The sequence below is a fragment of the Salvelinus fontinalis genome, chromosome 32 (assembly GCF_029448725.1).
Source record: "Salvelinus fontinalis isolate EN_2023a chromosome 32, ASM2944872v1, whole genome shotgun sequence".
NCBI lineage: Eukaryota > Metazoa > Chordata > Actinopteri > Salmoniformes > Salmonidae > Salvelinus > Salvelinus fontinalis.
In genome coordinates this window covers 10,189,593-10,260,334 of record NC_074696.1, presented here as the reverse complement: position 1 = coordinate 10,260,334, position 70,742 = coordinate 10,189,593, and the positions used below count along the sequence as shown (strand labels likewise).

The window sequence follows — 70,742 nt, the reverse complement described above, 5'->3', positions numbered from 1 at the left end:
TTTACCCAGAAAGACAAAGTATTGACTCAGGGGTGTGAATACTTATGTAAATTTGTAAGTCGCTCTGGATAAGAGCGTCTGCTAAATGACTTAAATGTAATGTAATGTAAATGTAAATTAGATATCTCTATATTTCATTTTTAATACATTTCCTACAATTTCTAAAAACATGTTTTCACTTTGCCATTATGGGGTATTGCATGTAGATGGGTGAGAAAATATATCGATTTAATGCATTTTGAATTCAGGCTGTAACAACAAAATGTGGAATAAATCACGGGGTATGAATACTATAATACAGATGTTTTGGGGTCAGATTATATTTCTAGAGAGTTCAAATCATGATTCAGAGGCATGGTTTTTATGAAGGAAGAAACTGATTGGGCACTGTACTCCAGTACAACAACAAGTGACGGAACTCACCAATCATCTCTCCCTGATCATGGATCATCACTGCTAGATCCTTGAAGATCTGGTTCACATCCAAGATGTCCGACTGAAATGACAACATAACTCAATAAAAAGGCAATGCTGAAATAACACATAACTCAATGAAAAAGGTAATGCGTTCCTGTTTATGCCATGTGCTCCCGAATGGCGCAGCGGTCTAAGGCACTGCATCTCAGTGCTAGAGGTGTCACTAGAGGTGTCCCTACAGACACCCTGGTTAGAATCCAGGCTGTATCACAACCGGCCGTGTTTGGGAGTCCCATAGGGCTGGCCCAGCGCCGTCCGGGTTAGGGTTTGGCCGGGGTAGGCCGTCATTGTAAATAAGAATTTGTTCTTAACTCACTTGCCTAATTAAATAAAGGGTAAATAAAATAAAGTTTTTAAATGTGATGAGCATAGGCATTGGTCTGGTCCCCAGGTTCTGGATGCATCCTGAAAGGCACCCTATTCCCCAGAGCATTAGTTTGGAGCAGCACCCTATTCCCCAGGGCATTAGTTTGGAGCAGCACCCTATTCCCCAGGGCATTAGATTGGAGCAGCACCCTATTCCCCAGAGCATTAGTTTGGAGCAGCACCCTATTCCCCAGAGCATTAGTTTGGAGCAGCACCCTATTCCCCAGGGCATTAGTTTGGAGCAGCACCCTATTCCCCAGGGCATTAGTTTAGACCAGCACCCTATTCCCCAGGGCATTAGATTGGACCAGCACCCTATTCCCCAGAGAATTAGTTTGGAGCAGAACCCTATTCCCCAGAGCATTAGTTTAGACCAGCACCCTATTCCCCAGGGCATTCGTTTGGAGCAGCACCCTATTCCCCAGAGCATTAGATTGGACCAGCACCCTATTCCCCAGAGAATTAGTTTGGAGCAGAACCCTATGCACAATGTAGGGAACAGGGTGTAATAAGGGACACGACCACTGTTTCAGATTGAAGGGGGGGGGACGGGGGACAGACTGACCTCCAGCTGTCTGATGTTGGTCTCTCTCTCCTTGATAAGCTCCAAGTCCTCTTCTGTTATGGCCTCCTCTGTCGTCTGTGTGGTTGTCTGACCCCAATCTTCTTGGCTACAGAAAAGAAAGAGCGAAGAAACACTTGTATGGAGAGAAGGAGATACAAGCAATATTTAAGAAACCAGGCACCATATCCTGGAGTAGAGAAGTATCATAATATCCTCCTCAGAGAGAGAGAGAAGCTTGAACCTACTTATCAAAAGACACGAGCTGTTCCTCAGAGGCACCATCTTCAGCCTGACAGAGAGGAACCAGACATCACTTGAAGTTTGATCATAGAAAACCTGCCAATGGTATGACATACTCAGCATTCCAGCCATTGTTCTATCTGTATTTTCAAAGCCTTACAGAGAGACGGGAACCAGCTCGGGCTCTGGCCACAGACTCCTTCTCCTTCTGTGCTGCCTGGCGCTGTATGGCCTGGAAGTTGTTGAGGGCAGCGGAGAAATCATTCATCAGCCGGTCCTTCTGGATCTTCTGTTGCCTCTGTGGGTTGAGAAGAAGAAGAAATGGATCACTCAAACACATTGTTCCTGTCAAGGAGTTGTCACTGTCACCGAGTTCCCACCCTAGACACCGAGTTCCCACCCTAGACACCGAGTTCCCCCCCCCTAGACACCGAGTTCCCCCCCCCTAGACACCGAGTTCCCCCCCCCCCTAGACACCGAGTTCCCCCCCCCCCTAGACACCGTGTTCCCCCCCCCCCCTAGACACCGAGTTCCCCCCCCCCTAGACACCGAGTTCCCCCCCCCCTAGACACCGAGTCCCCCCCCCCTAGACACCGAGTTCCCCCCCCCTAGACACCGAGTTCCCCCCCCCTAGACACCGAGTCCCCCCCCCCTAGACACCGAGTCCCCCCCCCTAGACACCGAGTCCCCCCCCCCCTAGACACCGAGTCCCCCCCCCCCTAGACACCGAGTCCCCCCCCCTAGACACCGAGTCCCCCCCCCTAGACACCGAGTCCCCCCCCCTAGACACCGAGTCCCCCCCCCCTAGACACCGAGTCCCCCCCCCCTAGACACCGAGTCCCCCCCCCCTAGACACCGAGTCCCCCCCCTAGACACCGAGTCCCCCCCCCCTAGACACCGAGTCCCCCCCCTAGACACCGAGTCCCCCACCCCCCCTAGACACCGAGTCCCCCCCCCTAGACACCGAGTCCCCCCCCCTAGACACCGAGTCCCCCCCCCATCAGACACCGAGTCCCCCCCCCATCAGACACCGAGTCCCCCCCATCAGACACCGAGTCCCCCCCCATCAGACACCGAGTCCCCCCCCATCAGACACCGAGTCCCCCCCCCAGACACCGAGTCCCCCCCCCCCTAGACACCGAGTCCCCCCCCCCCTAGACACCGAGTTTCCCCCCCCCTAGACACCGAGTTTCCCCCCCCCTAGACACCGAGTCCCCCCCCCTAGACACCGAGTCCCCCCCCCTAGACACCGAGTTTCCCCTCCCCCTAGACACCGAGTTTCCCCTCCCCCTAGACACCGAGTTTCCCCTCCCCCTAGACACCGAGTTCCCCCCCTAGACACCGAGTCCCCCCCCCCCCAGACACCGAGTCCCCCCCCCCCCAGACACCGAGTCCCCCCCCCCAGACACCGAGTCTCCCCCCCTAGACACCGAGTTCCCCCCACCTAGACACCGAGTTCCCCCCACCTAGACACCGAGTTCCCCCCACCTAGACACCGAGTTCCCCCCCCTAGACACCGAGTTCTCCCCCCCTAGACACCGAGTTCTCCCCCCCTAGACACCGAGTTACCCCCCCCTAGACACCGAGTCCCTCCCCCCCTAGACACCGAGTCCCCCCCCCTAGACACCGAGTCAGTCCCCCCCCTAGACACCGAGTCAGTCCCCCCCCTAGACACCGAGTCCCCCCCCCAGACACCGAGTTCCCCCCCCAGACACCGAGTTCCCCCCCTAGACACCGAGTTCCCCCCCCCTAGACACCGAGTTCCCCCCCCCTAGACACCGAGTTCCCCCCCCCTAGACACCGAGTTCCCCCCCCTAGACACCGAGTTCCCCCCCCTAGACACCGAGTTCCCCCCCCCTAGACACCGAGTTCTCCCCCCCCCTAGACACCGAGTTCCCCCCCCTAGACACCGAGTTCCCCCCCCCCCTAGACACCGAGTTCCCCCCCCCCCTAGACACCGAGTTCCCCCCCCCCCCCAGACACCGAGTCCCCCCCCCCCCAGACACCGAGTCCCCCCCCCCAGACACCGAGTCCCCCCCCCCAGACACCGAGTCTCCCCCCCCCAGACACCGAGTCTCCCCCCCCCAGACACCGAGTTCCCCCCCCTAGACACCGAGTTCCCCCCCCCTAGACACCGAGTTCCCCCCCCTAGACACCGAGTCCCCCCCCCTAGACACCGAGTTCCCCCCCCCCCCTAGACACCGAGTTCCCCCCCCCCTAGACACCGAGTCCCCCCCCAGACACCGAGTCCCCCCCCCTAGACACCGAGTCCCCCCCCCCTAGACACCGAGTCCCCCCCCCCCCCTAGACACCGAGTCCCGTCCCCCCCCAGACACCGAGTCCCGTCCCCCCCCAGACACCGAGTCCCCCCCCAGACACCGAGTCCCCCCCCCCCCTAGACACCGAGTTCCCCCCCCTCCTAGACACCGAGTCCCCCCCCCTAGACACCGAGTCCCCCCCCCTAGACACCGAGTCCCCCCCCCCTAGACACCGAGTCCCCCCCCCTAGACACCGAGTCCCCCCCCCCCCCAGACACCGAGTCCCCCCCCCCTAGACACCGAGTTCCCCCCCCCTAGACACCGAGTTCCCCCCACCTAGACACCGAGTTCCCCCCACCTAGACACCGAGTTCCCCCCACCTAGACACCGAGTCCCCCCCCCCTAGACACCGAGTTCCCCCCCCCTAGACACCGAGTTCCCCCCCCCCCCCTAGACACCGAGTTCCCCCCCCCCCAGACACCGAGTTCCCCCCACCCCCAGACACCGAGTTCCCCCCACCCCCCCTAGACACCGAGTTCCCCCCACCCCCCCTAGACACCGAGTTCCCACCCCCCCTAGACACCGAGTTCCCACCCCCTAGACACCGAGTTCCCACCCCCTAGACACCGAGTTCCCACCCCCTAGACACCGAGTTCCCACCCCCTAGACACCGAGTTCCCACCCCCTAGACACCGAGTTCCCACCCCCTAGACACCGAGTTCCCCCCCCTAGACACCGAGTTCCCCCCCCCTAGACACCGAGTTCCCCCCCCCCCAGACACCGAGTTCCACCCCCCCTAGACACCGAGTTCCCCCCCCCCCCCCTAGACACCGAGTTCCCCCCCCCCCCCTAGACACCGAGTTCCCCCCCCCCCCTAGACACCGAGTTCCCCCCCCCCTAGACACCGAGTCCCCCCCCCCCCCAGACACCGAGTCCCCCCCCCTAGACACCGAGTCTCCCCCCCCTAGACACCGAGTCTCCCCCCCCTAGACACCGAGTCTCCCCCCCCCCTAGACACCGAGTTCCCCCCCTTAGACACCGAGTTCCCCCCCCCCCCTAGACACCGAGTTCCCACCCCCCCTAGACACCGAGTTCCCACCCCCCCTAGACACCGAGTTCCCACCCCCCCTAGACACCGAGTCCCCCCCCCCCCTAGACACCGAGTCCCCCCCCCCTAGACACCGAGTCCCCCCCCCTAGACACCGAGTCCCCCCCCTAGACACCGAGTCCCCCCCCCTAGACACCGAGTCCCCCCCCCCTAGACACCGAGTCCCCCCCCCTCGACACCGAGTCCCCCCCCTAGACACCGAGTCCCCCCCCTAGACACCGAGTCCCCCCCCCCTAGACACCGAGTCCCCCCCCCTAGACACCGAGTCCCCCCCCCCCCCCCCTAGACACCGAGTCCCGTCCCCCCCCAGACACCGAGTCCCGTCCCGTCCCAGACACCGAGTCCCGCCCCCCCCCAGACACCGAGTCCCCCCCCTAGACACCGAGTCCCCCCCCCCTAGACACCGAGTCCCCCCCCCCTAGACACCGAGTCCCCCCCCCCTAGACACCGAGTCCCGTCCCCCCCCAGACACCGAGTCCCGTCCCCCCCCAGACACCGAGTCCCGTCCCCCCCCAGACACCGAGTCCCGTCCCCCCCCAGACACCGAGTCCCGTCCCCCCCCAGACACCGAGTCCCCCGTCCCCCCCCAGACACCGAGTCCCCCGTCCCCCCCTAGACACCGAGTCCCCCGTCCCCCCCTAGACACCGAGTCCCCCGTCCCCCCCTAGACACCGAGTCCCCCGTCCCCCCCTAGACACCGAGTCCCCCGTCCCCCCCTAGACACCGAGTTCCCACCCCCCCTAGACACCGAGTTCCCCCCCCTAGACACCGAGTTCCCCCCCCTAGACACCGAGTTCCCCCCCTAGACACCGAGTTCCCCCCCCTAGACACCGAGTTCCCCCTAGATCTTGGGTCAGTTTTGCATTTCCCCCACTAACGGTTAAGGTTAGGATCGGGGAAGAGGGCATGCTAGATCTGTACCTATGGGAAACTTCAACCTGGAGCCATTCAAACACACAAAAGGTTACTCAAGGTACTCCCGTTGTCATTGTTGGGATGTCCGTCCCACACACAAACTCATTGGAACAGACACTGACCTGCTCTGAAGGTGCTGAAGATAGTGAGACGGAGCCCAGGTCTTTCAGGTGCTTGTTGGTCTCCTTGGCCAGCTGGTTGGTAAAGTGCTGTATGTGCTGTCTGAAAGAACGTGAACAGTAAGGGAGATACTAAACTCTCAGGGAGTAACATAGAAGACACACACATTCTGTTCTGTATACAGCACATTAACAAGTTTGTCAGTGTATGTACTGTATGTACATTACCAGTCAAAAGTTTGCACTCACCCACTCATTCAAGGGTTTTTCTTTATATATATATTTTTTTACTATATTGTAGAATAATAGTGAAGACAAAAACTATGAAATAACACATGGAATTATGTAGTAACCAAAAAAAGAAACAAATCAAAATATATTTTAGATTCTTCAAAGTAGCCTACCTTTGCCTTGATGACAGCTTTGCACACTCTTGGCATTCTCTCAACCAGCTTCACCTGGAATGCTTTTCCAACAGTCTTGAAGAAGTTCCCACATATGCTGAGCACTTGTTGGCTGCTTTTCCTTCACTCTGCAGTCCAACTCATCCCAAACCATCTCAATTGGTTTGAGGTCAGGTGATTGTGGAGGCCAGGTCAACTGATGCAGCACTCCATCACTCTCCTTCTTGGTCAAATAGCCATTACACAGCCTGGAGGTGTGTTTTGGGTTATTGTCCTGCAGATTGTCTTTGCAATTATTTGGGTTGCAAGTTCTGAGGCTGGTAACTCTAATGAGCTTATTCTCTGCAGCAGAGGTAACTCTGGGTCTTCCTTTCCTGTGGCGGTCCTCATGAGCCAGTTCCATCATAGCCCTTGATGATTTTTGCGACTGCACTTGAAGAAACTTTCAAAGTTCTTGAAATTTTCCGGATTGACTGACCTTCATGTCTTAAAGTAATAATGGACTGTCGTTTCTCTTTGAATATTTGAGTTGTTCTTGCCATAATATGGACTTTGTCTTTTACCAAATAGGACTATATTCTATATACTACTCCTACCTTGTCACAACACAACTGATTGGCTCAAATGCATTAAGAAGGAAAGAAATTCCACAAATTAACTTTTAACAAGGAACACCTGTTAATTTAAATGCATTCCAGGTGACTACCTCATGAAGCTGGTTGAGAGAATGCCAAGCGTGTGCAAAGCTGTCATCAAGGCAAAGGGTGGCTACTTTTAATAATCTCAATTATAAAATATATTTTGATTTGTTTTACACTTTTTTGGTTACTACATGATTCCATTTGTGATATTTCATAGCTTTGATATCTTCACTATTATTCTACATTGTTGAAAATAGTAAAAATAAAGAAAAACCCTGGAATGAGTAGGTGTGTCCAAACTTGACTGGTACTATATGTACATTAATACGTTTATCAGCGTATGTACAAGCAAAACATTTTGAGAATACTTACAGACGGTCCTGCAGTTCGCTTGTGTCTTGCCTCGTCCCCAGCTGATTCACCATGCTCTTTATCTGAGCAGCTGGGAGGAGAGAAGATATACATTCTCTAAACTGTAGGCCAGGGCTGCCCAACCCTCTTCCTGGTGATCTACCGTCCTGTGGGTTTCAGTCCAACACTAATTTAACACACCTGATTCTACTAAATAGCTGCTCAACAAGACCTTAACTAGCTGAATCAGATATGCTAAATTAGGGTTGGACTGAAAACCTACAGGACAGTAGATCTCCAGGAAGAGGGTTGGGGCAGCCCTGATGTAGGCTATAGGATACATCATGTATAGATCATTACAAAGTACTGACTGAATTATCTTCATCACATCAACTCTTCTCTTTCTGCAGCAATACTTACTGTTCTGTGTGATCTTCTGGATGTTGGAGCTGCATGTCTGGATGAGCGTATTGGAGTCCCGTGGCTGGGTGCGATAGCCGTCTGCTTTACTGTAAGACATTGCTGCCAGTGTGGCGTGCTCTTAGGTCTCACGGGGGAAGACTGTTGGGGGTTGCGTGGCAGGTGTATTGGGAAAACTCTGGGAGAGGAGAAAGTCGTTATAAGTTTTGTTATCAAGACAGAGATATACAGAGGGTGCAATTTGGGACACAGCCTAAAAATCCTATCCAGCTGTTAATAATGGAGAATAGAGCATGATGTCCACTATATAGTGCATTCGGAAAGTATTCAGACCCCTTCCCCAACTGTTACTTTACAGCCTTATTCTAAAAATATTAAATTACTTATTTTCCTCATCAATTTACACACAATACCCCATAATGACAAAGCAAAAACCTTTATTTTTATGTTTGCACATTTATATATTAAAAAAATAAGAAATACCTTCTTTACATAAGTATTCAGACCCTTTGCTATGAGACTCGAAATTGACTCAGGTGCATCCTGTTTCCATTGATAATCCTTGAAATGTTTCTACAACTTAATCGGAGTCCACCTGTGGTAAATTCAATTGATTGGACATGATTTGGAAAGGCACACACCTTTCTAGATAAGGTCCCACTGTTGACAGTGTATGTCAGAGCAAAAAACAAGACATGAGGTCTTAGGAATTGTCCGTAAAGCAATCCAAGAGCCCGATATTCACTCTGACAGAGTTCCACTGTGGAGATGGGAGAAGCTTCCGGGAGAACCTTCCGGAAGAACAACCATCTCTGCAGCACTCCACCAATCAGACCTTTATGGTAGAGTGGCCAGATGGAAGCCACTCCTCAGTAAAAGGCACATGACAGTCCACTTGGAATTTGCCAAAAGGCACCTAAAGCACTCTCAAACCATGAGAAACAACATTCTCTGGTCTGATGAAACAAAGATTGAACTCTTTGGCCTGAATGCCATGCGTCACGTCTGGAGGAAACCTGGTACCATCCCTACGGCGAAGCATTGTGGTGTCAGGAATCGACGGAAAGATGAATGGAGCAATGTACAGAGAGATCCTTGATGAAAACCTGCTCCAGAGCCCTCAGGGCCTTAGACTGGGGCGAAGGTTCACCTTCCAACAGGACAATGACCCTAAGCACACAGCCAAGACAAAGCAGGAGTGGCTTTGGGACAAGTCTCTGACTGTACTCGAGTGGCCCAGCCAGAACACGGACTTGAACCTGATCTAACATATTTGATGAGACCTGAAAAAAGCCATGCAGTGACGCTCACCATCCAACCAGACAGAGCTTGAGAGGATCTTCAGAGAAAAATCGGAAAACTCACAAATACAGGTGCCAAGCTGGTAGCGTCATACCCAAGATGACTCGAGGCTGTAATCACTGCCAAAGGTGACTTACGTCAATGTGATAGTTCATTTTTTAAAACAAAATTAGCACATTTTTTAAAACTATATTTGCTTTGTCATTATCAAAATGTGGAAAAACGTCAAAGGAATACTTTCTGAATGCACTTTATATACAAAAGTATGTGGACACCCCTTCAAATTAGTGGATTCGGCTATTTCAGCCACACCCTTTGCTGACAGATGTATAAAATCGAGCACACAGCCAAACAATCTCCATAAACAGACATTGGCTGTAGAAAGGCCTTACTGAAGAGCTCAGTGACTTTCAACGTGGCACTGTCCAACGAGTCAGTTCGTCAAATTTCTGCCCTGCTATAGCGTCCCCAGTCAACTTTATGTTGGAGCAACAATAGCTTAGCTGCGAAGTGGTAGGCCACACAAGCTCACAAACAGGACCGCTGAATGCTGAAGCATGTAAAAATTGTCTGTCTTCGGTTGCAACACTTACTATGAAGTTCCAAACTGTCTCTGGAACAAACGTCAGCACACATAGGAAGCTTCATGAAATTAGTTTCAATAGCCGAGCAGCTGCACACAGGCCAAAGTTCACCATGCGCATTGTCAAGCATCGGCTGGAGTGGTGTAAAGCTCGCCGCCATTGGACTCTGGAGCAGTGGAAAGGAGTTCTCTGGAGTGATGAATCACGCTTCACCATCTGGCAGTCCGACGGACAAATCTGGGTTTGGCGGATGCCAGGAGAACGCTACCTGCACCAATGCATAGTACCAACTGTAAAGTTTGGTGGAGGAGGGATAATTGTCTGGGGCTGTTTTTCATGGTTTGGGCTAGGCTAGTTCACGTGAAGGGAAATCTACAGCATACAATGACATTCTAGATGATTCTGGGCTTCCAACTTTGTGGCAACAGTTTGGGGAAGGCCTTTTCATGTTTTAGCATGACAGTGCCCCCTTGCACAAAGCTAGGTCAATATAGAAATGGTTACAGATCGGTATGGAAGAATTCTACTGGACTGCACAGAGCCCTGACCTCAACACCATCAGGATAAATTGGAACGCCAACTGCGAGCCAGACCTAATCGCCCATCAGTGCCCGACCTCACTAATGCTCATGGCTGAATGGAAGCAAGTCCCTGCAGCAATGTTCCAACATCCAGTGGAAACCCTTCCCTGAAGAGTGGAGGCTGTTATAGCAGCAAAGAGGAGACCAACTCAATCTTAATGCCCATGATTTTGAAATGAGATGTTCGACAAGCAGGTGTCCACACACTTTTGGCCAAGTAGTGAAAATACTATTACCAAACTTATCAGTCAAGTTAGTCCTAAGATAGGCCTATTAAACTGTGTCACAAGTTACATATTAACAGCTAAATGCCCAGTCATAACTGGAGAGAAGTGCTGTCATAGATTTATAATGATGTAAAAGGGGCTTTATAAATATATTTTAGCGCTAAGTATGATTTGAAATCACAACAGTAACTGTTAAAGGTAATGACTCCACACACTTATTTCACGATCCATCCGGGCGAGCTCAAATACCCATAGTAGCAAACACTATAGCCATTTAGTACAATCATTGGTTTAATCGATTTTCTGTTCCTCACGCCTTTAGACAGGGGAGTTCCAGGGAACAAACACAAAGTGCCAGGTCAGACAGTGCCAAGTCCCACAAATGGTGCCAGGTCACACAGTAGCATCAGACAGTGTATTGAGTGACACACTATTTTGAAATGGCAGTTTCTCACTAACAAAACATCAGACTGCCACATAACTACCTAACCAGAGATTGAGTAGGTAAGATATTAAATCGACCACAAGCGAGATTTAGCCCTTGTTGCCGCCGGGTATTTCTTCAGAATTTAAATAGTTATGTTATGGTGGCCAGCTAACGTTAGTTGGCTTGCTAGATGATTTACAGCTAAAGTTAGCGAACTAACAAAACGTACTTAAGCTTATGTAGCTTGCTTGCAAGCTATTTGGCTTTCCACAAAACTAGACAGTTGTTTAATACAAGGTTAAATGAGACGTTTCCAAATTGTATAATTTAATTGGAGTTGAATTGCCTACACAGGCCTGCTCTGATGACGCTGAAAATAGCCACGCTAGCTAGCTTGATTGTTAGCACAAAGACATCAGATGCCTGACTTGGATCCCAGCAAATTGTTGAAGCATGTCAACAAAATGTGACTTTCTATTTTACAGCGAGTTATACATTAACGTAGGTTTAAACTGAAAATAACCAAATCTTACTTGTTTAGTAGGCTGTTGCACATAAAACCATCCGCTGTGCTTCACTTTGTTCCTCCGTCAAGAAGCTAGCCTCCCAAAACTGTCAAATGACGTCATTGCATACATAAAAAAAAAACTTTGGGTGGCGCCAAAAGTAATAAAAAAATTCAAGAGTAATTATTTTTTAAACATTATTAAAATACATATAGTAAAAAATGTTGACGCGTTTTACAACTTTCGCTCGGGAGCAGAAGACGATTCCCTACAAAATGGTATTCAGAATCTAAACAAACTCAGAGTAGGCTTAGTCATGCAAAATAATATCTCATATCCTGTCCAGCGTTGGATTCATTCAATGGGCAGCCCGTCCCTCCCTTTCAGTCACTGGGAAACCTTGTGACTCGCGGTTTTCTGCTTTGCTCAACAGAGACCGGGGCACATTTAGCAGCACACAACGTTTGAGAACATGCCTCTGACATGTAGAATAAGGTCTAATGCCCACTCTATTCATGCCATTGCTATCCGCATCGTTCCACAACGTTGTACCTGGCTGAACTCTCCCCAGTCTATGAGACTTGAAAGAACTCCTGTAATTTTGGTTGGGTTATTTCATAAGATATCTCTACCTGGCAACATGATACATACACATTTACTCCATCTTTACAAACACATATGGAAACAGACAGAAGGCAGTGTAACATTGCAGATTACACAATCACTTATTCAATTGAGAAATGTGTGTCCCAAATGGCACTCTATTCCTTATATAGTGCAATACTTTTGACCTAAGCTCTTTTAGGCCCTAGCTAAAAGTAGTGTTGCACTAAATAGAGAATAGGGTCCCATTTGGGATACATGCATCTTTGCAGTTTGGCAAAGCATAACAAATGAAAACAGGAAACTATTCTTTGGCAACAGCAGGACTTTTATAAAGATGCACAAAATAAAACATTTGTCAATTAACAAAAAAAAAAGTCTTATAAGCAAATGGCAGTTCTGGCCAAAGGACTGGGGATATGTCTTTAGCCTTTCCATGATCAAACATTTACAGAATATAATATGAAAGGCCAAAAAACATGGCAAAAGAGGATATTGCCATTCCATTGTATGCCTCAACAGTAGACAGGTTCTGGAAGGCTACTCGTGGTTCCAAATGCTTGTTCCGAGGATTCCAAGGGTTGCCAGTGGCACTGGATAAGGGCATCATACAGTTCCTCACTGTGTTCCATAAACTTCCTGTTGGCTTCCAACACATCCAGCTCTGGGTTAGGATCTACAATGGAGGAAAAGGCTGGCAGTGATTATTTGTTGACTTATGTCAACAACCCCAGTCTCCTGCTCGGGAAACTAACGCCTTAAACATTAGACCAAGATGAGCACAAGTCCGACTCCGCTAAGTTCCATATACGCTGGTTAATCCTCGGAACATGCAGGATATCAATCTAAGTTCATTATGAAACACCTCAATTCCATCAAGTCAATGTCATCAAGAGCCTTTTAGATAATAGGCCACAAAAGTCTGGAGAAAAACAAGCAGGAAAAATAAAGAGCACGTACCTTCCAGACCATCCTCTTCAACAGCTTCATTTTCCTGAAAATGTTAAATGAGTTGGTTTTAATAAAATTATTGTGTATATTGAAAAGTCTTAACTACACGAAGGAAGAGACAATGCATTAAGGTGTTAATATTGCATGTCTAAGAAGTAGTAGTGACGTTGAGCTACGTAACATACCAAATCAAATTGTATTGGTCACATACACATATTTTACGGGTGTAGCAAAACGCTTGTGTTCCTAGCTCCAACAATACAGTAATATCTAAAAATTCACAACAATACACAAATCTAAAGTAAAATAATATATATATATATATATATATATATATTGAAACGAGCAATGTCGGAGTGACATTGACTAAAATAAAGTAGAATACAGTATATACACATATGAAATGAGTATAGCAGTATGTAAACATTAAAGTGACTAGTGTTTCATTATTAAGTGACCAGTGATTCCATGTGTATGTACAGTTGAAGTCAGAAGTTTACATATACCTTAGCCAAATACATTTAAACTCAGTTTCACAATTTCTGACATTTAATCCTAGTAAAAATTCCCCGTCTTAGGTCAGTTAGGATCACCACTTTATTTATTTTTTTAAAAGGTAAAATGTCAGAATAATAGAAGAGAATTATTTATTTCAGCTTTTATTTCTTTCATCACATTCCCAGTGGGTCAGAAGTTTGCATACACTCAATTAGTATTTGGTAGCATTGCCTTTAAATTGTTTAACTTGGGTCAAACGTTTCAGGTAGCCTTCCACAAGATTCCCACAATATGTTGGGGGAATTTTGGGCCATTCCTCCTGACAGAGTTGGTGTAACCGAGTCAGGTTTGTAGGCCTCCTTTCCCGCACACGCTTTTTCAGTTCTGCCCACAACTTTTCTATGGGATTGAGGTCAGGGCTTTGTGATGGCCACTCCAATATCTTGACTTTGTTGTTCTTAAGACATTTTGCCACAGCTTTGGAAGTATGCTTGTGGTCATTGTCCGTTTGGAAGGCCCATTTGCAACCAAGCTTTAACTTTCTGACTGATGTCTAGAGATGTTGTTTCAATATGTCCACATCTCATGATGCCATCTATTTTGTGAAGCGCACCAGTCCTACCTGCAGCAAAGCACTCCCACAACATGATGCTGCCACCCCCGTGCTTCACGGTTGGGATGGTGTTCTTTGACTTGCAAGCCTCCCCCTTTTTCCTCCAAACATAACGATGGTCATTATGGCCAAACAGTTTTATTTTTCTTTCATCAGACCAGAGGACATTTCTCCAAAAAGTACAATCTTTGTCCCCATGTGTAGTTACAAACCGTAGTCTGGCTTTTTTAAAATGGTGGTTTTGGAGCAGTGGCTTCTTCGTTGCTGAGCGGTCTTACAGGTTATGTCGATATAGGCCTTGTTTTACTGTGGATATAGATACTTTTGTACCCGTTTCCTCCAGCATCTTCACAAGGTCCTTTGCTGTTGTTCTGGGATTGATTTGCACTTTTCGCACCAAAGTACGTTCATCTCTAGGAGACAGAACGCGTCTCCTTCCTGAGTGGTATGATGGCTGCGTGGTCCTATGGTGTTTATACTTGCATACTATTGTTTGTACAAATGAACATGGTACCTTCAAGCGTTTGGAAATTGCTTCCAAGGATGAACCAGACTTGTGGAGGTCTACACTTTTTTCTGGGGTCTTGGCTGATTTCTTTTGATTTTCCCATGGTCAAGCAAAGAGGCACTTAGTTTGAAGGTAGGCCTTGAAAAACATCCACAGGTAAACCTCCAATAGGCTAATTGACGTCATTTGAGTCTAAAGCCATTACATAATTTTCTGGAATTTTCCAAGCTGTTTAAAGGCATTGTCAACTTAGTGTATGTAAACTTCTGACCCACTGAAATTGTGATACATTGAATTATAAGTGAAATAATCTGTCTGTAAACAACTGTTGGAAATACTACTTGTGTTATGCACAAAGTAGATGTCCTAACCGACTTGCCAAAACTATAGTTGTTAACAAGACATTTGTGGAGTGGTTGAAAATTGAGATTTAATGACTCCAACCGAAGTGTATGTAAACTTCCAACTCCAACTGTATATAGAGCATAAGTGTATAAGGTGCAGGATTGAGTAACTGGATGGTAGCCGGCTGAACAGGCAGTGGCTCGGGTGGTTATTGACGTCATTAGCAACGTAACACATCACCAGTAAAGGTGACGTTGAGCAACGTAACATATCACCAGTAAAGGGGAAGCAGGGCAGCAATCTTACCTGTGCAGGATTCTGTGTGTAATCATACTGGTTGTAGTTGTAGCCGCCATAGTTGCCTCCATTCTGGTCGTAGCCCCAAGAGCCCCATCCACCACCGTACGGCTGTTGATTGTATTGTTGCTGGTTGTGTCTGTAGCCTCCTCCATGTGACCCCCACGCCCTGTTGTCTGATTGATTATGCCTAGTTCTGTGAGTGAGAGAGAAGTATTGGTAACCGAGGCATCTGACAGTGATTATTAAAACCCATCTCTTTATGGAGTTGAAAAACTATTATTTTGGGGAAAGATACTCTCTGCTCAGGTCTTCATGAGCGCTTTGCAAAATCTGACTAACAAGGGGGATAGTCAAATATTATGTTGGAAATATAGCTACAGTTTTAATGGCTATAAAAAGGTGTTTTTTGAAACTGAATGGGTTCATGCTACAACCCTGGTTTTTCAAATGGTAAATACACACCGTGTCTGGAGACGGCTTATAACATAGTAGTACAGTAAGAACTGACGTAAAACTCACTTGTTAGCAGCTAGGCTCAGTCGTAGGGGCTTGCTCCCGAGCCCCACCGCTCCCTGACACTCCTCCAGCGCCAACTTTTGAAGCCTCTGGTCTGGGAACTGGACAAACCCACAACCCCTGGAAACAAGAGAAACGTCCAGACAAGTATACAAGTAAATAACTAGCTTCGGCTGTGAATATTTTTTGGGTAGTGGAAGAAGTTTAGACATTTAAAATTGTTAGTGTAAAAGTACTGACTATTATAGTCGTGGAATAGTAACAGTTGATGTTTCGGATACGGGCCGTATCAATTGTATTCACATCCTATTAGATCACATCAACCTTGATATATGGAAACCCTTCTATAGGGATGATAATATCCTACTGGACTCACTTGGAGTTCCCCGTGCCATCCAGCACCACCTTCCCCCCACGACAGGAAGGGTAGCGGTTGTAGAAGAACTCGTAGAGCATCCCGTCATCCACTTCAGGTGTGAGATCCCCAACAAACAGAGAATGGAGTGGACTGTAGCAGAGAGAAAAGGGGGGGGGGGGGGGTTGTGTGTTAATTTCCAATGTTTCTATATGGCATCTCATGACATTTAGTTTGACTTACAATCAAGCAGGTTGATATACCTGCTTTCTCCTTGCTTCCCAAAAGTGGCCCGGTTTAACTTAAATCTTCTGGGCTGTGAAGTACAAAAAGGCTTCCTTAAAAATGCACATTTACAATATGATGACAATATGCATTGATTTATACAAGCGCTAATGAGGCAAATTGCATAAATATCTTGTTTTGTCTCAGGCTACCAAAAAGCATTATGTATAAACTGATACAATCTGGGTCTGCATCCCACTGGGCCCGGGTCAAAAGTAGTGAATTATATTAGGGGATGAATAGGGTGCAAATTGGGACGCAAAAATGAATCCATAACATTCAAGTAGCCTTGTTAAACGGTATATTTACTGGTGTGGCTCCTGGCAGTGCTTTTCCATTGACTTTACGAAGACACCTCTCAGCTGTGGCTTCATCTGTCAGCTCCACGAAGCAGTAGCCTGCTGCACCCCTACTGAAGAGCAACACAGAGAAGGGACATCAGTCCAATGTTGCATTCAAAGGATGGATTTTAACTGTGTATGGTGTGTAGCTATAATACAATGGTGCTAGCCTGGGTACCAGCCTGTTTGTGCCCTCATGCCACTCCTTGTCATGTCAAAGGCACAAAAGCTCACTAAGCTCAGGACTCTCTCTGCAACTGGATCCTGGACTTCCTGACGGGCTGCCCCCAGGTGGCGAGGGTAGGCAACAACACATACACCACACAGACCTTCAACACGGGGCCCCACAGGGGTGTGTGCTAACACAGGGGTGTGTGTTTATTATCTATGCTGTTGGCTAGTCACTTTACCCCTACCTACAGTATACTGCTGTTACTGTCTATTATCTATCCTGTTGTCTAGTCACTTTACCCCCACCTACAGTATACTGCTGTTACTGTCTATTATCTATCCTTTACCCCTACCTACAGTATACTGCTGTTACTGTCTATTATCTATCCTTTACCCCTACCTACAGTATACTGCTGTTACTGTCTATTATCTATCCTTTACCCCTACCTACAGTATACTGCTGTTACTGTCTATTATCTATCCTTTACCCCTACCTACAGTATACTGCTGTTACTGTTTATTATCTATCCTGTTGGCTAGTCACTTTACCCCTACCTACAGTATACTGCTGTTACTGTCTATTATCTATCCTTTACCCCTACCTACAGTATACTGCTGTTACTGTCTATTATCTATCCTGTTGGCTAGTCACTTTACCCCTACCTACAGTATACTGCTGTTACTGTCTATTATCTATCCTTTACCCCTACCTACAGTATACTGCTGTTACTGTCTATTATCTATCCTTTACCCCTACCTACAGTATACTGCTGTTACTGTCTATTATCTATCCTTTACCCCTACCTACAGTATACTGCTGTTACTGTCTATTATCTATCCTTTACCCCTACCTACAGTATACTGCTGTTACTGTCTATTATATATCCTTTACCCCTACCTACAGTATACTGCTGTTACTGTCTATTATCTATCCTTTACCCCTACCTACAGTATACTGCTGTTACTGTCTATTATCTATCCTCTACCTACAGTATACTGCTGTTACTGTCTATTATCTATCCTGTTGTCTAGTCACTTTACCCCTACCTACAGTATACTGCTGTTACTGTCTATTATCTATCCTCTACCTACAGTATACTGCTGTTACTGTCTATTATCTATCCTGTTGTCTAGTCACTTCACCCCTACCTACAGTATACTGCTGTTACTGTTAATTATCTATCCTGTTGGCTAGTCACTTCACCCCTACCTACAGTATACTGCTGTTACTGTTTATTATCTATCCTGTTGTCTAGTCACTTTACCCCTACCTACAGTATACTGCTGTTACTGTTAATTATCTATCCTGTTGGCTAGTCACTTCACCCCTACCTATATGTACATACAATGCCTTCAGAAGGTATTCACACCCCTTTGACTACAGCCCGATTCAATTGAATTTGCCACTGCCCTAAATGCAATACCCCATAATGTCAACATGGAATTATATTTTAGTTTTTTTTTAATACAAATATATTAAATAAGTATTCAACCCATTTGTTATGGCAAGCATGAGAAGGTTCAGGTGTAATGTGCTTAACAAGTCACAAGTTGCATGGAGTCACTGTGTGCAATAATAGTGCATTACATGATTTTTGAATGACTACCTCATCTCTGTACCCCACACATACAATCTGTAAAGGCCCCTCAGTCAAGCACTGAATTTCAAAACACAGATTCCTTCACAAAGATCAGGTGAGGTTTTCCAATGCCTCGCAAAGAAGGGCACGTATTGGTTGATGGGTAAAAAAAAAGGGGAGAAAAAACAGACATTGAATATCCCTTCGAGCATGGTGAAGTTATGGTATATCACAGGGTTGGGCGGTATCCAGACCCCGTCCTCTCATCCTGGGATTTACGGAATTACCAACTTAGTGCACAAGAGGACACCCCCAAAAAATACACTAAACAACCCATTGGCTGTCTATTACCAGAATGCAAACTAAATTAGCACATGTAATAGCGAATTTCCATGAAGGTTGCTAGCCAAATGTGCTAAAGAGCGCAAATTAAAAATTTAATTGCAATGACAGGCAATCCATCTCATAAAAAGTTACAAAGTGCATTGCGCATGTTGATCATAGTTTTGTGTTGGCTGGCCAATTTGATAATTTCCCCCATGTTGGTCATCAGGTTCTACTGTCATTTTCTGTCGACTAAAACGGCATAAAACCTGGTGCATCACAAAGCATTACCAAATTAATTTTACAACGCTCCTGACAAACAGTTTTTGTGCCAACGTTGCTTCCAGAGGCAGTTTAGAACTCTGTAATGAGTGTTGCAACAGACAGATGATTTTTACACGCTACAGCATTCGGCGGTCTTGTTCTGTGAGCTTGTGCGGCCTACCACTTCACAGCTGAGCCGTTGTTGCTCCTAGACATTTCCACTTCACAATAACAGCACGTACAGTTGACCAGGGCAGCTCTAGCAGGGCAGACATTTGACGAACTGACTTGTTGGAAAGGTGACATCCTATGACGGTACACAATTGGCCCAACATTGTCCGGGTTAGGCCGCCAGCAGCATACCACCCTGCATACCACTGCTGGCTTGCTTCTGAAGCTAAGCAGGGTTGGTCCTGGTCAGTCCCTGGATGGGAGACCAGATGCTGCTGGAAGTGGTGTTGGAGGGCCAGTAGGAGGCACTCTTTCCTCTGGTCTAAAAAAATATCCCAATGCCCCAGGGCAGTGATTGGGGACACTGCCCTGTGTAGGGTGCCGTCTTTCGGATGGGACGTTAAACGGGTGTCCTGACTCTCTGAGGTCATTAAAGAGCCCATGGCACTTATCGTAAGAGTAGGGGTGTTAACCCCGGTGTCCTGGCTAAATTCCCAATCTGGCCCTCAAACCATCATGGTCACCTAATAATCCCCAGTTCACAATTGGCTCATTCATCCCCCTCCTCTCCCCTGTAACTACTCCCCAGGTCGTTGCTGCAAATGAGAACGTGTTCTCAGTCAACTTACCTGGTAAAATAACAGTAAAATAAAAAATAAAATAAAAAAATTGTAAATAAGAATTTGTTCTTAACTGACTTGTCTAGTTCAATAAAAAATAAACTTTGGATTGTTTTGCCAGCTATTTAGTATGAGGGGGAAATTCCCCTATGAAATCGCAGGTTTTCATTGCAGAAACTGTAACAGGACAAAGTAAACTAACCGTCCTGGAGGCGCTTAAATGTGTGTTCAGTCAGAACTTCTGGGTCTGCTCTAGTCTCCCAATAACTGTCGCGCCAGACAGCTTACTTCTGGATCTGCTCTATCAGGTACAGATGGTGCTAAAGGAAATTGTAATTCACTTCACTTCACTACATCCACCAAGAGTCGAAGGACAGAGGGATACACTAGCTAGAACCTTCTCATCAAGGATCTGGTAGGACAAAAAAGTATATAGTTGGCTGGCTAATTTAAATTGTTTCCCCTTACGGTTCACCAGGTTCTACTGTCATGTGTGGACTAAAACTGCATAAAACCTGGTGTATCACAAAGCATTATCAAATGAATTAGCCAGCTCCAGTAATTTTGAGAAACAGTTTGGTAGAATTTTGGTCAAACTTTTCTACCTTTGATAACCAGAAAGCTAGCTGTTAGCTCAAGGAAGGGGGGGGGGGGGAGTACGGCACGGCGGGCACTTCAATCCGGCCCACAAGACACACACATATATATATACACACCCACACAATCTCTTTTTCTCCCCAATTTCGTGGTATCCAATTGGTAGTTACAGTCTTGTCCCATCGCTGCAACTCCCATACGGACTCGGGAGAGGTGAAGATGTAGAGCCATGCGTCCTCCAAAACACGACCCAGCCAAGCCGCACTGCTTCTTGACACAATGTCCGCTTAACCCAGAAGCCAGCTGCACCACAGTGTCGGAGGAAACGCCGTACACCTGGCGACCGTGTTAGCGCGCATGCGCCCGGCCCGCCACACGAGTCGCTAGAGCGCGATGGGACAAGGAAATCTTGCCCTGCCGAACCCAGACGACTCTGGGCCAATTGTGCGCCGCCTCACGGGTCTCCCAGTCACGGCCAGCTGTGACACAGCCTGGGATCGAACCTGGGTCTGTAGTGACGCCTCAAGCACTGCGATACAGTGCCTTAGACCGCTGTGCCACTCGGGAGGCCCTCGCAAAATCCCGATGTGGCCCTTGAGCCAAAAAGTTTGCCCACCCCTGTGTTAGCTAGTTAGTTCCCATGCCAATTTCAAGTCTAAAATAATACCTGCCTAACTCGGAAATATTATGTTATTTCATAACATCATGCTAGCACATCATGCTTTGTGACATTATGTTAGCTAGCTATCCCCAGTTAGATAATGCTTTGTGACATTATGTTTGCTAGCTATCCCCAGTTAGATAATGCTTTGGGACATTATGTTAGCTAGCTATCCCCAGTTAGATAATGCTTTGTGACATTATGTTTGCTAGCTATCCCCAGTTAGATAATGCTTTGTGACATTATGTTTGCTAGCTATCCCCAGTTAGATAATGTGTTTCACTCATATCAGAATAATTTTCGAAAACCGGTTTGAAAGCTATGATTAACTTTCCCAAATGTTAAAATAACGTTGGACGTGTAGTTCATATGGAGTTAAATGTGGGCGAATGTAATCGCTGAAAACCCTAACGTTACATGCGAAGAAGGGGGTTAGAGAGCCAGCGTAGTTATAGCTTTTAACTCAGGTCAAACGTCCTAGATAAAATACTCACCCGGTCATCTTGTTGCGTATAATCCTTACACTCACCACCAACTCCCCCATAGTGCCGAAGGCTCGGGTTATGAAGTTTTCGTCCATGTAGGGCTCCAACTACCAAACAAACAGACTTCATTATCATAACATGGTAACGTTAACTTAGCTAAGAGTTAGCTACCACATGTCCAATGCAAATATTATAAAGGCTGCGTTTAGCTAGTAATGTGTCAAAATGTTCCATCTGCAGCAAGTTAACCGATTTAGCACTAATAAACTAAGTTAGTCGGGTGGCTAGTTATGTTACTACTAGCTAGCATGCTAGCAAACATAACTTAAGTTGAAGCTAGCTACTTAGCTTCAACTTAAGTTATGTTTGCTAGCATGCTAGCTAGTAGTAACATAACTAACTAGCTAATTTACCTACAACCTGAAGTGTTAAAAATATCGACTGAACTGGTTTGAGATACTCACGTTTCCCATCCATAGCGTGCTCATGTTTTAAGACCTGAAGCTGTAAACCTTAATTTTTTTTACATTTACAGTTGTTAATCTCCGAAATAACACATGCAGCCCCTTTTAAGTGTCGTGTCGGAAGAGGCAACAGGGGAGCTTCTGCGCACGCGCCTTGAATACAAGTCCAACTGACTGCTCTCTACCCTGGTCCCAGATCTGTTTGTGCCATCATACCGCACGCACAAAATGTAAATAAATACACACAAAACATATATATTTTAAATAGTTGTTTATTGATAAATCATCCATAAACCTCACATGGAATTACAAAGTGGGGAATAATGTGTCAATTGACAGTTTACATAATTGCATTCACAGCAAGGTCATCGCCTAGCTGTCAAACAAGAGGATAGGATAGCCTATTCAGGAAAATGACCATTATGAAATAGGACATCTGCAACAACCCTCTAAATTACATTGCGAGTTAAATATCAAACTTTGTTTAGGTTATAGCCAATCAGATTGAAAAAGTATAACCATGTGATGTCAATTTTTTTTAAATGTAGCAAGCTACCGATCCTGTCAATTCCCTGAACCACTCAGTAGCAATTTTTGAAGGATGTCATTTTCTTTACATTTTCTGAAGTTACACTGCACCAACTGGGAATATGGTCTTTCTAGCAAACCAATGTCACGATAAATAACTAGTTTAATAGTAACAGCCTGCCACTTACATTTGCAAAATGAAAAAAAAGCCTGGGTTCCAGTCTGTGCTATCATGCAAACTCCATGACAAGGATTGGCATTATAGCACAAACAGATCTGGGACCAGGCTACATCAGTCCAGTTAAAATGTATTATGGTCATAGGAAATTAATGTTCAGGGTTTTGAATAACAACCAAGGAATGGTGATGAAGAGGGAAAAAAATATTATCCACTACTAAATCATGAATACAACAACCATATTCCAAAATAAAGACATTCAAACATAAGCCCAAGATAGTACCCAATCCCCATATAAAAGAGAAATATTCACCAGGCAAATTATATGCCTTCAAAACGCTCTTGTTGACTCACACGAAAAACCAGGAAACATTTCTTCTAAAGTCTCATCCCAAAAAAAAACACAAAAAATGAAACACTGCTTGATCTTTACATTTAGTATCTGCAACTAAGTGCTCAGCATACAATCTTAATGTAAAATATACAGTATATATAATTACAAGGATATGTTCATGGAAACAGATAGCGGTAGCACAGTAGACAAGCTCAAGTTAGTCCTCCCCTCTGTGGTTACCACTGCCCAGCTTGAATAAAACAGTTCTAGCATTTCAACATGATTCTAATTTAGCTAAAGCTCTAAAACTGCTTGTAGTAAATCACCGGCAGATTCCTATAACACATTCTAAAAGGAGCAATGGAATTGCAATTATGTTCTAGAATATTTCCACCATGACAACTACTTCTGTATTATGAATGCAAGATCAAAATCCGAGCTGGAAAGCAGGCACAGAAAGGCATAGCAACATAAACAGTCTACAATACAATCTCTAATGAATACAGTACATCTGGAAACACCCTGAAAACCATTAATCATACGCAAACGTATTCATGAGAACAATGAATGATTCTCTTAAGTCCACCCCCTCATCCATTGAGGGACAAGCTTGTAAAGGCAGTATCTAAATCAGTGTTTTCCAACCCTGGTCCTCCAACAGTAGTTTCATTGTCAAGGGCTACAAACACACCTCGTTCAACTCATTGATGGGCTTGATGATTAGTTGAATCAGGTGTGCTTGTAAAGGGTTACAATAATAGTGTTTACTGTTGGGGGTCCTGGAGGACCAGGTTTGGAAAACACTGATCTAGACCAGGAGGGTTACACTCAATCCACTGAGGGTTTAGTAGAGCCAGGGGAAACCCTCAGCAAGACCATAACACTTCCAAAATAGTGTGAGACGTCGTGTCAGTGTGTTCTAGTTGACAAGGTTATTATAAACAAACAGCTGGAAAAAATGGCCACCACATGACAACTACGGTATAGCGCAGGGCTCTCCAACCCTGTTCCTGGAGAGCTACCCTTCTGCAGGTTTTCGCTCCAACCCCAGTTGTAACTAACCCGATTCAGCTGACCAACCAGCTAATTATTAGAATCAGGTGCGCTAGGTAAGGTTTGGAATGAACATACAGGACGGTAGCTCTCCAGGAACAGGGTTGGAGAACACTGGTATAGTGACCACTATAACCAACAATGAATGAACATTGAAAGATTTCACACCTCTCAGATCAAATACTAAATGTGCAACTTCTTAGATGTTCACCCAAAGTGCAAAAATAAGATGGTAAGACAAGCACAAAACCCTTACTTAAAAATAGAATCGTAAATACTTTACATGATTATGTTCATAGTAGGAAGACATCCCCCCCCACCACATCATTCTTCTCTAGGATAACTAGCTAGTTTAGTTGTATAGCTCTTCTTTAAATTAGTTTAGTAAGGCGTCTTACGTTCAATAGGACAACCAAAACATGGTTATCTTTCTGAACAATGTACCCCAGTCATTCTAGTGCCTGTGAAAATGCCAACTGTGGATTCCTATAGTTTAAAATACATAATTGCATTTTAAAAATTACAGAAAAGTTAAACTAAAGAAACCATTCATTAATGTATAACATGAATATTCTCTTGTTTTTAAGTTGGCTACATGGAAAATGTAGAATTCTACTGCAATTCACTGAAGTATGACAGGTTTTCTGAGACCTCTGTAATAACCCTGTGTGCCTTAAGTTGGTTAAACCGTCACCACGGTTTGGCCGACTACGCCAACCACCAACCCTCTCCAACACCAGACAACAAAATAAATGAAACTCAAGGTAAATATACACCATGATCTAAGGAATGTGGAATAGGATGATGGCCTGGAAAGCGAAGGAGGTGTGAGAGTCTGACAGGAGACTACAGTTCAGCCCAGCTTCAGTGGGTTTGCTGCCTGATAAACAGGAGTTCAGGGTTCGGGTAGAAACCCCAATAGAAACTATAAGGCTACCTCCCAAATGGCACCCCATTAAAGTGCACTATATAGGGAATAGGGTGCCATTTGGGTCCCCCCCCCCCCAGGACGACAGCGTGGAGATCAGTTATGTACAGAGTCCGAGCCTCGAGCAGCCGGGAGGAAGAAGAGGAAGAAGAGTTGAATGAAGAGGTATAGGAGTATGCTGGGCCGAGCTGCTTTCCACATACACACAGGTTCAGTCCATCTTCTCTTTCTGCACCAGTTTGGGGGCGTCCACAAAGTCACGGCCATTGAAGACTATGACGGCAGCGGTGACGGCAGCAGCAGTGCCCCAGAACAACAAATAGGCCAGGGTCTCAGTCCATGTGTCACCTGGAAAAGAGGGTGACATGAGAACAAACAATAAAGTACACAAAGATATACAGAGAGAAACAGCGATTTTGTGTGACCAGAGATCAACACATTTTATCGACATAACCAGAACAAGCTAGCATACCCTTGTGTCCTGAGGTTAGTAGGGCTAGAGTTAAAAGGCTAAAATTGACTTGTCAGATTAACAGTGGTTTTCTTACCAGCCATGAGGAGACAGATGATACACATGGAGAATGCGACCACCATGATGATGGGCAGCTGCAAGACAAAGAAACATTACTCATAGTTTGGGGGGGGGGGGGGCAGAACTCCATATTAAAATGGGAGGAGAGGACCAGAGATTTAGTCGTGTAAAGTGAATGACAAAACATGACTGATCAGTCTGGACATCCCAAAAAGGCATCTCCCCACTCCTGACTCCTATGATATACCGGTCTCCATCTCTCAGCAGTAATGGGGATGCAACTGACCGTGAGGAACTTCCAGTCCTTCTGGATGCGGAGTGGAGTGGGGCTGTCCGTTTCATCAACAGCATAGTTTCCAAGGAACAAATCAATGGAATCCTGGAGACAAGAAACACACATACCTTTGAGCAACAAAGGGCTGACAACTAACAAAGCAAAATAAATGAGGAAAGCAATATTGGTCTATAGAATAACTTCTCAACTATACAGTAGATATCTGATATAATAATTGATTACTGACTACCTTATGTAGTTCACTAAATGAATTCATGTCATTTTTTCTAGACCTTTAAAACCAGACGTACTTGTCTGAAGCCGTCAGAGAAGTTATTCTTGTAGTAACGGATGGCAGAGTTCACTCCGTCCATCACCAGACCCATCTGGGTCCTCTTCCCGGTCCTGATGAAGGAATGTAACAGACACCGTCAACACATATCAAACTCTCCACAACAAGGACGAGTGACACATGTCACAAATAACCAGAAAGAGAGTCTGCCATTATGTCTACATAGCAATACTAATTGAATGGCATCAATCTGGTGTAGGACAAATAACCATCAACACAGCTCATGGCCAAAAGGCACACGATCTACTTGTACACACCAACCAGCTAGTACCTAGAAAGTCCACATATAGAATAAGCACAAGAGACCTCAAATTGAAGCCGCACAACCAACGGTTGACGTTCAACATCACAAGCATAGTGTCTTTAGACATGTAGGTCAGCAGCACACGGACGTTCAATACCTGGTGAAGTCAGTCTTCAGGGCTCCCGTACCGGCATACTGCTTGGCGCATGCGTTGGCATTGTCAGCCCAAGCTAGCGCAGAGAAACAAAAATATAAATAACATGGACAGACATTATTAGCGAGCAGAGTCTATTACGGCTATTTACTTTTATCGCTCTTCCTCAGAAGAACACTTTTTGTAGATAGAAAAAAATTAGGTGTAATTTTGTCCCTAAATTAGGGATATTATTAGTTGGTTGCAGGACAAAGGGACAAAATGTGGGACTGTCCCACACAATTCAGGACATGTGGTCACCCGAGAACAGTGTGAGAGGGACCACACAGATCAACTTCATATTTTATTTATTTAACTCGAAAAGTCAGTTAAGAACAAATTCTTATTTACAATGACGGCCTAGGAACAGTGGGTTAACTGCCTTGTTCAGGGGCAGAACGACAGATTTTAACCTTGTCAGCTCAGGGATTCGATCTTGCAACCTTTTGGTTACTTGTCCAACGCTCTAACCACTAGATTACCTGCCGCCTCATATGACACTAAAAAGCTGCATTCACAAACACACACGACACTTAGCCCAGGGCTGACAGCCTCCTTAGCCCAGGGCTGACAGCCTCCTTAGCCCAGGGCTGACAGCCTCCTTAGCCCAGGGCTAATTTTAACTAAGGGTTAGGAGAAGTCCTGGGCTAAGAGGATGCAGTGTGAAAAGGCCTAAAGCAGCTGCCATTCATAGGTTGTAGAGGGGCGGGCCCAACTTACCGTTCTTATAGATCTTCTCAAAATCGGCCTGTTCCTCAATCCGCTGGGCCACATGTAGGACACCCATCCTCTGTGGACAACCACCAAACAAGCATACATAAGTCCATTTAGAAAGTGATAGGTTAGGGAACTGGGGACAGGCCTCAGTCATTAAGCTTGTTCTCTAAAATAAACTGGCAATAATACTGTGGGAAACAGCAGTAGCCACTGGTTGTGTTTGTTCAACCCTCTGCTTCTCATCTAACGATGGATAACACCCCAGTGTGTGAAACAAGGGGGTTTCAAGTAATAACGACTGCAACCCTCCTAGCTCCCACCTGTAGCTGGGACTGTATGGAATGGCGGGCCAGCTCGGGAGGACTTCCTACCTGTAGCTGAGACTGTATGGAATGGCGGGCGAGCTCAGGAGGACTTCCTACCTGTAGCTGGGACTGTATGGAATGGCGGGCGAGCTCAGGAGGACTTCCTACCTGTAGCTGGAACTGTATGGAATGGCGGGTCCGCTCTGGAGGACTTCCTACCTGTAGCTGGGACTGTATGGAACGGCGGGCCAGCTCGGGAGGACTTTCTACCTGTAGCTGGGACTGTATGGAACGGCGGGCCAGCTCTGGAGGACTTCCTACCTGTAGCTGGAACTGTATGGAACGGCGGGCCAGCTCTGGAGGACTTCCTACCTGTAGCTGGAACTGTATGGAACGGCGGGCCAGCTCTGGAGGACTTCCTACCTGTAGCTGGGACTGTATGGAACGGCGGGCCAGCTCGGGAGGACTTCCTACCTGTAGCTGGGACTGTACAGAATGGCGGGTCCGCTCTGGAGGACTTCCTACCTGTAGCTGGGACTGTATGGAACGGCGGGCCAGCTCTGGAGGACTTCCTACCTGTAGCTGGGACTGTATGGAACGGCGGGCCAGCTCGGGAGGACTTCCTACCTGTAGCTGGGACTGTACAGAATGGCGGGTCCGCTCTGGAGGACTTCCTACCTGTAGCTGGGACTGTATGGAGCGGCGGGCCAGCTCTGGAGGACTTCCTACCTGTAGCTGGGACTGTATGGAACGGCGGGCCAGCTCGGGAGGACTTCCTACCTGTAGCTGGGACTGTACAGAATGGCGGGTCCGCTCTGGAGGACTTCCTACCTGTAGCTGGGACTGTATGGAACGGCGGGCCAGCATGCTCTGAATAACGTTGGTGCGGTCCAGACAGTCCATGCAGTTACTGCGGAACGTCCCCTTCTGCTGGGACAACACCTTCCCCTCCGTGTCTACCATGAAATAGCTGCAGAGAGACAACAGAGGAGTCAGGAGAACACATATCCACAGAGCCAGTAACAGCACTAATGTTGGAACACCACCTACCGCTCCCTCTGCAGGGAGACAGAGGAGTCATCATCATGAGACAAGGCTAGATGAGTCCCAAATGGCACCCTATTCCCTATATAGTGCACCATCTACTTGAACCCCAACGGAAGGGAATAGGCTGCCACTTGGGATGCAGCCTGGGAAAACTCATATGCCCAGAGGAATTTCACTGACTAATGTAATCACTGGCATTGTACCCTGAAGACAGACCAGAGATAAAGGGTAGAGGAGAAGACAATTAGCCTCTCTGTGTTCATATGCCTATCGTCTTGCTAAAGCACATTAACCCGAGTCTTGTATGGTTGTGGGTGTAGACTAGCAGCTATAGTCAATATGGAGAGTAATACCTGTATTCATCTTGTGTCTCAGCCACATTGTCCAACAGAATATTCAGCCGATCCCATCTCATCCCACTGCACTCCTTGTGGAAGTCAAATGCTACATACCTGCAGTCATAGGAAACAACGAGTGGATGTGTTAGATCCAATCAATGAATCCACCCATCTAAAAAAATAATAATAATACAAATCATAGAAATGACAAGACGATGGGTGAGAGGGTGTTCAGGAGGGCGGTGTTTGGTTCTTACTTGATCATGCCGCTCTCCATGCCAGTCACCATCTTGGCAAAGGCTTGCTCCAGTGGCTTCTCTGAACCCTTCTGGTTGATCTGGAGGAAGAAGGGGGAAAAAAACACCATCTTATACTGAAAAAAAAAAAAAAAAAAAAAAAATTGTAAAGTGTTTGTCCCATGTTTCATGAGCTGAAATAAAAGATCCCAGAAATGTTCCATTTGCACAAAAAGCTTATTTCTCTCAAAATGTTTACAAATTGGGTTACATCCCTGTTAGTGAGCATTTCTCCTTTGCCAAGATAATCCATCCACCTGACAGATGTGGCATATCAAGAAGCTGATTAAACAGCATGATCATTACACAGGTGTACCTTGTGCTGGGGGACAATACAAGGCTACTAAAACGTGCCGTTGTGTCACAACACAACAGATGTCTCAAGTTGAGTGCGCAATCGGCATGCTGACTGCAGGGATGTCCACCAGAGCTGTTTCCAAATAATTGAATGTTCATTTCTCTACCATAAGCCAACTCAATGTTGTTGTAGACAATTTGGCATTATGTCCAATCAGCCTCACAACCGCCTGCCAGCTCAGGACCTCCACATCCAGATTCTTCACCTGAGGGATTGTCAGACGAGCCACCCGGACAACTGATGAAACTGTGGATTTGCACAACTGAAGAATTTCTGCCCAAACTGTCAGAAACCATCTCAGGGAAGCTGATCTGCTCGTCAACCTCACCGGGGTCTTGATCTGACTGGAGTTCGGTGTTGTAACTGACTTCGGCAGGCAAATGCTCATCTTTGATTTCCACTGGCACGCTGGAGAAGTGTGCTCTTCAAGGATGAATCCTGGTTTTAAATGTACCGGGCAGATGGCAGACTGCATGTATGGCGTTGTGTGGGCGAGCGGTTTGCTGATGTCAATGTTGTAAACAGAGTGCCCCATGGTGGCAGTGGGGTTGTGATATGGGCAGTTATAAGCTACAGACAACTAACACAATTGCATTTTATCGATGGCTATTTGAATGCACAGAGATACCGTGACGAGATCCTGAGGCCTATTGTCATGATATTCATCTGCCGTCATCAACTCATGTTTCCGCATGATTGTGCATGGCCCCATGTCGCAAGGATCTGTACACAATTCCTTTAAGCTGAAAATGTCCCAGTTCTTCCATGGCCTGCGTACCCACCAGACATCTCACCCATTGAGCATGTTTGGGATGCTATGGATCGACAGCGTGTTCCAGTTCCCGCCAATATCCAGCAACTTCGCGCCGCCATTGAAGAGTGGGACCACATTCCACAGGCCATAATCAACAGCCTGATCAACTCTATGCGAAGGAAGGAGATGTCGCGCTGCATGAGGCAAATGGTGCTTACACCAGATACTGACTGGTTTCTGAACCACGTCCCTACTTTTAGTTTAAAATATATAAGGTATCTGTGCATATCTGTGAAATCCATAGCTTAAGGACTAATGAATTTATTTCAATTGACCGATTACCTTATATGAACTTTAATTCAGTAAAATCTTTGAAATTGTTGCATGTTGGGTTTATATTTTTGTTCAGTATATATATTATATATATAAATCTTTCTAATGCTTCCCTCTCACAATGCTGTGGCAGGGATATGTTTTAGCCATCGTGAGGCTTCAAAAAAAATGTGGTTCCTACCAGGTTCAGAATGGTCTGCTTTCCATAGATGAGGACCTGGGAGTCAAAATGCCTCTGGAAGCCGTCCATCTAGGAAGACAGTTGGGGGAGAATTAGTTATTTCAGGATTTGGTCGACAAGAGATCAACAGAGTGGGTTGTGCAATAGATAGAGGGGAAACTACCAGAAGATATTAAAACCCTTACGTGATTGGTGTTCTTGCTGATCAGTGGTTTGGGCTTGTATTTCAGGTTGGGCCTCTGAGACCAGAAGAAGGGCATGGAGCCTCGTGTCTGTGGACAGAAAACATATTTAATAAAAATGTAGAAATATATATTATTTTAAATTTTTTGAAAAGCTCTTATCACTATGTATTGGTTCAGAGTAGGGTTGTGGCGGTCTTTCAATTTTGCCAGCGCTGCTACTGCCCACGCTGCGAGCACCACAACTACTCACCTGTACGAATGAAGCCCTCCCTCCATTGTACAGGACTATTTGCTCAGTCTCCACAAAGTTAGCAGCGTGGCCCTCAGAATCGATACCTGAGAAAAAAAACAAATAATGAATGATTATTACCTATTCAACATGCCAGTAGCGCTGCTCAATACCATGGCTCCATCCCAATTGGCACCCTATTCCCTACATAGTGCACTACTTTTGAACAGAGCCCTATGGACCCTGGTCAAAAGTAGTGCGCTACATAGGGAACAGGGTGCCAATCGGGACGTGCCCTGTGTCTTACCTCTGACGTAGTACCTGACCCCAGCCCTGAAGCAACTCCTCCTGGATATGAGGATCCATTCAAAGATCTTCCCGTTGACACGGCACGGCTTCATCACAATGACTGGATCAGGGTCAAGGACCTCGCAGAATACACTGCTACATCAGGCCAAATTGGCACCCTATTCCCTATATAGTGCACCACTACTAACCAGGCCAAAAGTGCCCTATATAGGGAATAGGGTGCCATTTGGGACTTACACTAAGTGGAGGACGCCATTGTACTTGGTACGCTAAGTGGAGGACGCCATTGTACTTGGTAACGCTAAGTGGAGGACGCCATTGTACTTGGTAACGCTAAGTGGAGGACGCCATTGTACTTGGTAACGCTAAGTGGAGGACGCCATTGTACTTGGTAACGCTAAGTGGAGGACGCCATTGTACTTGGTAACGCTAAGTGGAGGACGCTATTATTTGTGACCTTGCAATGGCTTTCTAAAGTGCCCCTGGGGGAATGATTTAAGTTCCACTGAGTTGAAATTGGTTCTTGCGAACACTCAGAGACCCATTCAAACTCTTGTGTTCTGATGTGGTTCCACTGATTATTACCCCAAGAAAGATCCGTGGGAGCGAAACAAGACCGTGAAAAGGATACATCCATGGACAACAGGGATCGCAAACTTGTGGAGCTGAAAAGGGAAACAAAGATTATATATTTTTTTTTTATACTTTGTCACTGGATTCATTAGAACGAAGAATAAAGACTGGTCATCTATAGTGTGTTATTGTTAAAACAGATCATTTCAGAGGGGTAAGGTTGATGTGATCTTGTCCATATTCTAATACTATTATCTCTGGTACATCAGAATAAGAAAACAACGAATGAAGACTGTGGACATGTGTAATGTATTATAATGCAAAACAGGTGGAGGTGTTGTGATGTCCTCTTCATATCACTCACCTCCGGCTGGGTAAGGAACTCTCTCAGTAGGCTTCCATTCCACACGAACCTCTGATCTGCCTAGAAAACAGGAGACCCAACCAGTCAGTCATAGAGTCAGTCAATTCCTTAAATCTGTCCAACCTGTAGTAAATTATTTCCACTCAATCAGTTTGAGCAGACAATGGCCAGGTTTCCATTGACCGAGCGTTCCATTTATTAAAGAAAATAAATAAAAATCACCGAGACATGTGTAACGGAAAAGGTAGATATAGGAACATTTTTCTAAAGATCGCACAACATTTGTTTGACGGGTGGATTTTTAATTTTGTCTAACTTTCCTTATGACGACAAATGATGGAAACTGTTCCCCCACCCCCCAAAAAAATATGATTGACGAATAATTTAAGGTACACAGGGCACGTGATGTCTCCGTAACTACAAAACTCCACATCTAATTTTAAATGCCTACTGCTTGCTAAAATCTATTTTTTCAACTATATAAACTTTATTATTATTATTATTATTTTTTATTGTGTTTCTTTGCAGGACAAGGATTGTCCTGACTTTCAATTATGCCCGAATTGCTTCGCTTTTCTGATTGGCTGACAAGTTTCACCATCCAATTATTACAGATCTACAGGCGTACAAGTACCCCATGGCGATACGTTGGCACAGACCGTGGCGATACGTTGGCACAAGAGAATTGTTAGAATATGGCAAATATGAGTTAATTATTGCCTTCTATACATGCTGGCTTTCGCAGGCTAAACCCCGAGACATGAAACATGTGGGAGGGCATACATGCTTTCTCCAATGTATTAGTGCACAATTCTCCTAGAAGCTTCCACCACTACTTTGATTAGACGAGGGCAAGGTAAAGCTACCACCCTATTGCTTATAACTAAAAGATTCTTTCAAATCTAGATGAAGTGCTTATTTCAGGAGCATAAGAGTAGTTTTTTGGGCACGGCCAGAGTTCTCCTACTGCGTACCAAGCTAGTCAACCACGAAGGCTGAGGTCAGAGAGTATTATCAAAAGATACTTCGTCTAAAATAGATATTCCACAGGAAGTGGTCTGTCTCATCTATCTGTGGTATTATCCCATTAGACGATGTCCATGGCTCATCCATATTGGAGGAGTGTGACTGCCAGATTAACTGTGGTGTTTGGGCTCCTGCCATGCATGTAAACCACACTAGTCACCTTGTCAATCTGAGTGGACACACAGATTGCCCTTTTCAACCCCCCCCCTCAGTCTCAGCTGAGGCAATACTCTCGTGTGCAGAATGTGTACATTGTGTACAGGATTTTCACTTTCTTCTCCAATGAAATCTTGTTCAACTGGTTTGATGGTGAGAAGAACATGTTCCCCTAGTTTAGACATGGAACAGGAGTCACTATCTGTACCACTCCACTCCCATACCGTTCCCCGTCTGCCCCCATACTGTCACCCTATGGACCATGTTTAAAAGTAAGGCACTTTATATATATATATAGTGAAGAGTGCAGCCTCTAGCTGTGTTCTGTTAGCATGTCCTGTGATTTATAAAACATTTTTTGCATATAAAAGAGATGCGACAATTTCCTGCTAGGATGCATTTCCATTTAACCATCTTGTGTCAAGTAGAAACAGCTGGACGCAATGTCACACACAAAAAAAACTAGTGTCTGCCCTCTGATAGAGGTAGATAGTTTGCCATACTGCTCATATCCAACCTTTCCAGGTCTACAAAAGAGCCTAGAGGGCCTAGAGGTCTAGGGTTGTTTCTGGACAGGTTCTTTGTTCCAGAGAAACAATAATCCTCCCTCTCTCCTACCCTCTCCAGCAGGCTCATCTCCTGGAAATCGTGGCTGACGTTGGCCAGTCTCTGGAGGCTGTGGGTCAGGTCATAGTCAGTGCAGAAGTAGAATCCATCTGTTGTCAGCACGTTGTTAATCATGGACAGGAATGTCTTGTTGTCTTGCGTCTGGAGAGAGGGAGAGAGGGGAGAAAATAGATTAGCTGGCTGGGCACAACCCCTGACAGTACAGTTTGTAGGAGTTGTATGTGTGAAATGCGAGAAGAGCTGGCTGTTAAACCAGGGATGTTTTCATATGAAATTAAACAGCATGCTTTAGAAACATGGAAAGAGATCTTACCAGGTGACCAATAAACAAATTAAATACATCTGAATCAGATTGACAGTATCACGGCCTCAATTGATTCATGGTTTCAAAAAATATATAATAATAATTAAAAATAATAATAATAATTAAAAAAAAGGGGCCTTGTTATTTCATGGCTGACATCATTTACATATTACAATAGCCCTCTGTCGATAGATTTCCATCTAAACCTTGTCCACTTCACCTCCCTCACGTGGAGGTTAGGATGCATAACCTCTAATGATCTCTGCATCCTAAATGGCAGCACCCTATTCCCTATATGGTGCAGGTGTCTTCAGCGACCGAGCAACCCCAGGCATTAAGGCCCCCCCCTCCTCCTCATGTCTAATAGGATCTGTATTCTGAATGCTAAGCCAGTTAGCCCAGGGAGAGAGGGGGAGAGCGAGAGAGAAGACGGACATGAATGACTCTACGGCTACGCCCATAAGGATTTCTCCCGAAGTGTCTTTTCGCGATCCCTCACATCCTATCTGCTTATGTCCTTCTCAACAGTATTGGAGAAGGTCCAAGGTTCCTCCTCAGGTCTTCTCCAATGCGTTCCGAAGAGGAGGCAAGGAGAGAGGATGCAAGGAGAGAGGATGCAAGGAGATACAAATGAGATTCGTCCTATACCTCCTCACCCACTACAAGGCTGCAGCTGCTTCCCTGCATTATGTCAGCACTTAATATCCTGTTTTTGCCAGTGAGTGCACTCTGTCTTCTCTCCCCACGCCCCGGGTGCTCTGGTCAAAAGTAGTGCACTGCATAGGGAATAGGGTGGCATTTGGAATCATACATGTTTCTTAACACCTCTAATCTCCAGCCCCAGTTTCCACTACGGCACTCACGGAAATAAGAAAAGTATTAAATGCTTGAAGCCTTTAGGTCTAAACTTAACTTTCACTGACCATTCTAATAAGATAAGTCTTTCTTTACACATCAAGTAAACCGTGTGACAACCATGTACAGTAGTATGTGGACACACCCGTTGCTGACAGGTGTATAAAAATAGAACAAAACAAGCATTGGCAGTAGGCTGGGCCCGTATTGAAGAGCTCAGTGAATTTCAATGTGGCACCATCATAGGATGTCACCTTTCCAACAAGTCAGTTCGTCAAATTCCTGCCCTGCTAGAGCTGCACCGGTGAAAAGTAAGTGCTGTTATTGTAAAGTGGAAATGTCTAGGAGCAACAACGTCTCAGCCACGAAGTGGTAGGCCACACAAGCTCCCAGAACGGCCCCGCCGAGTGCTGAAGCGCGTAAAAATTGTCGATCCTCCGTTGCAACACTCATTACCGAGTTCCAAACTGCCTCTGGACTCAACGTCAGCACAAGAACTGTTCTTCTGGAGCTTCACGAAATGGGTTTCCATGGCCGAGCAGCCGGATACAAGTCTAAGATCACCATGCGCAATGCATAGTGCCAACGGTAAAGTTTGGTGGATGAGGAATAATGATCTGGGGCTGTTTTTCATGGTTGGGCCAGGCCCCTTCGATCCATTGAAGGGAAATCTACAGCATACAATGACATTCTAGATGATTCTGTGCTTCCAACTTTGTGTCAACAGTTTGGGGAAGGCCCATTCCTGTTTCAGCATGACAATGCCCCAGTGCCCAAAGTGAGGTCATTACAGAAATGGCTACAGAGCGGTATGGAAGAACTTGTCTGGCATGCACAGAGCCCTGACCTCAACTCCATCGAACACCTTTGGGATGAATTGGAAAGCCGACTGCTAGCCAGGCCTAATCGCCCAACATCAGTGCCCGACCTCACTAATGCTCGTGGCTGAATGGACGCAAGTCCCCACAACAATGTTCCAACATCTAGTGGAAAGCCTTCCCAGAAGAGTGGAGGTTGTTATAGCAGCAAAGGGGGGGGACCAACTCCATATTAAATGTCCATGATTCTGGAATGAGATGTTCGACAAGCAGGTGTCTACATACATGTAGTGCATGTCAAATCTGTCTAGTTTACATGTAACAACAAAATAAAAGTTTATTTCAGGTCCTCTGAAGAGTGGTCATGTATGGGCCAAAAAAATATATATATATATTTTTTAACAGTGACAACTTCCATTTTCCATAATAAAGGAAAGTCAGTGTAAATTTAGTCAGCCGTGCCAGCGTTGTTCTGACTGTGCTGTGGTGCGTCTCTAAACTCCTCGGTGGCAGTTACAATGACTTAAGTCCCAAATGGCACCCTATTCCCGTTGTAGTGCACTAGAGTCCCATCAAAAGTAGCATAGGGAAAAGGACACCATTTGGGACGTAACCTTACAGTCTCAAGCCAAGGCTGCTCTTTCAATTAGCACTACAGGAATAGCCAGCCTTGATAAATAATGTACACGGCCTGCGTCACTGAAATTACATACTAACTTTGTCATTGTGTGATTCCAACAGTAGGGAATAAAGGCAAAGGAGCTTGTTGTTGAAACAGGAGGTCCAATCTCGTTCAAAAACTACCGTCTGTTAGCCGTCCTAATGCTACTGTAGCTAGGTGCCCTCTAGTTCAAAAGCTACCGTCTGTTAGCCGTCCTAACGCTACTGTAGCTAGGTCCCCTCTAGTTCAAAGACACTGTATATAGGCTATTTCCTCAGAGCTGTTTCCATGGGAGTGTGCTTTCCCTACTGCTTCGCAAACACTAAATTCTAACCAAATTCTCCCTGTGTACTGATGGAGTGATGACATGCAACAACTATCAATGAATACACATAGAGTGTGTAGAAAGAGGCTGAAACAGAATCAGCTGACAGTGCTGCATATTGGAATGGGAAGTGGTAACAACCCTGGCTAGTCACACATACGCTATTTACCACCAGAGACTGGGGTTTAATAAACACAACCACCACTGTTCTCACGTGCCCGTCTCTCCCTCTGTTTATAATTATAATCTAAAAATGAAACCAATTTGAATGACATGGTAAAAAAAAAAAAAATCCCCCAAAAAAGTGCCAGAGCGTGTTTGTCACCTGGTTCTCAGTGAGGTGAAGCACAGTCTTTTTGTAGGAAATGACGTCAAAATCCACTGCCTTCCACACAGCGTGACCCAAGAGGCTGCCCACATTCCTCTTCTTGGTGATGACAATCAGGTACATCCCTGTGAGAGGGGAAATTCATGGGTTAACACGGCAGACTGGTCAGCCCCATATCTAAACAGTGACGCGTTACAGAGGTACATCTTGTGGGACAAGACGGAAGTTACGTCAAAATGATCTCTCCGTTCTTCCAAAGTGTGCACTTGTTCACTTCCAACTCATTTGAAAGTAAATTACTGCTCTAAGGAATATGGTGGAAACTCCTGCTATCGGCTAGGCCACGCCTCCAGCTTCAGAATGAAGGAGATATTGTTGGGGCGCACCAAGTGGTAGGCCTACATCTTGTGTGACAACATATACAGGACCAGCCCAGTCAGGCTGTGGAACTACCTGCCACCAGGCGGACGGTCCCCATGATGCCACAAATGGGCCTGGTGTTGGCTGACGGCGGAACATCCTTCTTCCCTAAAGAAACAAGACTAAAATCAGTGTTCAACCTTAATAGTTTCGTTTTCGAGATGGTAAAACATTTTCAGTATAAACATCAAACAACTCAAACCAGATATAGTGTAACGTACGTAGAAAAGATAATGGAGCAATACATCTTGAAATATAATCGTTGAGATCTAACAATCACCAAAATAAAAACCAGACAGGGAGAATCAACATTTCTGAAAAGGTAATGGAATTGATTTCGTAATAAATGTTTGAGTCACTCAGATATCATAAGAACACAGTGTAAGCCACGGCAACATGCGTAGAACTGCAGGAAACTAGCTATAAAAAACAGCTAAAAGTCTCTGTGGCCCAGAGGGTCTATAAAACGTCGGTCAGAAACAGCGCCATTGGCCACGGCCACTATTCATAACATCCTCACTTCAAGATCTCCATTAGATACCGAGAAAAACCCTGTCTGCAACGAGGCAAGGCACTCGCACAGAGTATGAGAAGGAGCCATTAAAGGGTCATGGCATGGTTAGAACCATGAGCAGGGGTCCACTATTTACATAGCAACTCAGAGCATCTTCATGTCCATATCAACTGACAGGAATTCTAATGGTTTTGACCCTGAACTCTGTTGACTCACGCCAATCAATGGCAGCGTATTTCTGTTTTGTGTTGACTATCTTCCCATTGAAGCCCCCAGTGTCGTATTCACTAGAATCCAAAACGGAAGCCAAAACAGGGAGGAACCTACCTGAATTCAACCAATAAGAAATGCTTGTTTTTTGTTGCAAAGCGTTTTTCTATGGTGTGCACTAAGTCTTACCAGTCAGGGTCATCTCATTGGACACCCTGTCGATGGCCAGGACTGCATCCACCCCGTCATCACAGGCCTCAATGTAGAACTTCTCTGGGCTAGTGTGCCTGTGGGAAAGGAAATAATGAGGTTTAAGTATGTAGCGTACTAGGGTGAAGTACCTAGGGAATACTTCACAGGGTGAAGTACCTAGGGAATACTTCACAGGGTGAAGTACCTAGGGAATACTTCACAGGGTGAAGTACCTAGGGAATACTTCACAGGGTGAAGTACCTAGGGAATACTTCACAGGGTGAAGTACCTAGGGATTACTTCACAGGGTGAAGTACCTAGGGATTACTTCACAGGGTGAAGTACCTAGGGATTACTTCACCCCGGAGCATGTTACAGAGAACGTCCAGTGACATGAAGAGCAATAAAGATTGCAATGTACAGAAAGGTTATCTGCCACCTGAGATGCAGCATATTAAAGAGATGTAATAAACCTCAGGATTATTGTCACAGGGCAGACAAACGTAGATAATGCCAACTGATTAACACTACAGTCTGAAGAACTGTCCAGCACCAAACTCTAACCCGGAAGAACAATAGCTACCCAGCGACTGTTTATGTTTAGCTTGCCAGTGGTGACGTCAGACAAAGGAAATACCAGAATAAGCAACTTGGTGGTTTCTGTCTCCATAGTTACATGTTGCACTGCTTGTCCCATTTCTTGCTGAGCTTAGAGAGCATGGCATGTAATGATGCAAGCTTAATATCACAACAGATCTGCACCGTCAGATGTTTAAACAGGTTCGCTCAAGAGGACTGAGCATTGCAACTGTCTGTCTGCATTAAGGCAACTCTCTTCTACAGTGAGTATTGTACTGCATGAATCTCTTGATTAGGCCTAAAATGGTGCATTCAGCAAGAGACTGAAAGAAAGATTGCAACATTTGTTTTAGCCTAGGCCTTGTATGACACAAAGCCTAGCCTACAAAAGCTCATCCACGCCTGTGCAAACAAAGAACATTGAGGCCTAAAAGGAACAGTAAAGAACAATGTACTGTGTAACAAAGGTGTTTCTCTGTCTCTGGCTATGATTGATTTCCTATAATAGCATAAACGGGCTGAACAACTTAAACTGCAAGCAGGCTTTCTCGGAGCTTGAAAATCCAGCACCAGAAAAACATGGCCTCATTTCTGGGTGACAATAAAGTCTGTAGAATGGAGTGCCATCATGCACTACCCTGAGCTATAAGTGAGGACGGAGGAGAAGTGGCTGCCAGACAAAAGCCTTATTGTTAGGGGCATTTCAACACATTCTCATGCCACAGGAAGCCTGAGACAACCAGATATACTGCTGGCATTACAACCACTCCATATTGGCTGCTTGCATGACTTGACATGAAGTTGTAACTGAATTTAACAACCAAAAGTAGGTTAGAACCTGTTTCATGGCCATTGTATTGGCAGATAGCTCGTTGAGAATAGGTATCGGTGCCAACTCGGATACAGCATCAATACTTCATGAGCACCATTGTTGTGTTAATACATCTGCTATTGACTTGGCCCATTTACTTGTCGTTTTGAGCCACTCAGTCAGCTATTCAGATCCCCACCCCAATGTTGCCCAATATGTCCTGCAAAGTGTCACACCCACTACAAAGACAGCACACTTTTTTTTTTTTTTTGCAAAACTTGGACTGATACACCATTGGTCTGATTGCCCACCCTGTAGGCTACTCCATGTATTGTATATAGAAAGGCCAGGTCTCTCTGGTCAGTGTTATCCCCTGCTGCTTATCCATATGACTTGTCTACTAGCAAACAATAAGACAATTATGTTCTTTTTTTATTTATTTGCAATTACACAAGCTAAATAGCTGACTACTAAACTGAAATGACAGGCAACTGCTTTTACAACATTAATGGCACTTCGTCGTTGGCATTAATCTAGACAAATAGATAGTTCGCTTGTTAACTAGGTAGTTAAGCGAGTTCTAGACTGGATTGCCATTGATTGTTAGCTTAGCTAGCATTCAGCAGGCAATCAAGCTAACTAGCTGATGTCACCAAGAATTTTGAAATTCGAGATTTTGACACATGTCCACTGTACGTCTCTTTGGGTGAAAACGTGAACCTGATATTGAGTATACTTGATCGGTGTCGTTTAATTACATTTAAAAGTGAAGCACAATACTTACAAATTGAACCTCTCGTAGGCAGTCGGCATCTTCACTTCTTGAATCAATCTGACCTTAATAATCTTCTTCGGTGGTGGTGTTTTACCGCGGACAACACCGGAAATGGTCTATTGCCGCCCACTACTGGTTGCGGGAAATGAATAAAAAACGAAAAAACTCAGTGCACTGAGGTATTAGAGGGTGGGAAAAAAATATTTAAAAAATAAAATAAAAATAAAAATACGTATTAGAGAGGAAAAGGAAGAGAGAAGCACAACTCCGAGGAAAATCAGTCTACCTCCAGCGGGTGGCGGTTTTTCGTTGTTAAGCCCTCCAAGCATGGAGTTGTTGTATGTCGGTCAATGTGTGTCGAATTTGGTAAACCAAAAAAATAATGGCTTATTTGCTACTTGAGGTTTATTTGATCGAATATAAATTTCGTAATGCGTAAGTTGTTACGAATGTACTGATGTAAGTAGGACACGTGACATCCCAGCAAATTTGAGAAAAAACACTTAATGTCAGAGTTGTCTCGAGATGGCTATGCATATTCATGACATGAGGCTAGTTGAATACAGGCGGTTGACGTCAATAACCCTCATCGAATATTCAGAAAAGGATTACAATAATGCAGTGGCGACACGTCATTCGGGGCAGGGCATGTTTTGAGACCCACATTTTTTGCAAAAAATAAAATAACAAAAGATCTATATATTTTGGCGGGGAGGCTTTCCTGTTTTGCATGTTATTTTGGCATTAATACGTGTCGCATATCAGTTTGCAAACAATGTAAAATATATATATATATATCATTAAGTTAATAAAGCCACATACAAACATGGTCTCTTTTTTGTTTTCTTGAGTAAGGCAGCTCCAAAATGCAGGTGTTTCAGCCTAGTGTAACGGATGTGAAATGGCTAGCTAGTTAGCGGGTACGCGCTAGTAGCATTTCAATCAGTTACGTCACTTGCTCTGAGACTTAAGTAGTGTTGCCCCTTGCTTTGCAAGGGCCGTGGCTTTTGTGGAGCGATGGGTAACGCTGCTTCGTGGGTGACTGTTGTCGATGTGTGCAGAGGGTCCCTGGTTCGCGCCCGGGTCGGGGCGAGGGGACGGTTTAAAGTTATACTGTTACACTAGCTCAATGAAACCTGTGCCGGTGGAAAAATATTTTGATGTGGAGCGCCGTCCTCAAACAATCGCATGGCATGCTTTTGCTGTAATAGCTACTGTAAATCGGACAGCACAGTTAGATTAACAAGAATTTAAGCTTTCAACCGATATAAGACACTTGTATGTACCTAAATGTTTAATATCCATCATTTTTATGATTATTTATTTGAATTGCGAGACCTCCACTTTCACCGGAAGTTGTTCCACTAGCAGGACGCCTATCCCAGAGAGTTTTAAGACAATTCTTATTCACAATGACGTCCTAGGAACAGTGGGTTAACAGCCTTGTTCAGGGGCAGAACGACAGATTTATACCTTAGGAATTCGAGCTAGCAACCTTTCGGTTACTGGCCCAACACTCTAACCACTAGGCTACCTGCCGCCTCTTTCTAGAGCTACTATCTGAAGATCACTGATGACATCATGATTCCATTTTTTTTTAGTTCCCAGTTATGTATACTGTAGCTAAGAAAGTAATACTAAGTGTATGTTGTGTGGTAAGCTGTTAGTAGCCCTTGTGCCTCACCTTAATAATTTGGTCTATTTTCACCTCTTCATTTTGCCTATTCTTCTGACTTGTGCACATGTAGCCTATAACCTGTTTTTGAGAAATGTATTCATCGAATATTATAAGAGCTTTCATTGTCTGCTTATACGCCCTCTTTATTTATCCTATGGTTCTGACTTGGTGTACAGGGAGAACACTGTAAGAACGGCCCATGTTCTGAATTCTGTCGCTGTACATTTCAAAGTGCTGAACAAGTAGTTATATTGACTACGTCCGTCCTAGCTCGCTCATTCATGTCGAAATTACGGATTATCTCTTATCCGCTTGTCGTCCCCTTATGCCATAGTTTTTACATCTCAATTGTCAGTAGAAACCAACCACATTTGTTTAAGCAAGTCAGCCATATTTATAATTTTTTTTGTTTTCCGTTATTTAACTAGGCAAGTCAGTTAAGAACAAATCCTTATTTTACAATGACGGCCTACCCCGGCCAAACCCTAACCCAGACAACGCTGGGCCAATTGTAAGCTGCCCTATGGGACTCCCAATCACGGCCAGTTATGATACAGCCTGGAATCGAACCAGGGTCTGTAGTGACGCCTCTAGCACTGAAATGCAGTGCCTTAGACCGCTGGTACTGTGGTTGGGACTATATGTAGGCCCTAACCGTTTGTGGGCACCGTTTGTCACCGTTATAGTGCAATGAATGACATCGCCACTGCAATAATGTATCCACCAATCCAAAGAATAGATGGAAGCTAGTGCCGCTTTGTGGACAACGACTTCCATTGACTTCCATTGGATGCAGTCTATCACAGTGCCATCTGTTTTGTCCCCAAAGCTCCATATACTACACACCACTACCTGTACGCTCTCGTTGGATGGCCCTCGCTTCATACTCGTCGCCAAACCCACTGGCTCCAGGTCATGTACAAGTCTTTGCTAGGTAAAGCCCTGCCTTATCTCAGCTCACTGGTCACCATAGCCCACCCGTAGCACGCACCCGTAGCACGCGCTCCAGCAGGTATATATATATTGTAAGTCGCTCTGGATAAGAGCGTCTGCTAAATGACTTAAATGTAAATGTAATGTATATCTCACTGGTCACCAAAGCCAATTCTTCCTTTGGCCGCCTCTGCTTCCAGATCTCTGCTGCCAATGACTGGAACGAACTGCAAAAATCATTAAAGCTGGAGACTCTTTCCTCCCTCACTAGCTTTAAGCTCACAGATCACTGCACCTGTACATAGCTTATCTGTAAATATCCCATCTAATCTACCTCATCCCCATACTGTATTTATTTATTTATCTTGCTCCTTTGCACCCCAGTATCTCTACTTGCACATTCATCTTCTGCACATTCTACCATTCCAGTGTTTAATTGCTATATTGTAATTACTTCGCCACCATGGCCTGTTTATTGCCGTACCTCTCTTATCTTACCTCATTTGCACATACTGTATATAGATTTTTCTTCTGTATTATTGATTGCATGTTTGTTTATTCCATGTGTAATTCTGTGTTGTTATTTGTGTCGAACTGCTTTGCTTTTTCTTGGCCAGGTCGGAGTTGCAAATGAGAACTTGTTCTCAACTACCCTACCTGGTTAAATAAAAGGTGAAATAAAAATAAAAATAAAAAAAATAAAAAATTGTCATGGCGGAGAGAAGTGTATTTTGTCAGTATATCTATAAAAGTGGGCGCGCCAGAGGATGTGGTTTGTAGGCCTGTCATGGATATTTAGTGGTAAATACGCCACCTAGTGCGCATAATAAGTATTTGTCGGGGGTTTAGAAATCTCAGAAATGTTCTATATTTTCCAGTTTATCACCTTGTAAATATTTACCTGAAAACAAACGTGGAAATATAGACATTACAATATTCTATCTAAACATCATTATGGGATATGTATGAATGAAAATATAAAAACAGGCAGTATATGTGCTAGCCGTAAAACTGTAAGGACCCATCCGTATAAATAGAACGCACCCGGTTCACACGTCCTCTTTCCAGTCAAGACGCTCGAATGAGTGGTGTAGGCAAATGAGAAAAACATGAAGACACGCATTACATTTATGTCAGGAAAAATACAACCCAAATGGGTTGGCAATGCTTGTTATAGAGACGGCGAGTGTGGCTGAGATGTTGGCCAAGTCACCAGAAGTTTGCAAGGTAACTTTAACTAGGTATCTACTTTCTTTAGCTAGCATCAACACCATGTGCGCATGCACAAAGGACATGCAAAGATGACCCTAATAATGACATGTGCCTGGAGTTTGGAGTGTTTATGATGATTTACTAGACTAGAGTCTCTGATTTACAGTGATGTTTTTTCACAGTGCACTGAGACACTTCACTCAATTGTGTATCATTCACTAATGTTACCTATTGAGTTGAAAGATAATGTAACTAATGCAACATGTTTGGTTTTCTCAGGAAAGTGGACGGGCGTCTCAAGCAGTAGTCTTATCTTTTGATGGTGAGTTTGTGGCACCTGGAGTTTGACAAATAATTTAGTAATTGAAGTAAGATCCTTTTTTGTATGCGTATCAATCAAGTTTATTTTATATAGCCCTTCGTACATCAGTTAATATCTCGAAGTGCTGTACAGAAACCCAGCCTAAAACCCCAAACAGCAAGCAATGCAGGTGTAGAAGCACGGTGGCTAGGAAAAACTCCCTAGAAAGGGCAAAACCTAGAGGAACCAGGCTGAGGGGTGGCCAGTCCTCTTCTGGCTGTGCCGGGTGGCGATGTACTGTACTCTTCTGGCTGTACGGCCCGTAGAATGGGTTTTACTCGGCAATTAATGTCGAACTCTACATTATGGATCCTCTTCCTGGCGTCAAGCAAAATTACGGCAGTTATACAATTTTACAAACTTTACACTAGATTCAGATTTCACAAGTGTGGTCCCTCAGGCCACTACCACATATCTGATCCTGTTGCTTCAGTCCCCTGTTGTATTTGTTTAATTGTACTGCTTGCATCAGTTACTTGATGTGGAATAGAGCTCCTTGTAGTACTGCGCGCCTCCCCTAGTCTGTTCTGGACTTGGGGACTGAAGTGTGAATGTGCAGCACGATGTTCCAAGCTTGCCCAGCAAACATTTAGTTAACCATGTCACTTTGTCGGTACAGTACAGATGACTTCCGAGTGGCGCAGCGGTTTAAGGCACTGGGTCTGTATAATTTGGTGAATGTTCCAAAAACGTCGCAAATAACATGGGTGACAACGAACGCAACGCATACGACGTATAGTGGCAGAATAAGATACCGGGTAGGTAGTGGGCAATTCTGTTACGTTTTTCACTCGCCACGTTTATTCCCAGAAATGTCTGTCCTATTAAGAATAAACTACGTGGTGAGTTGATACCTATTCGGCAGCCAGTTAGCTAGGTGAATTGCAAATGCTACTTCTTTATGCGTTTTTTGGAACGTAACACGAATTTTACCCACCCCTGCATCTCAGTCCTAGAGGAATCACTAAACCGTAGCTTAATGTATTTATCCAAGTACATATTTTTGCTTGTCAGTGATGTTTACCACAGTAATGTATTTGAGTTTAACGACCATGAGAATACTTTACATGCACTACCATCTGAGACATGAAAGCAACCTTGTTGAATCAATTGGACCTCAGGTTGTAGCAAAAAGCTTAAGTCTTGCTGTGTTACTTCCCCAGGTTCTCCTGCTGGTTGACATGGGCCATTGAATTTGTCTACTTGCTTTCATTGTGGCAAGGTGAGTTGTGAAGTCACTTATTTTGATCCATTAGTACCATCTAATGACTGACCATTATCCAGTCCAAGGATTTCACTTCACTTGACATGTGTACTTACACCATGATGTTGACCTAGCTATGTTAATATAGAACTTGCTACAGCTGTCGGTGATGCTGCTTAACATACATTGTTTGAGTAACTACTATGATAACTCACATTACCATCTGAGACAGTGGATATTATAGTGGTCCTGTGTACTTGTCCACGTTTCAATGTGTAATCATGATTTCTCTGCAGTCAGGCCACCAGGTGGTTGAGGGTGTCAACATCTTTGGAAACAAATGTAAGTAATTGACACTTTGTATTTTGTGACATTCACATTTGTGTGTTAATTGTGTTATGGGATAATGCCTGTAGCGTCTATGATGATTGCGATTTCGGTTCCTGAATTAAACTGATGCTTTCTCGCAGCGCACTGAGACACAAATATCAAGTGAAGTATTCTTGAATCTGTCATAATGACAACATTCACTACATGATCACTTGCACTGATAAGAGGGTATTGGTTGGTTTCCCAGTCACTTGTTTTGCAAGTTGTGACCCTTTATTGTTTCAACTGAGTAGCTGATAAATCCGATTTAATTAATGTTTTCATATGTACTTTGTAATGGAATGAGTAATTGCTGCTTTTTCATTTCTTGATGTTTAGTGTTGCTGCTTTGCCCTTCCCAGACTGCGGACGCCAGGATTACTTGTATACGTTGACAGGTCAGTACAGAAGGTGGTTGTTTCCTTGCTTTGTCTTTGAATATACTAGTTGATGGTCTCTGATTACCATTAAGCTCTTTAAATGCACTGACACTGCAACTTGTAAGTTTCTAATCATGCAATGTGGTTGTAACTGATATTTTTGTCTTTTTAGGACTTGGTGGATCTCGAAATAGATGGGCGACTCAAGAGCTTCAGTTGTGACATGAAATGCTTAGCGTAAGCATTAAGTTGATTGGATGACTTTGCTGTATGACAATTTATCTTGGCTTTGATTCCCCGAAACTGGCAAGATGACAACCAAGGAATTTCATTGGCGTTGTGTCCTTTGACACCCTCCTACCAAAGGGGAACACTATGACAACTGCTGATGTAGAGAAGATATATAATTGAAAGTCATTTGCCACTTATCATGCAATTTTGTGTTTTCAGCATTTGAATAAAAAATGGAATGGTCATCCTTGTACTGTTTGACTAGGGGGGGTTGGGCTTAAATTGTTGAGTGATATCAAACACTACCCCATAGCTCTTAAGGTTGCCCCTGTAAGAGGTTACTAGCCAACACGCAAGTATTCAATGTAACGTTTCACATGAATAGTACATGCATTCTACAGTCGTTTATAATTTAGTCAACAAGTTTGCTGGTTTATCAATCTTACCAGCAGTAGGACTAAGCCAGTACAAATAACATTCAACGGCCATGTCATCCACTGGGGTGTACGCAGAACTGGCGCATAACCGGATGTTAATGTGAAGCCTCCGGTTAGCGTTTCCACTCACCACCAAATTTGGTGATGGAAGCCCAGCGCTACTTTTCTCATCGATGACACATTTGCTCTTCGTACAGGTTTTTATCCCGAAACTAGAATCTAACTGGACTGGGATTTGTAGACCGTACCTTTTGCCAAAGTTTCAAAAAATCAATTGCTTTCAGAAGGCGTGCGTGGCCTTAGTTATTGCGCGCAAACACATGAATTAGGCGTTCCTAAACGGTAATATGCAAATAAATGCTAGAACGCACCAATAGGATCTCACTAGCTTGTGCTTGACTGCCTGCTATGGTTAATTTCCCCCCAATGGAAAGACTGACCATAGCTTATCTAGGGTTAGTTATATAATCTTTGGTACAGAACTCGTTCCCCTCCTGGTTTCACTCGGCTCGGAAGTTTGCCAGCTATTTCCGGTTCCAGGTGCGTTCTATTGTATGCTAACTAGTTAGCAGCTTCAATTACTGCAGATAATCGGCGAGTTTCGCAGTTTTCGGAATAAACGTCTAGCTGATATCGTATGGACGTCATTGTAAAAGATGCCAGTCGATTCAGTGGATGCATCCACGACGTTTAGAGAACAGTTCAGTACGTTTGGCACTCAAATGAACATACTTTGCCAATAAGTTGTTAGCTAGCTACGTGGACGTTGTCGGATGTTGATTAGCTAACTGTCATAGGGGACAAGGTGAGTTTTGCTTTAGCGAGTGACAACTAACTTAATTTAACAAGACTACCGTTAGATATAGATAGCTAGATAACTTTTTTGCTGGGAATTGTATTGTAAGATTATCTAGCTCTTAGCTGGCTAATGTTAACAAAAATAGTAACTAGTAAGTTGGTTAGCTATGTTGTAACATTGAGTTGACTCCTATTTTAATCCCCCCCAGATCAAGAAGTGGAAGAGACTCGTTTGATTTGAAGATATAAGGATATTTCCTGTAGGCTGAAGAACTCAAGAGAAACACATTGTCAGAGATTTAAGATTGGCTTGCTACATTCCTCCACTAAACAAGAACGTCTTTACCCTGTAAAGTTAGTTTGACATGTTCTTCAGAAAGTACCTGAAAATATTGTGGCCACGTATATTTATGTACAGACTAAGATAACCAGTTTTACGTCTACAGTGTAAAGATTAGGGATTCAATTTTAAGCAATTTGATTTACTCCAAAAGTTGGTATGGTGGTTTGGTATGGTTTGTTTGTATGGCACCCACTGTTATAAGAGCAAAATTGGCTAAAGCAAGGTGAAGGTCTTTTTGAGGAAGACATGTAGCTAGTACCTCACATAGGAATTTTCCCTTGGGCGTTGGTGTTGCGCTGTGTAGGGACCGTATTGTTGGTTTCGATATAATATTGAACACACCTACAGGTCTTTCATGTCCTGAGGTGCACACCCTCTTATTGTTGTTTATATCTACTGGCAAGGAGAGAGTTAATTTGACTCATTCAGCTAATGTACTATACTCTAACAAAATCTTCGAGCAGATAGAAATAATATACAGTTTAACCCGTTAGTACATTCTTCATAAGTCCTTTAGTCTAAAATCCAGACAGAATTAAGGGCACTAAACTAAGTTGACATGGCAGCTGTAGTAGGAAGAGTCTGGGGGTGGGTGCGTCCAGCTGTCTCTTACCGGCCCTGGGGCAGCAAAGTAGCACCTGACAAAACCATGAAAGACGAGGGGCAGACAAGAGGCAACTGGGGCTTGGGAGGGTTAACAACATGGTTTTGGCGAACCGGACGGAAAAGGCAAGCGAGTGACCAAACAACATTGATTGACGAGTACTGGGAAGCAAGTGAGGAGAAAATCCAGTCCCTGGAAATTGAAGATCTGGGTGAGGGCAAGCAGATGTCTGAGGGGAAAGCAGAACATGGTGGCTCCAAATGGTGGAATAAGGTTCTGCTGTCCTCCGACTTCCTCTGGCCAAGAGCAGCTGAACCTGGTGGGCTCAAGCAGAGGAAATGTATCGGTGGAGGATGGGACTCTGACAACGATGGGGAGTATTCTGACTATGGAACCCCTCCTCCTTCTCCCACACCTAGCTCCTCATCAGCCTTCCGGTTCTTTGCACGTGCCTGGAATGGGGAGATAGTTCCGGAACACTATGAGATCTGCTTCAACCTCCTTCGCCACCTGTTTGACCTGCTCGTGGTGGGCTTCCTGTGGACTGTGTCCCCCCCTACCAAGTTGGTCCTGGAGGTTCTAGGGGTCCAAGGAGGACTGAAGTTGTGGCTCCATGGAATGGCAATGTTTTTTGTCTCCACTGTTGGAATGGCAGGACTGCTCTGGTTGGTCCAGGAGTATCTTCCACATTTTGCTCTGGTGTACGGCATCGTGCAAGCACTAGTCATCTCTGTCAGTGTCCGGCAGTGTGTGATCTTAGGAGAGGGGGATGAGGTGGAGGAAGAGAAAGGGGAAAAGGAGGTGGAAGATGAGAAGGAGGAGGAAGTGGGAGACGATGGGGAAGTTACAGAGATGTACCTGACTACAGAATAATACATCAAAGGAAAGATGATCCCTGAAAGAAAGTATGTTTTGGTAAATTCTTTCAGTCTCTTCTCTTTCTCTCTGTTTGATTTTCTGTTTTTTCAAACTGTACTACAGCCTTGGGATGTAAACTGTGAGTTTTCAAGTTAACGAAATGCAAAAAAATAACAAATATTGTGCTTTTAGTGTAAACTCAAACTATGGAGACTATTCTTGTCTAGTTTGGCAATCTTAGCACCTTCTACAATTTTTTTTTGTTTGTTTGTTTTTTTGGGTCATTTAGCAGACAGTCTTATCCAGAGCAATTAGGGTTATTTGCCTTGCTCAAGGGCACATATCACCTAGTCTGCTCGAGGATTCGAACCAGCGACCTTTCAGTTACTGGTCCAAAGCTTTTAACCGCTAGGTTGCAGCCCGCCACAAGCTCCTCTGCTTTGAGCTATTTTAATCTACAGCCCGCCACAAACTGCTTTGCTTTGAGCTATTTTAATCTTGCAACCAGAGAAAAGGAACTGTGACATTCTCCAAGTTGTGTGAAACCAGCTTGAACTAATGATATATCTATGGCTTTGGGGAAAGACATGTCATTACAGTTTACATAGAGAGCAGTTGTGTATGAAGAAAGGATGGGATTTTATTTGCCTGAAGGGGGGCTGCTATAATAGCCACAAACAGCAGCCCCACGGGAATAAAGTGAGGGTTTTGTCCATGTAATAGGGTCTTATTCATAAGTGCACGTTTGCTACGGAAAATTACAAAAAGCGTTTATTTTTGGGCAAGGTCAGGTTGTCCCTGCCTCTTTCAGTACATTTTCTTCCATTTTCTGCCTAGTGAATACAACCCAGACTTTTAGAGCTGACAGTTTTTTAATTGTTTTCATCTCCTGTTTTTCTCTTGCTGTTATCATCCTAATGACCTTCCCATATGATTTTGTTATGGTTAGCTTGAGGCTATTTTAAACCATCTGAACCACTAACTGTTTACTGATCAGTAGCTTTTTTCCCCCACAGGAAATCCTTTGACATGGAGGAAAGTTGGAGGGAAGAGGGATGTTTGTGGGGGGGGGGGGGGTTGTTTCGAGACCCTGCCGTGGAGGGACTGAGAAGTTACGTTTCGACAGCCTATCAATGCAAAGACAGTCCCGTGAAGAGAGCTGAGCCCAGCTGACACTGTGCGATGAGGAGAGGGAGAGGCTGAAGGACTTTAAGCTACATTTCACCTCACTACTGTGATATTCATTGGAGCTGAGGCAAAGCACATCCACTACAATCTTGGTCAAATAGGCCCAGTGATAACACTGTTGTCATCTCTCAGTTCTATTCTTCTGCCTTTTCGTATGAGTTTCCCTCCCCCTAAAGTACTTTTCTTTGATACTCAAATTCATACAATTATGTTTTATTAGACATGGCAAGAGGGATTCTTTTGTTTTGTTCAGATTAACTTTTGAATATCTACTCGACAGATACCAGCACCTTTTTTTCATAGTTTTCTTTCCAAGCTTGATGTTTGTTTTTTGGATGTAAGGTTTATTAGCCTTTTCTGTTTATTTCCTGTGCCATAATACTGCATGTGTAGGTAGTTTAACTTTACAAGTATGCATTAGTATATTATCCCTGTCTTTCTCCATGATAATCATATTGTTAATAGTACACTACAAATTGAACACATTTATATAGTTATCTGTCTTATCACACATATGGTTCCTGATTTGAAAGGTAACTTACAGACCAGAAACATTCAATGGTAACCCTTTTTTGAAAGAAAATGTGTTTATATGAAACTTGGTTGTGCAGTTATCCAGTAGCAAGTTTTGCACAATCTCATAGAAACCAACAGTGAAGCTCAGGAACACTAAATTCTACCTGCAAGGTTTTCTTCTTCCTCAGCATGAGCCACAATCTACAGTATGCATGCGGAAGAGGGTTTTTACCCACAGTGCCCCTGTAATCATGAAAGCTTTGAAGAAGGTTCTAGTTTCTACAATGGCCTTTTTCAAATAGCTTTTGTATCGTAGCAAAACAGATAGAGCTATCAAAACTTCACAGTGATGCAGAACATTATACAATACTCTCATTGTGTACTGATAATGAGACCTTTAAACAGTGATACCATATCTGTAATTCCTCTCTGCCTTTTATCGCTTGTGTGTTTTTGTTCCATTTTGACTTGTTACTCCATGTGTTGATTATAAAGAAAGATGTTGTTTTGTAACGAGAATGTGCAATGTCCCAGACAAGTGCTGGATCACTGTCAAAATGACTCGAGAATCTGATTCTCAAAAATAATAAGGTAGCAAAACAATCACATGAAAATCCACCATGGCCAGTAGCCAAACATTGATCAGTGTTGCAGATAAAAAATGCCATGAAAAGAGTGACAAATCTCATATGGTGTGTTTATCCTAGAAGGCACCCTATTTCCTATATAGCCCTATGGGCCCTGGTCAAAAGTAGTGCACTATGTAGGGAATAGGGAGCCATTTGGGATACAGACAAGGCCATGTGTCAGGTATTGGGAACTCTCCGTCAATAGGATTCATACTTTTGGCAGCAGTACAAAGAGAGACCAGAATAACCTCACTGATGCCATCAGAGCAGGTCCCTGGATGTGACCTGGTCATTTGACTTGACATTTCTACTAGTCTCCATGGCCACAAACCACTAATTCAGTATCCCTCTGTGTTGACCTACAGTGAGATGAGGTAACTACGGTACAGTCCTGGAAACCTGAACGGCCTTGTAGGTGGGGTTGATGGGAGATCCAGGGGTTTATTCATTAGTGCACACCGTAGAAAAGCATTGTGCAACGGAAATTAGTTCTGGTAGTCTCCCCCTTTTGGCCTGTTTGCTTACGTCTGGTTCCTAGTGAATACACCCCTGGCCTGAACTATCTCAGTGTGTAGGAGAGATTGTTGGGAGATGGAGGTCCAGAACTAATATAATAAACCAATATTTTAATTTCCATGCAGCCTTGAAGAATCTTTCTTTGTGCTATGACATATACATACATCTCAAGTTCAACTCATGTAACACACTTGGACAAAGTGATTTAATCTTTTATTCACATTAAATCTGATCTCATATGATGTATTTTATGTACAGAAAGGTGCTTTACCAGTACAGGAACATTGTATGTGTGTATCCGTAATAGAAAATGGTGACGTATGGTGAAACTGGATGTAGTCCATTATACATAGTGTATGTTGTCACAGATCAAGTACAGTTTAAGTAGCATAATGGTGTTTGAAACCATAGAGGATGAAGCCCTAGACACTGGCCTTTTCTCAATTGCATACTCCTTCACGCCCTCTCTCCTTCTCAAAATCCATTGGATGAGAAAGCCAGAGGTCCCGCCCCTTCTAACCGTCTCCTCCAATTGGGTTTTGAGAAGGAGACGAGGAGAATACAATTGGGAAATGGCCAGTGACATTTGGTCAGTTGAGACACTCGTGAACACAGCCTGGGCCAGTAATTCATCATGCACCTTCTCCCTATCCCTTCAGAAACTCTCTTTCTCCCATGTCTTCAGTTCAACTGCATGATCTGTACTGCGTTATACTACATTTTGTCCTACTTTATGTTCAGTGTAGTACGGAAAGTACACAGCAGCACTAAATAAATGGCATATATCTCCTCTCATTGAAACAAAAATGATCTTCTATGCCGATCACAGCAGATCACAGTGCAATAAGTATGATGCAAATATAAGACTGATTTAAAATGACAATTTTTTCCCCCTTCGTAACCAACCAGCATGTAGCTGAAGTTACTGCCAATGTTGCCCTGGTGCATTCATTCTCAGAGGGGATAATGAATTAAAGGATATACAGTGAACTACAACAGTATTGGGACAGTGACACAACTGTTGTTTTGGCTCTGTACTCCAGCACTTGGGATGTAAAATGATGCATAGACTATGAGGTTAAAGTGCAGACTGTCAGCTTTAATTTGAGGGTTACAGACGCACAAATGTCATAACCCCAAGACATGCTAACCACTCACTATTACAATAACAGGGGAGGTTAGCATTTTATATCATAACCCCAGGACATGCTAACCTCTCACTATTACAATAACAGAGGAGGTTAGCATTTTATATCATAACGGGGGATATAACTTTCTCACGTATTATTATTCACGATTCATCCAGGATTATCCATAATTATGGTAGCATCCACATTAATGTAGAAGTGTTCAGAAACATATATTATTTGACTCCAAAATGACAATACCATTATTTACCATTCATTTCTATTGGGCACAAAATAATCTGAAACAACCAAACAGCATATGAATCCACCAAATTTGTAGTCACAAGCTTGATGTAGTCATTGCGTGCTATGAATATGGGACCAAATACTTAACTTTGTACTACTTTAATACACTTAAGTGAATCCCAATACGGTTGGTCCCCTAAAATGGCAGGACTATGTACAAAAAGTTTTGTAATTTCTAAACAGAAAACACTTTCTAATTAAAGCCGGAAGTCCGCACTTTCAACTCATAGTCATTGTGTCATTTCAAATTCTAGAGTGCTGGAGTAGAGCCAAAACAACAAAAATGTGTCACTGTCCCAATACTTTTGTAGCTCGGTGTATATAATTTGTTGCATATGCATGGTTTTTAAGTTTTGTCTAATTATTGGTATGTTGACATTCTCTCACCTCAACCTCATCAATACAAAAGGACATATCTTTACAACATCTCAGAATTGAAGGCAATCTGCCAACAATTCTATTCTTATTTGAAGTGCTGAGACTAATGTACTCAACACTTGAGGGTTGTAAAGGGCAGGGAGAGGATCGTTCATCAACACATTTTCACTGCACTCCTCAACTAAAAGGTAATGTCAGCAATGTTACATGAAAATAAGAAAAAAACAAGACTAGCTTTTCCTTAAAACAGTGTCCTAAATACTCCCCTAAACTTCTTTAATGTTACCGATAGACTACTGTTTGTCTGTACAACATTGTGTTCATAAAATAAGACTGTTTGCTGTTTAAGTATTCATGGAGTACTCATTACTTTGAAGTAGAGATAAAAGAGGTTACGACCCAAATGGCAGCCTCTTCCCTTTGAAGTGCAATACTTTCGACCAGGGCCCTATATAGGGAAAAGGGCAGGGCTCTCCCACCCTGTTCCTGGAGAGCTACCCTCCTGTAGGTTCACTCCAACCCCAGTTGTAACTAACCTGATTCAGCTTATCACCCAGCTACAAAACCTACAGGATGGTAGCTCCCCAGGAACAGGGTTGGAGAGCCCCGGATAGGCTGTTGTTTGGAAGTCGCTCCCTAGTAGTAGTCTGGGTACCAGACTATTTCAGCTCTTTACTAAGTTACATCATCATCTTTCCAAATCCTTGTTTAAGAAGCAGGAACAGACTGTCTGGCACACAGGCTAAGATACTGCAACATAAGTAAAATCAAGTATTTAGACAAATAAGGAAAAGTACTCTTTATAAAAAGAAAAATGATTGTAATATATACAATGAACTCTCAACAGCACCCCGTTTTCTTATCAAACAGGTTGTGTATAGGTTGTCTTCTTTCCTTTGTTCTCTCTCTCTTCTAATCTTTATCTATCATTTTTCCTCCCAGTACTGCAGTGACTGAACTAAATGAGACTGTGTGTAGCAGTATGTGTCATAACCCCCAGTCTCCACTCTTAATGGGCATGTGATCCTCCACAGTTCCCCCCACCCCCTCCACTGTGTCCATGCCTGTCTTTCCCATGTCCTAGAATGCAGTGTGCACTTCCACAGCCTTCGTCATCTCCCTCGCTTTCAGAGGAGGACTCTCCGAACTGTTTGGGTTTCTCGTAGACACAGCAACCTGTGAAGGTGTCAAATACTCAGTCATCAATAATACCTACAATTGCATGCATATATTTTAGAGCGAGAGATAGAGAAGTGCATCTAAACAGCTAGAAACAGAGGGAGGTGTGAAATAAATACTCACACTTGGAGGACCTCCTTCCCATATGCTCGTTGTCCACTGTGTCGCTGGACCACTCCACCTTCTTGTCAGTCTTTCTCTTCCTCAGCTTGATGGTCAGGCTACGTCCCTCCTGAGAGACACAAACAGGAGACCGTTTAAGCTTCACCTTTATACAGGCATACAGTGTTTCTCTTGTCAACAAGGTCATGTAGCCAGTCAACATCACATTTGCTAGTTAGTTGATGGGCTGGTACAACTGGCAATGTGCTACACTTCACAGCTAGGATCAAATAATTTCACCACTATGAGCTAGTTAGTAAGGGGCAATTTCATGGTAACGGAATTACGCCAAGACTCAGATTTTTTAATTTCAAAGTTGAACAAATAATAGACTTCTATGCGCAATTACTATTTTGAAAAATTTTCACAGAAACTTTTACCAAAACATTCACAGGAAGAACTGTGCAGATACAAAGTTGGACAGCATAATAAAAACCGAGCGAAGATTTGAACGTCTTTCTGTTAGTTATTAAACTTTGCATTTGCACAGTTTTTCCAGTAAATGTTTTATTTATTTACTGTGTAAATGGTTCAAAGTAGTCCTTGTGCATAAAGTTGTATGGCTTGTTATACTTTGAAATCAATTACTTTTGTTTGGCATACGTTTTAAAGTGAAAAATCTGTGACTCTGCATAAATGTCGCGTTACCATGGAATTGCTGGCTTTAGCTAATAATTGATGACTTTAGTTATTGTAACTAGGTAGCTAGCTAGTTTGATCCAATCTACTGCGGCCTCTGTATGCATATTGGACTCGATTCCAAACAGTCTATTCGTTATGTTCCTGTATCTACTACTTACCTGCTGGGGCGTTTCTACTTGAATGGTCTCCGTTATGGTCTCGTTAGAAGTACCTGGCGCCTCCGCCATCCTGATGATGTTAGTTTGGCGGTATTGAGGTCGCGCCAGCCGTCAACAAACGTTGTTTTAGGAACAACAACCACCCTGTTTTTGCAACACTTAACAGACTCGTTGTCGTTGGATGTTCGGCAAGAAGCTGTATCAGAGTTTCAAAAAAAAATGATTGGCTATATGGAGGAAGTAATTCCTAGACGGACCACTTCCGGTAGCTCCGTACGCAAACGTGTTCGCCGGAAACATCGATTGTTGTATGGTTGCTGTAGCTAGCTAGTTAAATGACACGAACATAATTATCAGAAAAAACTCTGTTTAAAAACAGTTTATTTTTAATCTCTTATTAATCCAAATGTATTTACAAAGCAAACAAATATGAACTGAAGATAATTATAATATACAAAAAAATGTGCACTTCGGCACTTTGATCCCATGTCTATGAATATTTTTTTTATTAAACTTCCTTCATTTTGTTAACAAGTAGGTATGTGTGTGGCAACATCCAAACTTTTTTCCAACAGATATTATCAATAAATCCGGTCCAATAAGGCATGACATAAGGTATAGATACAACATCCTGCTGAAACAAGGTTCGTATCGCTCTGTTGTTGAATGGACCAAAAGAGGAACAAATCTTTCCTACTGATGAGTCAACAGGGTTAATGGGAGGTAGGCTCTGAGGGTTAGGTCTTGACACGTTCCCGAATAATAAAGCAACACCTGAGAGAATGGCATCTAAAATAATTGCAAAATCTTTAGATGTTACGGGGAACTTGTAAAGTGATAATAATTCCTTATAACTAAGTAAAAGACCCTCTGAATTTACCAGTTGGCTCACCAGTCGGATATTATTTCGGAACAAATATTCTAAAAATAAAGAAGTATTTTTATACAATATGTCCCAATTATTCCATATATAATATCTGTGTGGAGAAAAATTATGCTTATAAATTAAGGACCATGACAAGAAAACCTGCCGATGAAAAGCAGAAAGTTTCACTGGAACTTTGTCAACCTGGCCTTGGTTTCTCAAATGATTGTCTCGCCTGGTTCACCAACGACTTCTCTGATAGAGTTCAGTGTGTCAAATCGGAGGGCCTGCTGTCCAGACCTCTGGCAGTCTCTATGGGAGTGCCACAGGGTTCAATTCTCTCTTCTCTGTATACATCAATGATGTCGCTCTTGCTGCTGGTGATTCTCTGATCAACCTCTACGCAGACGACACCATTCAGTATACTTCTGGCCCTTCTTTGGACACTGTGTTAACTAACCTCCAGATGAGCTTCAATGCCATACAACTCTCTTTCCGTGGCCTCCAACTGCTCTTAAATGCAAGTCAAACTAAATGCATGCTCTTCAACCGATCGCTGCCCACACCTGCCCACCCGTCCAGCATCACTACTCTGGACGGTTCTGACTTAGACTATGTGGACAACTACAAATACCTAGGTGTCTGGTTAGACTGTAAACTCTCCTTCCAGACTCACATTAAGCATCTCCAATCCAAAATTAAATCTAGAATCGGCTTCCTATTTCGCAACAAAGCATCCTTCACTCATGCTGCCAAACATACCCTCGTAAAACTGACCATCCTACCGATCCTCGACTTCTGATGTCATTTACAAAATAGCCTCCAACACTCTACTCAACAAATTGGATGCAGTCTATCACAGTGCCATCCGTTTTGTCACCAAAGCCCCATATACTACCCACCACTGTGACCTGTATGATCTCGTTGGCTGGCCCTCGCTTCATACTCGTCGCCAGACCCACTGGCTCCAGGTCATCTACAAGTCTCTGCTAGGTAAAGCCCCGCCTTATCTCAGCTCACTGGTCACCATAGCAGCACCCACCCATAGCGCGCGCTCCAGCAGCTATATCTCACTAGTCACCCCCAAAGCCAATTCCTCTTTTGGCCGCCTCTCCTTCCAGTTCTCTGCTGCCAATGACTGGAACGAACTGAAAAAATCTCGAAGAGACTCTTACCTCCCTCACTAGCTTTAAGCACCAGCTGTCAGAGCAGCTCACAGATCACTGCACCTGTACATCTGTAAATAGCCCATCCAACTACCTCATCCCCATACTGTATTCATTTATTTATCTTGCTCCTTTGCCCCCCAGTATCTCAACTTGCACATTCATCTTCTGCACATCCTACCATTCCAGTGTTTAATTGCTATATTGTAATTACTTCGCCACCATGGCCTATTTATTGCCTTACCTCTCTTATCTTACCTCATTTGCACACACTGTATATAGATTTTTTGTACTGTATTATTGACTGTATGTTTGTTTATTCCATGTGTAACTCTGTGTTGTTGTATGTGTCTAACTGCTTTGCTTTATCTTGGCCAGGTCGCAGTTGCAAATGAGAACTTGTTCTCAACTAGCCTACCTGGTTAAATAAAAGGTGATTTTTTTTTTCTTAGCTATCAAGGCAGAATAAAAACAGCAAATTCCTAGAACTATGTTATGTTTTAAATGGGTAACATTAAATGGATAGGATTTTTATTTTATTTTTTACAATGATTCATTGAATGAAGGTGAACAGGAAGCAGTTGCTTACATGCTTTACAACTCACTGAACAACAATATAAATGCAACATGTAAAGTGTTGGTCCCATGTTTCATGAGCTGAAATAAAAGATCCCAGAAATGTTCCATATGCACAAAAATCTTATTTCTCTCAAATATTGTGCACAAATTTGTTTACATCCCTGTTAGTGAGCATTTCTCCTTTGCCAAGATAATCCATCCACCTGTCACCTGACAGGTGTGGCATATCAAGAAACTGGGGCTGCAGGTAGCCTAGTGGTTAGAGTGTTGGACTAGTAACTGAAAAGTTGCAAGATCAAATCCCTGACCTGACAAGGTAAAAAAAATCTGTCGTTCTGCCCCTGAACAAGGCAGTTAACCCACTGTTCCTAGGCCGTCGTTGAAAATAAGAATTTGTTCTTAACTGACTTGCATAGTTAAATAAAGGTAAAATAAAAACAACAGATTAAACAGCATGATCATTACACAGGTGCACCTTGTGCTGTGGACAGTAAAAGGCCACTCAAAAATGTGCTATTTTGTCACACAACACAATGCCACAGATGTCTCATGTTTTGAGAGAGTGTTCAATTGGCATGCTGACTGCAGGAATGTTCACCAGAGCTGTTGCCAGAGAATTGAATGTCATTTTCTAGAATTTGGCAGTACGTCTAACCTGCCTCAGCACCGCAGACCACATGTAAACACGTCAGCCCAGGACCTCCACATCCGGCTTCTTCACCTGTGGGATCGTCTGAGACTAGCCACCCGGACAGCTGATGAAACTGTGGGTTTGCACAACCAAATAGTTTATTCTCAAACTGTCAAAAACCATCTCAGAGAATCTCATCTGTGTGTTCGTTGTCCTCAGCAGGATCTTGGCCTGACTACATTTCAGCGACATAACCAACTTCAGCGGGCAAATGTTCACCTTTGATGACCACTGGCACGCTGGAGAAGTGTGCTCTTCAAGGATGAATCCTGGTTTCAACTGTACCGGGCAGATGGCAGACTGCATGTATGGCGTTGTGCGGGCGAGCGGTTTGCTGATGTCAATATTATGAACAGAGTGCCCCATGGTGGCAGTGGGGTTATGGTATGGACAGGCATAAGTTACGGACAACCAACACAATTGCATTTTATCAATGGCAATTTTAATGCACAGAAATACTGTGACGAGATCCTGAGGCCCATTGTCGTGCCATTCATCCGCCCTGCAATCACCTCATATTTCAGCATGGTAATGCACAGCCCCATGTCTCAAGGATCTGTACACAATTCCTAGAAGCTGAAAATGTCCCAGTTCTTCCATGGCCTGCATACTCACCAGACATGTCAACCAATGAGCATGTTTGGGATGCTCTGGATCGACGTGTACGACAGCATGTTCAAATTCCACCAATATCAAGCAAATTCACACACCCATTGAAGAGGAGTGGGACAACATTCCACATCAGGCCACAATGAACAGCCTGATCAACTCTATGTGAAGGAGATGTGTCGTGCTGCATGAGGCAAATAGTGGTCACACCAGATACTGACTGGTTTTCTGATCCACACACCTACTTTTTTTTTTAAAGGTATCTGTGACCAACAGATGCATATCTGTATTCCCAGTCATGTGAAATCCATAGATTAGGGCCTAATGAATTTATTTCAATTGACCGATTTCCTGAAATGAACTGTAACTCAGTAAAATCTTTGAAATTGTTGCACATTGCATTTATATATTTTTTTCAGCGTATATTGCAACTCCCTTTCAATAATGGCCAATTGAACAACTAAACAGTCCTTCCAATTTATTTTGCAGGAGATGTGGAGATCCTCTCTGTGAGGGTAGCAGCGAGAGGGGTACACAGGGTGTGTTTCTAACAATACAGGGAAACCCTCCTCTCAATCAACTCCTGCTCTTCAGAACCACGGCTGATAAAGAGAGGTGGAGGAGAGAGAAGGAGAAGGCCATACTGAGCAGTCTACACAGTAAGACTCTTATACTGTAAACTGGGCACGCTGCACCTCGGCCATTCTCCATGCGTATCCCTCCACCTAATGTGACTGGGCACGCTGCACCTTGGCCATACTCCATGTGTATCCCTCCACCTAATGTGACTGGCACGATGCACCTCGGCCATTCTCCATGTGTATCCCTCCACCTAATGTGACTGGCACGATGCACCTTGGCCATTCTCCATGTGTATCCCTCCACCTAATGTGACTGGGCACGCTGCACCTCGGCCATACTCCATGTGTATCCCTCCACCTAATGTGACTGGCACGATGCACCTCGGCCATTCTCCATGTGTATCCCTCCACCTAATGTGACTGGCACGATGCACCTCGGCCATTCTCCATGCGTATCCCTCCACCTAATGTGACGGGCACGCTGCACCTCGGCCATACTCCATGTGTATCCCTCCACCTAATGTTACTGGGCACGTTGCACCTCGGCCATTCTCCATGTGTATCCCTCCACCTAATGTGACTGGGCACGATGCACCTCGGCCATTCTCCATGTTTATCCCTCCACCTAATGTGACGGGCACGCTGCACCTCGGCCATTCTCCATGCGTATCCCTCCACCTAATGTGACTGGGCCCTCTGCACCTCGGCCATACTCCATGTGTATCCCTCCACCTAATGTGACTGGGCACGCTGCACCTCGGCCATACTCCATGTGTATCCCTCCACCTAATGTGACTGGGCACGATGCACCTCGGCCATTCTCCATGTGTATCCCTCCACCTAATGTGACGGGCCCTCTGCACCTCGGCCATACTCCATGTGTATCCCTCCACCTAATGTGACTGGGCACGCTGCACCTCGGCCATTCTCCATGTGTATCCCTCCACCTAATGTGACTGGGCACGATGCACCTCGGCCATTCTCCATGTGTATCCCTCCACCTAATGTGACGGGCACGCTGCACCTCGGCCATTCTCCATGTGTATCCCTCCACCTAATGTGACGGGCACGCTGCACCTCGGCCATTCTCCATGTGTATCCCTCCAACTAATGTGACTGGAACGCTACACCTTGGCCATTCTCCATGCGTATCCCTCCACCTAATGTGACTGGCACGATGCACCTTGGCCATTCTCCATGTGTATCCCTCCACCTAATGTGACTGGGCACGCTGCACCTCGGCCATTCTCCAGGTGTATCCCTCCACCTAATGTGACTGGCACGATGCACCTCGGCCATTCTCAATGCGTATCCCTCCACCTAATGTGACTGGGCCCTCTGCACCTCGGCCATACTCCATGTGTATCCCTCCACCTAATGTGACTGGGCACGCTGCACCTCGGCCATACTCCAAGTGTATCCCTCCACCTAATGTGACTGGGCACGTTGCACCTCGGCCATTCTCCATGTGTATCCCTCCACCTAATGTGACTGGCACGCTGCACCTCGGCCATTCTTCATGTGTATCCCTCCACCTAATGTGACTGGGCACGCTGCACCTCGGACATTCTCCATGTGTATCCCTCCACCTAATGTGACTGGGCACGCTGCACCTCGGCCATACTCCATGCGTATCCCTCCACCTAATGTGACTGGGCACGATGCACCTCGGCCATTCTCCATGTGTATCCCTCCACCTAATGTGACTGGCCATGATGCACCTCGGCCATTCTCCATGTGTATCCCTCCACCTATTGTGACTGGGCACGCTGCACCTCGGCCATTCTCCATGCGTATCCCTCCACCTAATGCGACTGGGCACGCTGCACCTTGGCATTTTTGACACGAAGGTTGACAAGATATTACATCCGTGCCCTCTTAGAAGATCAAGGAATGAACTGGAGTGAAAAAGAGAGGAGAGTGTGCAGTGCTTCACCACCACCTGGGGAAAATAAAGGTCATGTATTTCCTAGACTCACACCCTAGTCCTGTCCTGTGTCATCTGGGTGTATGTCAGTCTTTTTAAACATCGGTTTGTTTCATTTGCCACGCTCGCTAAATAAATTCCTCCGTTCTTATTCACCCTGACCATCCCTTTGTTAAACACCACCTTGCTCTTCCCTTCGTCCTCCAGTCCTGAATATGTGGTGACAGGCTGGTACCAGTGGTGGAAGAAAGAAATCTTTTTCACCCCAGAGATCCATGTAAGAGAATAGAGTATTATAAGTCGTACTTTAAAACTGTCCCATGGGGCCAAATGTTATGATAAAGTGTAATAAAAATCTAATAACATAATATATGATACATAATACATAATAATATGATAATGCTATAATAATGCTATATTTTCAAATGCCTGTTTTTTTTCTCATTCCCATACAGAACAGACTGCCACATGCTGTGAATCGTTTCTTTTCCATGTGTATCCCTCCACCTATTGTGACTGGCCCTCTGCATCTCTCTCTCGCTCTCTTATTCTCTCTTCTCTTATTCTCTCTCGCTCTCTTATTCTCTCTCTCGATCTCTTATTCTCTCTTCTCTTATTCTCTCTCGCTCTCTTATTCTCTCTCTCGCTCTCTTATTCTCTCTCTCGCTCTCTTATTCTCTCGTCCGCTTTCTTATTCTCTCTTTCGCTCTCTTATTCTCTCTTCTCTTATTCTCTCTCCTCTTATTCTCTTTCTCGTTCTCTTATTCTCTCTCTCGCTCTCTTATTCTCTCTCTCGCTCTCTTATTCTCTCTCTCGCTCTCTTATTCTCTCTCTCGCTCTCTTATTCTCTCTCTCGTTCTCTTATTCTCTCTCTCGCTCTCTTATTCTCTCTCTCGCTCTCTTATTCTCTCTCTCGCTCTCTTATTCTCTCTCTCGCTCACTTATTCTCTCTCTCGTTCTCTTATTCTCTCTCTCGCTCTCTTATTCTCTCTCTCGATCTCTTATTCTCTCTTCTCTTATTCTCTCTCTCGCTCTCTTATTCTCTCTCTCGATCTCTTATTCTCTCTTCTCTTATTTTCTTTCTCGCTCTCTTATTCTCTCTCTCGCTCTCTTATTCTCTCTCTCGCTCTCTTATTCTCTCTCTCACTCTCTTATTCTCTCGTCCGCTTTCTTATTCTCTCTTTCGCTCTCTTATTCTCTCTTCTCGTATTCTCTCTCCTCTTATTCTCTTTCTCGTTCTCTTATTCTCTCTCTCGCTCTCTTATTCTCTCTCTCGCTCTCTTATTCTCTCTCTCGCTCTCTTATTCTCTCTTTCGCTCTCTTATTCTCTCTCTCGCTCTCTTATTCTCTCTCTCGCTCTCTTATTCTCTCTCTCGCTCACTTATTCTCTCTCTCGTTCTCTTATTCTCTCTCTTGCTCTCTTATTCTCTCTCTCGCTCTCTTATTCTCTCTCTTGTTCTCTTATTCTCTCTCTCGTTCTTTTCTTCTCTCTTGTTCTCTCTCTTCTCTTATTCTCTCTCTCGCTCTCATTCTCTTATTCTCTCTCTCGCTCTCGTTCTCTTATTCTCTCTCTCGTTCTCTTCTCTCTTCTGTCTGAAAGTGCTTTCCACTGTCATTAGTGGAATCATCCATCTTCTTAATAAAATAAAGCAAGGTTATTCTATTTTTATATTTGGTTCTGTCTGTCACAACCGTAAGGCTCTCCAGAGGGTAGTGAGGTCTGCACAACGCATCACCGGGGGCAAACTACCTGCGACGACACCTACACCACCAGATGTCACAGGAAGACCAAAAAGATCATCAAGGACAACAACCACCCGAGCCACTGCCTGTTCACCCCGCTATCATCCAGAAGGCGAGGTCAGTACAGGTGCATCAAAGCTGGGACCGAGAGACTGAAAAACAGCTTCTATCTCAAGGCCATCAGACTGTTAAACAGCCATCACTAACATTGAGTGGCTGCTGCCAACATACTGACTCATCTCTAGCCACTTTAATAATGGAAAATTGATGTAATAGATTTATCACTAGCCACTTTAAACAATGCCACTTTATATAATGTTTACATACCCTACATTACTCATCTCATATGTATATACTGTACTCTATACCATCTACTGCATCTTGCCTATGCCGTTCTATACCATTACTCATTCATATATTTTTTTATGTACATATTCTTATTCATTCCTTTACACTTGTGTGTATAAGGTAGTTGTTGTGGAATTGTTAGGTTAGATTACTTGTTAGATATTATTGCATGGTCGGAACTAGAAGCACAAGCATTTCGCTACACTCACATTAACATCTGCTAACCATGTGTATGTGACGAATACAATTGGATTTGATTTGATTTGTGTCCCAGTAAGGGTTCTGTCTGTCTGTTCCAGTAAGGGTTCTGTCTGTCTGTTCCAGTAAGGGTTCTGTCTGTGTGTTCCAGTAAGGGTTCTGTCTGTCTGTTCCAGTAAGGGTTCTGTCTGTCTGTTCCAGTAAGGGTTCTGTCTGTGTGTTCCAATAAGGGTTCTGTCTGTCTGTTCCAGTAAGGGTTCTGTCTGTCTGTTCCAGTAAGGGTTCTGTCTGTGTGTTCCAGTAAGGGTTCTGTCTTTGTGTGGGTTCTGTCTGTCTGTTCCAATAAGGGTTCTGTCTGTCTATTCCAGTAAGGGTTCTGTCTGTGTGTTCCAGTAAGGGTTCTGTCTTTCTGTTCCAGTAAGGGTTCTGTCTGTCTGTTCCAGTAAGGGTTCTGTCTGTCTGTTCCAGTAAGGGTTCTGTCTGTGTGTTCCAGTACGGGAGAGGAGATCTATCACCAGCTGAGGGAACGTCTCTGGACTGGAGCAGAGCCTGCTTCACCATGGATCCGGTTAGTACTAGTTAATATTACATTTAGTAGTAGTTACATTACTAGTTTCAAGATCTCATGATCAAAAAAAAACTTTCTCCATGAGGTGCCATTGAGGTAGACCTCTTTTACAAGTGAGACTATGCTGTAGTATATGTTCCAGTATAATTGATAAAAACGGCTATGCATTCAGATTCTGTATTTCCCTATGCAGCCCCAAAGTTTGTCCCTTTAGTTAGAATTATATTTTTTTACCTTGTCAGCTCTGGGATCTGGGATCATGTAGTGCCCTAATAATGTAGATCCCTAATAATGTAGTGCCTTAATCATGTAGTGCCCTAATAATGTAGTGCCCTAATAATGTAGTGCCCTAATAATGTAGTGCCTTAGTCATGTAGTGCCCTAATAATGTAGTGCCCTAATAATGTAGTGCCCTAATAATGCAGTGCCCTAATAATGTAGTGCCCTAATCATGTAGTGCCCTAATCATGTAGTGCCTTAGTCATGTAGTGCCCTAATAATGTAGTGCCCTAATAATGTAGTGCCCTAATAATGCAGTGCCCTAATAATGTAGTGCCCTAATCATGTAGTGCCCTAATCATGTAGTGCCTTAATCATGTAGTGCCCTAATGGAAACATAAGTTTACATTGTCAAAGCAAGTGAAATAGATAATAAACAAAAGTTAAATAAATAATAAAAAATGTACAGTAAACATTACACTCACAGATGTTCCAAAGGAATAAAGACATTTAAAATGTTTGTTTTTTGTTGGCTATATACAGTGTTGTAATGATGTGCAAATAGTTACAAACGGTAAAATAAATTAACATAAATATGGGTTGTATTTACCAGCTCACGACCACACTGACTTCCTGCTTTCCCAGAGGCACTGTCTTCCTCACCTCACTATGATTGGAGGAGATGGTACAATGACCCCTCTCTGTGGCCAATGTTTGGAGGTACACAATCTCATCTAGACGTGGTTGTTGTCTGTCTGTCAGTTATCTACTGGCTGAGATGTCTAAGACATATCTAATCTTTCTCTTCTGTCTATCTCTTCCTCTCATACTCCTCTTCTCACGGAGTAAAACGTTTTGATGCCAGAGAACAAGTGCATTAATAGAGATAATGTTCAGAGGAAAAAGGGATAAAGTCATGTATCGATCCATCTGTATGTAGAGGTAGCCATAGTCACTGTATCTGTATGTAGAGGTAGCCACATTCACTGTATCTGTATGTAGAGGGAGCCATAGTCACTGTATCTGTATGTAGAGGGAGCCAGAGTCACTGTATCTGTATGTAGAGGGAGCCATAGTCACTGTATCTGTATGTAGAGGGAGCCAGAGTCACTGTATCTGTATGTAGAGGGAGCCATAGTCACTGTATCTGTATGTAGAGGGAGCCAGAGTCACTGTATCTGTATGTAGAGGTAGCCACATTCACTGTAGCTGTATGTAGCTGTATGTAGAGGGAGCCACATTCACTGTATCTGTATGTAGAGGGAGCCACAGTATCTGTATCTGTATGTAGAGGGAGCCACAGTCACTGTATCTGTATGTAGAGGGAGCCACAGTCACTGTATCTGTATGTAGAGGGAGCCACATTCACTGTATCTGTATGTAGAGGGAGCCACAGTATCTGTATCTCTACAACTATACGTGTCGGTTCCCTCTCTCTTGAGATAGAAATGGTGTAAGAATCATGTAAGGTAGTGCCCTAATAATGTAGTGCCCTAATAATGTAGTGCCCTAATAATGTAGTACCTTAATAATGTAGTGCCCTAATAATGTAGTGCCCTAAACAAACATACCCAGATTCTGGGAGAAGTCAAAAATGTTATTATTTTTGTACTGAAAGAAGATGTGTTTTCAAGTGAAATACGGTAGAGATTTTTTTGATTTGCACAGTGGAAAGTGAATGAATCTCCACGTTCATATTTGCTGGCCAAAAGGAATCATATTTGTCAGTTATCCCAGAACCTGGTTTGATTTAGTCAAGCCAATAATCTAATGTGTACACATGAGATCTAGGTTACCTGCTATTCTTTAAGAATGCCCACAGGGCACATCTCCTGTAATGTCACATAGAAATAGGATCAGTTACCTAATATGAACTGAATAACTGCAAAAAAAGATTTTTTTGTGGACGTTCCTTCACTTTCCACTGTGGGGAGAAAAAAAATATTCTCTACTGCATTTCTCTTGAAAACACATTTTCTTTCAGTACAAAAAATAATCATGTTTTTGACTTATCCCAGAATCTTTACATTAAGGCACTTATCCCAGAATACATTAGGGCACTACATTATTAGGGCACTACATTATTAGGGCACTACATTATTAGGGCACTACATGATTAAGGCACTACATTAATGTTATGGTGGTCCTCCTCCTCTTCAACCGAAAAGGAGGAGTAGTGATGGAACCAAGGCGCAGCGGGTTGTGAACACATAATTTATTTAAAGAAAACACGAAAACACGAACTTCACTATAACTAACAAAACAACAAACGGAGTAGACAGACCTGGACGACGAACTTACATAAACACGAAGAACGCACGAACAGGGAAAATAGCCTACACATAAAATAACGATGAACAAACAAACCGAACAGTCCCGTATGGTGCGACAAACACTGACACAGGAGACAACCACCCACAACGAACACTGTGAAACAACCTACCTAAATATGACTCTCAATTAGAGGAACGCCAAACACCTGCCTCTAATTAAGAGCCATACCAGGCAACCCTAAACCAACATAGAAACAGACAACATAGAATGCCCACCCAAACTCACGTCCTGACCAACTAACACATACAACAAACTAACAGAAATAGGTCAGGAACGTGACAATTAAGTCACTTATAATGTACTTTTGACACCATACAGTAAAGGCACACCCAGTTGCCATGGTAAATCTCTTATCTTGTTCTATATGCTAAATATTTCTCTCTTCCTCTTGTCCTCTTTCCCACCTTCCTGTCTTTCAGCCGCTCTGGGGAACCTTTGTTGAAGAAGCAGTGGTTTTTGCATTGTGAAGAGATGGCCCAGAGAGACATACAGGACATTTGACTTTCTTTTTGTGTTGTAGTATTTGTTGGTCACTGGGTATGCCTGCGTCTCAAATGGCACTCTATTCCCAGCATAGTGCACTACTTTCGACCACAGCTCTGTGTAGGTCAGAGGGTCTTTCGATCATTTGAGCATGTCAATGAAAATGATGTAACGCATGGCACTGACTCTCTTCTCTGTGTCCCTCCTCTCTCTCTCTCTCTCTCTCTCCTCCCCTTCTCTCTCTTTTCCTCCCTCTCTCTCGCTTCTCAATTCAATTCCCTCCCTCCCTCTCCTCTCTCTTCTCTCTCAGGCGGTGAGAGAGAGGAGAGGGAGGGAGGGAATTGAATTGAGAAGCGAGAGTAAGTAGCTCTCCAACATGTTTTAGATCAGGAAGAGGAGTCACGCAGGTTCCTCAACAAGAGAGGGAGAGGCCAACACGGAGGGGTGGAAGAAATAAAGACTATCCAACCACACGGAGTAGGACCAGAACAAGGCTGTGATCAACTTTTCTGGAGAAACCCTTTCTGATGATTGTGTAAGGGTTCTGTCTACAGGACTGTCCTTTGCCCCCACATACACGAATTCAATACAAATATTGACCTATTTAGTTTCTACAGGAATCTACATCTGAATGCCTGGTACAAGCAGAACATCTCTCCAACTACAGACACCAGTGTCTCAGGTCAGGCAGTTTCTGTTCCCTCTAAAACACCTTTTAAGCCCAAGTCCACCTTTTGTCCCATCGTCCAGAATGCCACACTAAATACATTTGCCAAGAAAGTGAATTTTGATGTGGAGAATCTTTTTAAGGGTAAAATTGACTCCAACCAAACACGACGTAATCTTTCTAAGACAGAGAGGGATGCAGTTGAA

General features: G+C 44.3%; 5 protein-coding genes and 1 non-coding gene across 9 annotated transcripts in view; 2 read left to right on the top strand and 4 right to left on the bottom strand.

Annotated features, from left to right (window-relative positions):
- stx12 (syntaxin 12) overlaps positions 1-11,629 on the bottom strand; it is a 19,820-nt gene extending 8,191 nt beyond the window's left edge. Inside the window, exons 1-8 of the mRNA XM_055893330.1 lie at positions 11,519-11,629; positions 7,865-8,042; positions 7,466-7,535; positions 6,052-6,151; positions 1,809-1,946; positions 1,654-1,697; positions 1,409-1,514; positions 424-496 (exon numbers count right to left, since the gene is read on the bottom strand). Coding sequence (XP_055749305.1) covers positions 424-496; positions 1,409-1,514; positions 1,654-1,697; positions 1,809-1,946; positions 6,052-6,151; positions 7,466-7,535; positions 7,865-7,964 — 631 coding nt within the window. The 5' untranslated portion in view covers positions 7,965-8,042; positions 11,519-11,629. The remainder of the gene's footprint in view (positions 1-423; positions 497-1,408; positions 1,515-1,653; positions 1,698-1,808; positions 1,947-6,051; positions 6,152-7,465; positions 7,536-7,864; positions 8,043-11,518) is intronic.
- A 772-nt stretch (positions 11,630-12,401) lies between these two features.
- LOC129830706 (tRNA selenocysteine 1-associated protein 1-like) lies at positions 12,402-22,300 on the bottom strand. Of its 2 annotated transcripts, none has more exons than XM_055893327.1 (9): positions 22,144-22,300; positions 21,689-21,786; positions 16,775-16,877; positions 16,444-16,496; positions 16,202-16,333; positions 15,829-15,945; positions 15,316-15,502; positions 13,055-13,088; positions 12,402-12,770 (listed from the first exon to the last, which is right to left on the bottom strand). In XM_055893327.1, the coding sequence occupies exons 1-9, from the start codon at positions 22,165-22,167 to the stop codon at positions 12,610-12,612; spliced, it is 909 nt and encodes a 302-aa protein (XP_055749302.1). In that variant the 5' UTR covers positions 22,168-22,300; the 3' UTR covers positions 12,402-12,609. The 2 variants fall into 2 exon arrangements, with proteins under 2 accessions (XP_055749302.1, XP_055749303.1); XM_055893328.1 differs by having other exon boundaries at positions 16,775-16,874.
- Positions 22,301-22,399: 99 nt separating this feature from the next.
- On the bottom strand, positions 22,400-41,590 carry LOC129830705 (phosphatidylinositol-3-phosphatase SAC1-A-like). Its single transcript, XM_055893326.1, has 20 exons — positions 41,359-41,590; positions 39,182-39,279; positions 38,302-38,376; positions 37,846-37,973; positions 34,549-34,698; positions 32,749-32,808; positions 32,443-32,476; positions 31,810-31,911; positions 31,524-31,609; positions 31,274-31,360; positions 31,089-31,157; positions 29,424-29,503; positions 29,182-29,280; positions 28,613-28,751; positions 27,480-27,549; positions 26,724-26,796; positions 26,282-26,375; positions 25,983-26,075; positions 25,713-25,770; positions 22,400-25,512 (listed from the first exon to the last, which is right to left on the bottom strand). Exons 1-20 carry the CDS (start codon positions 41,385-41,387, stop codon positions 25,376-25,378), a joined length of 1,761 nt encoding a protein of 586 aa, XP_055749301.1. The 5' UTR covers positions 41,388-41,590; the 3' UTR covers positions 22,400-25,375.
- Positions 41,591-46,539: 4,949 nt separating this feature from the next.
- On the top strand, positions 46,540-46,622 carry LOC129831488 (small nucleolar RNA Z195/SNORD33/SNORD32 family). Its single transcript, XR_008755737.1, has one exon. It is a non-coding gene; the product is annotated as a small nucleolar RNA Z195/SNORD33/SNORD32 family (small nucleolar RNA).
- A 1,619-nt stretch (positions 46,623-48,241) lies between these two features.
- LOC129830702 (uncharacterized) lies at positions 48,242-53,726 on the top strand. Of its 3 annotated transcripts, none has more exons than XM_055893323.1 (3): positions 48,242-48,959; positions 49,162-50,814; positions 51,774-53,726. In XM_055893323.1, exon 2 carries the CDS (start codon positions 49,855-49,857, stop codon positions 50,770-50,772), a length of 918 nt encoding a protein of 305 aa, XP_055749298.1. In that variant the 5' UTR covers positions 48,242-48,959; positions 49,162-49,854; the 3' UTR covers positions 50,773-50,814; positions 51,774-53,726. The 3 variants fall into 3 exon arrangements, with proteins under 3 accessions (XP_055749298.1, XP_055749299.1, XP_055749297.1); XM_055893324.1 differs by having other exon boundaries at positions 48,243-48,694; positions 49,162-50,804; XM_055893322.1 differs by having other exon boundaries at positions 48,243-48,959; positions 49,162-50,804.
- Positions 53,727-53,802: 76 nt separating this feature from the next.
- LOC129830703 (E3 ubiquitin-protein ligase PPP1R11-like) lies at positions 53,803-57,839 on the bottom strand. Its single transcript, XM_055893325.1, has 3 exons — positions 57,559-57,839; positions 56,720-56,828; positions 53,803-56,593 (listed from the first exon to the last, which is right to left on the bottom strand). Exons 1-3 carry the CDS (start codon positions 57,625-57,627, stop codon positions 56,427-56,429), a joined length of 345 nt encoding a protein of 114 aa, XP_055749300.1. The 5' UTR covers positions 57,628-57,839; the 3' UTR covers positions 53,803-56,426.
- Positions 57,840-70,742: the final 12,903 nt, after the last annotated feature.

Bases quoted from the DNA above. Each gene is read 5' to 3' on its own strand.
- LOC129830706 (XM_055893327.1), bottom strand. From the start codon at position 22,167: ATGAGCACGCTATGGATGGGAAAC. The intron at 15,503-15,828 runs GTGAGTTTTACG...TCTCACTCACAG, and splicing joins CTGAGCCTAGCTGCTAACAA to AACTAGGCATAATCAATCAG. The intron at 12,771-13,054 runs GTACGTGCTCTT...CCTCCATTGTAG, and splicing joins TGAAGAGGATGGTCTGGAAG to ATCCTAACCCAGAGCTGGAT.
- LOC129830705 (XM_055893326.1), bottom strand. From the start codon at position 41,387: ATGCCGACTGCCTACGAGAGGTTCAATTT. The intron at 32,809-34,548 runs GTAGGAGAGAGG...CCTGTTTTCTAG, and splicing joins AGATGAGCCTGCTGGAGAGG to GCAGATCAGAGGTTCGTGTG. The intron at 25,513-25,712 runs GTAAGAAAACCA...CCTCTTTTCCAG, and splicing joins CATCTGTCTCCTCATGGCTG to GTGACACATGGACTGAGACC.
- LOC129830702 (XM_055893323.1), top strand. From the start codon at position 49,855: ATGGCAGCTGTAGTAGGAAGAGTCTGGGGGTGGGTGCGTCCAGCTGTC.
- LOC129830703 (XM_055893325.1), bottom strand. From the start codon at position 57,627: ATGGCGGAGGCGCCAGGTACTTCTAACGAGACCATAACGGAGACCATT. The intron at 56,829-57,558 runs GTAAGTAGTAGA...TGTGTCTCTCAG, and splicing joins AAGTAGAAACGCCCCAGCAG to GAGGGACGTAGCCTGACCAT. The intron at 56,594-56,719 runs GTGAGTATTTAT...ACACCTTCACAG, and splicing joins GGGAAGGAGGTCCTCCAAGT to GTTGCTGTGTCTACGAGAAA.